A 72,089-nucleotide genomic window follows, 5' to 3' on the forward strand; every position below is an offset into this window, starting at 1 on the left:
GACTTTCCTTTTCTTATGGCGGAGTATGAGTACTTTCGGCTTTGGATTTCATATCGCATGCCTTCTTATAAATTTCGTTCAAGAAACACTGTAAAAATTGATTTGGTGGGTGTTAATAATGATGAGAAGACGAGGATTTATAAAGAGATTGAAAACACATCCTCCAGAGTTAGTCTCACTACTGATGGGTGGACAGCTGAACATCAAAACCGTGGGTATTTTTGTGTGACTTGTCATTATATTAATGAGGAATGGAAGTTGCACAAAAATTAATTTCTATTCATGTTGTTGAATACCCACATCGTGGTGACCGATTATGTGATTGGTTGAAGAATCGGATTTTGGAATGGAACATTGACTAGAAGTTATTTAGCATTGTAGTGGATAATGCTAGTGCTAATGGATGGATGTTGGATGGTATTAGAACATGGTTGAATAGTAAGGGATTACTTGTCCACTATGGTGACATGTTCCATATTCGGTGTTCGGCCCATATCGTGAATTTAATTATGAAGAAGGGGATGAAGGTCATTCATGGGTTAATTGAGGGAATTCGAAAAAGTGTCAAATATATAAATCACTCGCCATACAGAGATGAATTTTTTTGTCTTACATTGACTCAAACTCAGTTAACGACCAAAAAACGTGTGGGTTTGGATGTTGAGACGAGATGGAACTCTACATATGAGATGTTACGTGATGCTTTGGAGCTCAAAGAGGCATTTGAGCGTCTAACTGACTTAGATAATGAGTATAAGCTCCTACCCACTGAGGATGAATGGGAAATGGGAAAGAATATATGTGAATGTTTGAAACTATTTTATGAAGTGACTAAAAGACTTTCTGGTACTAAATATCCAACTGCCAACTTTTACTTCATTGAGGTGTGCAAAATTCGATTGACATTGAAGGAGTGGCAATTGAGTGATGTTGACTACATTCACAGGATGACATTTTTTATGCAAGATAAGTTTGATAAATATTGGGATGAATGTAGTTTGGTGCTAACAATTGCAATCATTCTTGATCCTCGGTATAAGATGCATATTGTTGAATATTTTTATGAGAAAATCTATGGTAGTTGTTTTGAAGTGTACAAAAATAAAGTCCGTAATGTCCTCCTTGAACTTTATTCAGAATATGATGACTCTTCACTTGAAGCTCCCTTTGGTTGTGGGGTTGGGGATCAAGTTGAGCGTTCATCTGGTTTAGTTGAAGCTTCTACTAAATCAAGCTTGGATTTTGGAGATTTTAGGAGGTTTGTTAAAGAGCGTTTCACTTTGTCATCCTTTGCTAAAAAGACAGAATTGGAGCAATACCTAGAAGAATCTTTGTTTCCATTCAACGAGGATGAAGCTCTTGCATTTGATATATTGCAGTGGTGGAGGCACTATGGAAAAAAATTTCCAACACTTTCAAAGCTTGCTCGAGATGTTTTGGCAATTCCAGCTTCCACAGTTGCATCGGAGACAACTTTTAGTAAAGCACGTAGAGTAATTGAGGATACACGTGCCTCATTAAATTCTGAAACGGTGGAAAGCTTACTTTGTACAAAAGATTGGTTACCACAACTAGACGGGCAAGTAAGTAAAGTACTAATTTAGTTTTTTGTTCTTAGTTTATAAGATAATTTTAACAATGACTGATTTTTTTTCTAATTTTAACAAAGATTGGTCCATGCTTTTGCAAGTTCCTTTGGACAGGTATATTCTACATTTCTAGCTTTACTTGTTATTTTATAAAATTGCTACGATGTGTTATATTCTACTTTTATAAAATTGTTATACATCTCTCTCTCTGTACATTTATGCCAATAATGCGTGTTATGCCATATTATAGGTTTATGTACATATCTACCTATATTAATTAAGAATGTGTCTTGGGGATTGATGTTGGTCTGTGGATGGACACTATGATCTTTTTGGTTCAAAAGTAGACAAACATTGTAATCATAGCTCCAGATTGATAGGTAGCTTTGATTGATTTGGAAAAGTAGCAATGGTTTGGCGTGTGGAGCATAATTGAAATTCAATTGCAAAGTTATTTGATTGTTTGCATTTTCCTTAGTTCCTGATCACAATGGTCAGATGAAGATGGAAAAATATAGTTAAAAAGGGATCAACTCTACATGTTTTCTGTCTTTCCATATGAACTTTTAACTCTTTTGGTGGAGTGCCTATTCATTATTGTTACCTTTTCATTCACACTGGTAATATTCTGTGAAGCCCTGATTGTACCAAAATGACAGAATATTATCCGGTTGCCAAGGTTGTTCCGTTTTCTTCAGAAGCCCTTGGCACAATTCATATCTGCTCTCAGAGCACCCAAGAGCAAAGAAGGCTATGCTTCCATTGGCGGTGGTTCACCTCTTCGACGGATAACTGACGCACAGGTATGATTTATGTAAACTTGCAGTTCCTTATGGTAACTTAATTTATTATGGATTTCTGTCCTTTGTTCAAAAACTGTAGCTGTCATTGGTTTTGATGCATATATTTTGCACTAGTTAAATAATGCATATATTTTGCACTAGTTAAATAATGCATATATTTTGCACTAGTTAAATAGTTCGTAATCTGGATAATATGTCCACAAATTTGCCCAAATACCAAACTGTTACCAAAACTCAAGTTTGTGTTGTCTTTTTTATTTTTCTGAGATTGGTGGTAAACTTCAACATGAATAATTACAAAGATCCTGAACAACAATAATAAATAAGCCATTGCAAGTCTGTCTTCATTTGCCTTTCCATAAACAACTGAAATTAAATTGCATTTTGATCAGCTTTAGAGAGCTGTTTATGACAAAAACGATTAATCTATACAACTGGTCAACAAAAGCCTGTCTATTTTGGTTGTCTGTTAAGTAATGGCTGGCTTTATGTGTATTGAGTTTTTTGTGATGGTAAACTAGGGTTGGGTCATTAGGAGATGTAGGTATCAGTTTTTTGTGTAGGTACCCAAGAATCAGTTAATTCCCACTAAACTTTTTCTTTCCTTTATCCCATTATATTTTCTGTTGTTTAGTGCTGATTTATTGCATTATAAAATTTGAGATAGATTGGTAATACAAGTTGTATGTTTTTCTCTTCATTCTTTGCAGTGATTATTCGTTTCATGTTGAAAAGCTTCCTACATATACCCAATATTATCTCTATGCCGGGTTATGTGTCCGTACAGGAGCTGTAACAATATCATACTTTGCAGAAGCTAGCTTGAGGACATGTTTTGATCTCCTCATGTTGGTAGAAATGAGGGTTCTGCTCCTGAACTATTTGTTTTGCATTGGCTACCACCATTGTAAAAGCAAAATGCTATCTTCTAATTCCCTCTATCGTCCCGTGCGATGCACGGGTTTCTTACTAGTATATATAAAGCACTTTTCTTTTGATACATAAGAATTGGTATCTGTAAATACTTGAATTGTATGTTTGTAAATTGTAATTTCTTCTTTATAATAATAGGTGTTCGGATTCGGATAATATAAATTTGGTTATTCGAATTCGAATTCGGATACAAATTCGGACATTCGGATATGATTTATCCGGATATGAATTCAGACATTCGGATACGGATTCGGACACTGAATTCGAATTCGGATTTAAATTCGGATATCCGTTTATGAATTCGAATTCGGATTTGAATCCGGATAATATCCGAATTCGAATAATATCCGTCGGACTTGAATTCGGTAACAAATTTTAATCATCCGTCGAATTCGGATACGGATACGGATACTGATTTTTGTAAACGAATTCGAATTCGGATATAGCACTATCCGATTCGAATTCGATCTGTTTACACCCCTACTTAGAACTCTATTCTCTCTCTCTCTCTCTCTCTCTCTCTATATATATATATATATATATATATATATATATGGGGAAAGTGATTGTGAGCGGCCCCTCATATAAGCTTATATGAGGTGACCGCTAAAAACATGGCGGGCCCACATTTTTGGGGTGATCCGAGCCGGTCATTTGATAGGCCCTGACTTAGATAGGGGGTGCCCAAAAATCAGCTACATAGGATCATCCCAACCCTTCAAACTGTGGAGGTGAAAGAGGGGAAAATGGGCGGGTATAAATCTGCCCATTTACCCGTCCATTTTCCCTCTTTCACCTCCACAGTACGAAGGGTTGGGATGATTCTATGGAGCTGATTTTTTGGGCACCCCTTATCTACGTGAGGGCCTATCAAATGACCGGCTCGGATCACCCCAAAAATGTGGGCCCGCTATGTTTTTAGCGGTCACCTCATATAAGCTTATATGAGGGGCCGCTCACAATCACTTTCCCCTATATATATATATATATATATATATATATATATATATATATATATATATATATATAGAGAGAGAGAGAGAGAGAGAGAGAGAGAGAGAGAGAGAGAGAGAGAACGGTTCCTACACACGTGTAGATAAGTTATCTATACACTAGCTTAAAATACAGTGGGGGCCTAAATTGTTTGGGTGATCCAAACCATTCATTTTTAAGGCCCTCACATAGATAGGGTGTTCACAAAAAATCAGATCTATAGGATCATCCTAACCATTCGAACTGTGGAGGCAAAAGATGGACTAATTTGTGAAGGTTTAAAGACATCCATTTTACATCCACAAATCGTAGGGTTGGGATGATCCTATGGATCTGTTTTTTTGCGGACACCCTATCTATGTGAGGGCCTTTTAAAGGGAATGGCTTGGATCACCCAAACAATGTGGGCCCTATATGAGAAAACGGTTCCGACACATTTGTGTAGATAAGTTATCTACACACTAGCTTAAATTACAATGGGGGCTCACATTGTTTGGGTGATCCAAGCCATTCCCTTTTAAAGGCCCTCACATAGATAGGGTGTCCACAAAAAAATAGATCCATAGGATCATCCCAACCATTCGAACTGTTGGGGCAAAAAATGGACTAATTTGTGAAGTCTTAAAGACATCCATTTTACCTCCACAAATCGTAGGGTTGGGATGATCCTATGGATCTGATTTTTTGTAGACACCCTATCTATGTGAGGGCCTTTAAAATGGATGGCTTGGATCACCCACAAAATGTGGGCCCCCACTGTATTTTTAAGCTAGTGTGTAGAGAATTCTCTACAGATATGTGTAGGAACCGTTTTCTCATATGAAATTAATGACATATGCGTTGCTAATTGGGCTGCTTCTTTCCGCGTAACCTACTATTTACCAAGGAAATAATATATTCTCCCCATTTTCTTCCTCGCGTAAAACCGTATCCTAAATTCCTAATTCCTAAATACAAGAGGAAGCTCGCTCGGATAAAAAACAGGGCGCGAATATATCCCTATTTACTACTAGTTTTTTTAGTAGACACCTATTTATTACTTGTTTTCTGCTCGTCTTTTGCGTTCTCATTTTCTCTCTCCTTTGTCTCTCTTTCTTTGTGTGGGAAGAGGAAGAAGAAGGCATGGGTACTGATGACAAGGTCTTTACATTAGAAGATGTTTCAAAGCACAAAACCAATAAGGATTGTTGGCTCATCATCAACGGAAAGGTATCAGGAACAGTTTTTTTTTGTTTTTTCTCTCGATCTAGATGGTTTTTACTTTTTACTTTTTATGATTTGTCTTAAATTCGAGATTCTATTGGTCGAATATTCTGGAACAGATCGGATCTATCACGATCGATTTACTGTGTTCATTTTCTTTCTCGATCTATATCTATTTTTCTTTTTAATCTTGATGATGATTTGTCTTAAATTGGAGATTCTATTGGTCGATTATTCTGGAACAGATCGGATCTATCACGATCGATTCGCTTTTTGTGTGTTTATTCTGTTACTCACTTCCTTTCTCGATCTAGATCGATTTTAGCTTCTTTTTTTTATGATTTGTTCTAAATATGAGATTCTATTTATTGATTATTCTGGAAGAGATCGGATCTGTTGCGATCGATTTTGCCTTATGTACCGTATATTTTGTTACATTTATCGATCTAGATCATTTTACTGTTTTTTTTTTTTAATGATTTGTCCTAAATCCGAGGTTCTATTTGTCCATTATTCAGGAACAGATCGGATCTGTTGCGATCGATTTCGCCTTATTTACCCTGTATTTTGTTACATTTATCGATCTAGATCGATTTTATTGTTTTTTTTTTTATGATTTGTCCTAAACATGAGATTCTATTGGTTGAATGTTCTGTAAAAGATCGGATCCATCACGATCGATTCGCCATGTGTGTTGTGCATTCTGTTACACATTTCCTTTCCCGACCTAGATCAATTTTACGTTTTTTTTTTTTTTTTTGATGATTTGTCATAAGCGTGAGATTCTATTGGTTGATTATTCTTAAACAGATCGGATCCATCACGATTGATTCTCTTTGTGCGTCGTGTGTTTTGTTACCTGGTCATCCTCCTTGGAAACGATCTGAAAGGATTTTTAGATGTTTGTCTTTTAAAGGATCTTTTCATTTTGTTTATTATTAAAAAAAAAAAAGAAGATCTTTTCATTTTGTTGGATCGTGGATCTGGATTTGATTTTATGGCTACCAGTTAGCCTGCATTCGGGTTTGTTTCTGCTCTGCCACTGTTCCTTTTCATTTTGTTGGATCGGTAGATTTGGATTTGATTTTACAGCGAGGTAGTTAGCCTGCTTTCGATCTGTTTGATCTGTTACGTGCCTAGATGGGTCCCGCTATAGTAGAATAAATTAGTTTTGATTTAAGATATGCCAGATCTTTGAAGATCTGTTTATTGGATTGCTTGTAAGGTAGATTAGGCAAGTAGGGTGGATTAGGTAACTAGGTTTGATTTGGATACTAGCCAAGGTTAGATTAGTCTTTATTTAGTTATTTCCATTGTTATCATAAGATCTTTCTAGATGATTCTATGTTTATCCCTTGAGTGTTTTATTTAAACACTCATTTGCTTTTCTATAATTTAATTAAGAAATTATCTTAGAATTGTTTCTTTTTGCACAAAGGAGGACTGATCCTTCCGTCGAAGTGGATCAAGAGGCTGGTCTTCCCTCTACGAAGATCAATCACTCTACGAACCATTCAGGTTCGTAACAAAAGATGGGAGAGGAGGGGGGGGGGGGGGGGGTGTCGCGGGGCAAAAGTTCTAGTGTTAAACCATTTCATGATTGTATTTATAAGTTGCATTTGAATATGGGACTGCCTAATCTCTTCGGGAGGTCTCTTAATGGAATGAAACGCATGTCTGATGTTCTCAAAGCTGGACTGGATTGGCTTTCTAACCCATAATATTTGACACATAGATCTTCCATAAAATATGTTGTGTTTTCAAAAGCATTTTTATCTTTATGTTCTGAATTCTTAATAAGAATGTGCCTAGCTTGCTGGATCGGGAATCTATGTAGTTTGAAATTTGGGTGGATGGGAATTATCAAAATTTTACCAGTAAAAATTGTGTGACTGGTTATAGTGATTTTTTTTTTGAAAGATAACTGGGTTATAGTGATTATGTCTGACACATATAATATAACTGGTTAGAAAACTGGTATAAGGTCATGAGGACATAGTTGCTTAATTTCCCATAAGTACCAGTAGCAACTGTTGTTTCCCCCCAGAGATAATAGTAGCAGCAAATTTTGTCGGTGATCATCTCTCCAATAATCATTTTAGCTCCCCAAAAACTATAGTTATGAAAACATCGACAAAAGTCTATTACCTATGAGTGGATCCAGACATTTTAAGTCATTCCTATACATTTTCTTGTGTGTTTTGACTTCTGTACATGTCTCCACCTATAGCGTTCATATAAGGGGGTTTGAGTTTTTCTGTCATATGTCATACATGATTTTTCCAGAAACCATCAGATCCAATGACATGAAACTATCCTTGTCCTTTATTGATTATAAGAGTATCTGAAACTTTCAAATCCAAGTGGGAAATATTTGGACATCCACTGGGCCTCCCTTTTTCATATGATACATTGTTGTTAACTTTTTTGTGATCCACTACCATTTAAATCCTAGAAGGATTTAAAAAAAAAAAAAAATGTCCTAGAAGGATTTTATTTGGGGCAATTGTACCAACTTCCATGATCCAATGCTAGTTATTTAGAGCTATGTTTTGTTTTCCTTCATAGAGGTCAGGTAAACTCATTGCATTTTGACTAGTTTGGGTTATAGGACTTTTCCATCCATGATACAACAACCCTTGGACACTGCCTTCTCCAATTTTAATATAATTTAGCTGATTCAACTTCAAAGGATGTGATGGTGGAAACTGGAAACCAATCCTTTTTTGGGGTTGACTACTATGGATTATTACTTCTAGTGTGAGAGCGTATCATTTTCATATTTGATCCAGGAGGACACGCTCACGTAGAGCTGATGCGAACTCGAGGTTGAGTTCTTCTCAAGAAAGGGAGAGTTGATGCAGTATTCTCCCTTGGCATTGTCCTAGATAGTCCTAGTTGTAGTTTTTGTTGAGAGTCTTCTTGTTGTATTTTTGTTACATTTGTTGTCCTAGTAGTCATTTTCTTTGTAAGTGATGTCATTTTAGTTTTTTTGGATCACTAGGGGGTAGTTTGGACATTTAAGGTTTCATCAGGGGCAGTTTAGATATTACTTGTAATGGGCTAGTCTATATAAAGCCCCTTCATGTCATTTTCACTAGTTTTTTGGATTTGAATTTGAGTTGTAGAGATTCTCATTGGAGAGAAATTTGAGAGAGAGCTTGTCTTCTCTCCTATATCCCATTTTTTTGGGAATTGAAAATTGAACATTAGTTTTTCTAATATTTTTCTCTTCTTCCATCCGATATCTCGTTTAATGCTAGATTATATCTCATATCTGATCCTTCTTGCGTCTCCTCGCAAGATTTGCATGGCGTTTTGTTGAAGTATTCAAAGAACCTCAAGAAAGAGTCAAGAAAAAGGCATGCAGTCCTCAAGAAGTTCAGATGTGTTATTTTTCGTTTATATGCTTCTGAATCCAGCTACATCATTGACTTCATTCATTTTAACCCCACATTTGTTCAATGCATTTGTCATTTTTGGTTTGAAAATGATGTTGATTATATGTTTTGTGAGTCGAAACAACAAACTCAACTCTTCAATGCTTATGCTATTATGTTTATGTATCTTAATTTAATTTATTATTATTTTGTACATGCTATTATGTTTACGTATCTTATATTTAGTTTATTATTATTTTGTACTTTGTATAGCTCTCCTGTCTCCTGAATTTTAGGAACCTCTGCTTTCCTGCCCCCACACATTAATCATCTCCCTCTCTCATGCTACTGATGGTGATTTTTTTTAAAGATAACAATTTCATTAAAACAAAACATAGTGGGACAAGACACACACATATGTTTAGTAACCCACAACAGATCACCCCCTCCCCCCCCTCCTTTCCGCACTACTACTGTTTCCTCATCGTAAGCATTGACAATCTCGACTTCCTCCTCCACCCCTTCTTGTGCTAGTTTATCCGCTTTTTCGTTGGCCGACCTCTTCATGTGCTGGAATTTTGGCCCGATTGTTTTGCACCAAATCCCTAATTTCTGAAATGATGCCTGCTATCTTCCATGGTCCCTTGCCATTCAAAAAAAAATAAAATCCTTTCATGGTCTTGTAGCCCAAGCTAAGACATTTGCTGAATCTCCTTCAATGATTACATGTCCATACCTTGCATTTGCATACCATCTTAAGCCCCAAACAAGAGATCTAGCTTCAGCCTCATTTGCATCACAAATCCCTGCTGAACCGGAGTAGGGCACCAATACTCCCCCACTTGAATCCCAGAGAATGCCCCCAATACCCGCTCATCCCGGTTCCCTCTTGAGCGGACATCAAAGTTTAATTCAGTTATAGGCTATATCATGAGTACAAGTTGTTAAAATGTCTCCATTGCTATAACATGAGAACAAGTTGTTAACTTTTCCCCAAGAGATGAGGTTAATTTTAATTTCTAGTGAAATTCTTCTCCAACTTCTCTCCTTTTTTTTTCTTTGAAGATGCGGTTGTTTCTCTCCTTCCAAATGTGCTAAATTAGTGCCCAAGGCACTAATTTCCACAAAGTCTGTCCCACATCACCAAACGGACCACCGCTCCAATGTATTATGTTACTTTTTATAGAACTTTGAAGTATATTTGACAGACCGAAATGCTTGATAGTATCCTGCCATAGCCTATAGGAAAACGGGCATTGAATGAATAGATGATTTAGCGAATCTTCCTTCTTCTTACAAAAGATGCACCAACTCACTAGCTTAGTTATCTTCTTTTAAGGTCCTCACATGTATTGATCTTTTCGTTTGCCACCGTTCATGCAAACACCATCACTCTTGGTGGGGCTATTGATTTCGAAACTCTTGTGTAATGAGATCCTTCCCTATTTTCCGAGTTCAAACTGTAGAAAAAGAACAAACAGAAAATACCTTGAACTTCATGGGTCCACAATATACGGTCAGGTAGGCTGGGGAGCAATAATAAGAACTAAGAAGGCCAAGTAAGGAGGATAAGCTGGCAATGTCACAATTTTTGAGGTTTCTCCTAAGTCTAATGTCCCATGACACATTCCCCTTCCTCCCCTATACATATAACCACGGACTGTTGCCTCTCTATTGGTCGCTAACTAGTATAGTTTCGGAAATACATGGAACAAACAAGACTCACCTAGCCGAATGGGGCAGGGCTAAAAAAAAATGCAAAGCGCGGAACAAGCTATTGTTTGGTGAAGTAAAGGACTAGATTAGTCCATTTTTTTTTTCCCGTTAGAGGGGTATTTTGTCCTTATAGTTTAGTAGAATTAGGATAAACAGAGGAAGCTATTGTCATTTTAGGGGACTTTACAGATTTGAGATATGAACTTGCAGTTTGCTGGGAATTTCTTTGGAGCTTGCTGCTGAGAGCAGGAATCTTTGTTGAAGAACAAGGAACGGGTATTGAGTGTAGTTCTGCCTCCCCTTCTTCATATATCCATTGATCTTGTTGGACGCAAGAATATTTTTTTCGTTGAATTCAAAGCACACTTTTGTTCCCTTGATAGCGCTCAAGCTTGGGTTTGAGTCACCTCTGTTTAGGTTTGTTAATTCACTAGGATCTCATGTTATTTGGCCATTTCTGCTAGTTATAATGTCAAAATTCATTCCAATGCATGTATGGAGCCATCCTTCTATAAAATTACTGTAGCATTGAATTGAATTTGTGCTGTATTGAATTACCACGATTTCAGTCATAAGATGCATTACAGATCTTCACTTGTTAGATAGGAGTCATCTTCATCACCGACTGAGTTGATGAAATCAGCTCATTAACTGAATTTTGGTGGATGAACTTGAACTTGGAGAGTAAACACCCCTGTTACTGGTTTACTGGTCATAAGCGAACTTGGATGGGATTAAATTCAGAGGAGCCATTTTCTTTGTGGACATGGATTTCAGGTCTTAGCAGACGTGAAGAGTTATCTGCATTAGAGACGCCTTTTTTTTATGGCAGAAGTTGTGTTACAAAATGTGGATGTGGGTCAAAATGTGGCCAAAGTAAATATAGTCGACTTGGCATGACGAGGTTGGGTATTCTGTTGATGCAGTCATAACTTGGGAGAGTCAAAGAAGTTTTGATTGACTTTCTAAGAAAAAATGCGGACTTGGTCAAGAATGTGGCCAAGGTAAAAGGGAGTCGACTTGGGGGGAGTCCATGATGACACGGGGGAGTTTGGAAACTATGACCAGAAGACCAGTTCTGGATCAGATCTAAATACCAGTCATGAGTTACACCACTTCGGACCCCTTGAGTGAATTGAATTGAACTGATTGGCTGCTACTGCATATTGGCTATATCTATCTGGGAGGATTTATTTTGGAAAAGGGTCCAAAAAACAAGTTTGTTCAAGTTCCTCTCCTATTCAGTGCACTGATCTCAATTGGGATGCAATACCACCGTTGGGTATTGATTGCGTGGCAGTCCCTGGTGTGCTTGAAACTCCGGATATATAATGTTCCACAAACAGCAGCTTCCCCGTTCATTCCAGTTGAGGAGATTCATCTTGCCAAAATGAGAACTCAGCCTGTCCTGAGATTTGAACCTGGATAGCCTTGTAGTTGTTTTCTGGAATGTGGTGAATCACCTACTCATTATCATGCCAATCCGGTGTAAAGTGACGACCGAAGGACCGGGGTAGGATTGTGGAATTGGATTTACTCGTTTCATTCACCAGAGAATTCGGGAGAGCATTTGGGACTGAGCCTTGGTCTGAATTCATGGCACGCCTATCTGAATACAGCTATGAGAGAGCCAAATTTGGCATGCTAGTGAGTCTCCTTCAAGCCCCTGGTTCCCCGGTTGAGCTTAAATTCTTACCAATTTAGTTCAGGATTGAGCATATTCCCTGGACTGGTCGGTTCTGGGGTGCAGTGGCAAATTAATTAAATTCCAGGCCTTTGCCCGGGTAGTCCCTAGTTGGATGCTAAATCAGCAGAAGCCTAGTCAGCCCCAAGGTCTGCTTCACAGTGGAACCATTTTTAATAGAAACCTGTTAATGAAGGCGGCCTCATATTAGGTAGCTCATTTATCATCAATTGTAGGAGCAGACGTGTATGGAAATCATATCACTACTAGTCTTAATTCCTATTTGGAATAGGATCTGATGCCATCTGATTGTCAGCGACCGAGGGCCACATGTCTAAAGTCCAACGGTAGGTGGGTGAAATTTGGACGAGGTACTGGATTTGAGCACTGTTTACCTATTCCATCTGTCCCACCATCAGAAGATCATGTTTCCCCCGATTACAAACCAGCAAGCTAATCCTTGTCAACCTTAGTCCTTAGCCACTTTCGGCTATAGCGGATAGAAGAATAGTCCTGGGATAGGACTGCAGCATTGTGATACCTGGGATGGTGTTTACTCATTGGCTTGCAACCCATTCCAGTGAAGTCCCTGCACCCTCAGCTGAATTGAGTCTCCAAATCGTTGCAGCCAAGTCTACCTCACTCTGCCATCCGACATTGACAGATTGAGTCCAATCCGGCCCTGTCATATTTTGTTTCAGAACTGATCTAGCCTACATCACCAAAGATCTACTCAAAACCTTTTCCCCTTCCTCTCTCTAAATCTAACGAGTGAATCATAGTGGACTCGAGGGACACAAATTGACTTCCATGCACCAGTACTTTTTAGTTGCACTTGCTTCCTACTGACCCGAACATGAGGGTGAATTTTGTCTTGGAGGTAGTGTGCGACATTGAAGCTAGGGTAATCAAAGGTTCAGTTAGAGGATTGCTGTGCCCGCAAATAAATCGCATAAAGTTGTGAAGCTGTCAATGATATGCCATCATGATTCATCTGTCAAATGATTCAACAAGAAATCAAGAAAAAATGAGGTAAAATTGACTGAAATTTTGCATCTCTGAGCTGCTGTTGCATGGAAAAACTGTTCAATTGGATTCCGTTTCCTATAACACTGCTATTCATTCTACCAGTGACACTTAGTTCACCCTCTAGTAGCTACCATCAACTTTGATAAGAATAAGTAAGCTACCGGGAAACCGCATAGACTCACCCGACTAAACACTGTGGTAGTTAAAGAGAAACCAGACTAAATACTGTGGTAGTTAACGAGAAATGTACTGGCTCAGATGACACTCAAGCACCAGCCTTATACTAAACAATAGCATTGATGAACCTTCTATAAACGACATGCTATATTTAGGCAGATAAGACATTCAAGCATGTGGTCCATAGGGAAACAATATGATAGAAGGACTCGATATCTCTAAACTAAAATTACCATTAAAAAAGAAATCTCTAAACGAAAATTTGCATCTGAGCTGTTTAAAATATTGGCCCTGTTTGTTTTGGATTTTGAGAACCAATTGTGAGTCGAAAACTGATTATTGACTCAAAAGCAAACATATTTTGCTTTCAGTATTCAGTTTTGGATTAACAATTGGTTCTCAAAATCCAAAACAAACAGGGCCTTAGTAAATGAGTGAACAGTGGGATTGGTGGAGGCAGTTGTAGCTGATCTTCCTCATCACGTGTTACCTTGAGACCAATATTGAGGAGGTCCTCAGCTTGCCTTCTCTTTTCATCCAACTTTATGTTGACATCTCATTGATTTACCTTGAAACTAATATTGAGGAAGTCCTCAGCTTGCCTTCTCCTTTCATCCTACTCTGTGTTTGATAATAGCTCGTTGATTTTTCCTTGATTGTACTCTTATTGCACACAAATATATTGGGACAGGTGTATGATGTGACAAAATTCTTGGAAGACCATCCTGGGGGAGATGAGGTTTTGTTATCAGCAACCGGTAAACTTATTCTACTTCTAACAATTAACTTCAAACACATTCATGCTTTTGTTTGTAGAGGTGTCAATGGTTTGAACTCAATTAAAGGTTTGGCTAAACATTGAATAGCTCGAATCCCGATCTGGTCTGATTACAAGATGAATTTTGGATCTGATTAGCACGTGGATCCGGCCCATCGACACCCACAATTATTTCCTTTCTTTTCCAAAAATGAGGTGATATTTTTGCATGAACCCTTCTCTGGTTTGGCAGGAAAGGATGCAACTGATGACTTTGAGGATGTTGGGCACAGTACCAGTGCAAGAGCAATGATGGATGAATACTATGTCGGTGAGATTGACACATCAACCATCCCATCCAAAACCAAATACACTCCTCCCAATCAGCCTCATTACAACCAGGACAAGACCTCTGAATTCGTCATCAAGCTTCTTCAGTTCCTGGTTCCCCTGGCAATATTGGGCTTGGCTGTTGGCGTCCGATTCTACACAAAATCAGCATAAGTTATTCCATTCAGGTAGGAATGCAAGTGATTGATAGATATTCACAATATGTTGTTAGTGAGAAGACTTGTTTTGATTATCTTTTAGGTTGTTGGGTTTGCTACTCAGTGAGAGTGGTCTGACTATGGTAACTCTTATGATTGTTCTTTCCTCTCTGACACAATATTACAACTCCTTTAGCTTCCCTTATTTTACGTTCTCTTGACAGGGGTGGGGTTGAATTGTTATTTTTTTAAATTTTTTTACCTTTTTCAATTTCACCTTTATAGCTGTCTGGAAAATTCCGCCTCTGACAGCGGCATTGGTGGAGACAGGTGACCAGCAAGTTTAACATCATTCAACTGTAACTATTTTCCTCTCGTGTAGCCTACGAGCGGATTTTGGTCAAGCTTCCATGATTTTTGCCAAGCGGGGGCAAGATCGTAAGAATTTGCAGATTCTATTTTTTTCATGAATAATTTGAAATAACTGGATATTAATCCTGCTATGAAAATGACTAAGGGGCCGTTTGGATATGCAGATTTTAGAATCTTGGATTTCCTCAAAATCGTAGGTGGGAGACGAGAGAAGAAGCACACCAGCCATCATTTTCATCTTTTTCAGATTTCTCGCCCTTCTTTCCGTCAGCAAGAGAGTAGGAGATCATCCCATGTTTCCATGTTTTAGAAATCTCAGGATGGGGGAGAGACCTGCGATTTCTAAAACCTGGATTTCTTACTTAAAATCTGAGGTTCTAAAGATAAACGAAGCAAATGGTCTGCTTCTTCTCTTGTTTCCCATTCAAGATTTTGAGGAAATCCAAGATTCTAAAATCCGCGTATCCAAATGCCCCCTAAGGGGGTTATTTCTTTTTTTATTTGTAAACCTCTCGGCTGATCGGTTTTGGACCATTCACCAACTTCTGGTTGCTGGTTGGACTTTACTTGCTGTTTGGACCAGATGCCCAGATGAGGTATGGACCAGATGCCCAGGTGAGGAATGGAATCACACTTTACTTGCTGTTTGGATCAGAGCAGTGATCTGATCACTTAGATCAAGGTTTTTAAATTTGCTGGGCATGTTCTTTAACCCTTCTCCTTAGTGCTTCGGCGCTTTTCTATCTGAAGAATGAAAAAAATGCTGAAAATGGCGTTCAGCAACCCTGGCTTGTTCTGCCCTCGGTGCTCCAAATCCTCTTTGAAAGTTGAAATGATGTTTATGGCAGTGTTTTTGGGAAACAAAGCAAGGTGGGTCAGTGTGATTCCATTCTGTCCATTTTGCCTGCTCTGAGAAAGAAGAATGGGAAGCATCAAAGAATGCACAACTTATGTAACTGATCTACTCTTCGTGCCATCACCGAAAGAGCCATCTGAATTGGTAGTTTTAGATTTTGAAGAAAAACCGGAAAAGAAAGAAACAATTCAAAAAGAGAAAGGAAAAGAATGAGAAGCTAATAATGAACATGCAAAGCGACAGAGCAAAGTCGAAAAAATAGAAGAGGTAAATGGAATTTTTTTATCACAATTCCCCAACTGCTCAGCAGCCAATTGAAAAGCGTAAAACAGCCAATTTAAATTGTACAGAATTTAGGCATATGAACCACAAAAAAGGATAAATGTTGGCCCAAAGAGGTGCATCCAAATTCGATAGAAGCGCGGAAAGGGGTCGTGAGGTTGGGGCCCAACAACTAAGGGTTTGTTCGTTTGAGATTATGACAACCGATTGAGTGCTAAACCAATTTTTGGATTTGAATTTAAACTAATCTGAGTCCGATAATTGGCACCCATAATCGGTTGTAATCTTTAAACGAACACGGCGCAAATGGTTTAGTTCTTCAAACAACGCGGGCTTTATTGTATTTTTCAAAATAGATGCACACTTGTATTCTGCTCGCAATATATTCGAAGGCCAACTTATTATATATGGTACATTACGTGCATACATCCTATAATGCATGTTCTTTTAGAAAATTCATTGGGCTCACTTTGTTCAAAGATAAAACCATTCATTTTTTGAACCTCAACGTAAATAGGTTGTGCCCTAAAATCATCTCAATTGGACAACACCATATATAAATCTCTACGCATTGAAGAGTTTAGCATAATCCAAGGAGATGATTTTTGGGGCAAAGCCTGTTTAGGTTAGTTTGCAACAAATGATGGGTTTGATCTTCAAACAAAGTGAGCGAAAGTGAGTTTTTTTTTAAATAAAAAATTACACTATTTGATGTATTCACCTTCTTCAGAGATATAAACCATTCATTGTTGAGCCCCACTATGGGTTCATTTTCAAAGAGAGAAGAGAGAGTAGTACTAGAAGGTGGGGCCTTATCATTCAAAGATGACCAAAGGTTCATGGACAGGGAGAGATATGAACTAAGGGTGCAACTCTGCTTGATTTATGGGAACTTGGGTTTAGTTTTTACCAAAAAATTTGGGCCGAGTTCGGGTTGATTCCAACTCATTTGTTTCAGCAAAAGCTTAACCCGACTCAACTATGTCCGTCCACCCTCTTCATAGCTGAGATGAAAAAACGTGCCTTTTAATGAGATTAATCCAGCCGTTCACAAGTCACAAAAGAGTGAGACTTATGTGAAGTGAAAGTGAAAGTGAAAGTGAAACAACCTCTATTCTTTGGGAAATGTTATCAGCACTACTGTATTCTGATGAGGGCAGTCCTCACTTTACTAAAATTACGGTATGGCCCGCACCATAGAATGATCCAAACTGTCCATTAGATGGGCCACAGCCTAAATAGGTTGTGCCCAAAAATCATTTTCATAGGTTGATCCTAGCCCTCTATAGATCGGAGGGTTAGGATCAACCTATGGAAATAATTTTTGGGGAACAAGAACAATTAATCTTGCGTTTATGCTAGAGAAAAGAAATAAACAAAAGAAAGGGTGGTGGAAGGGATGGATTCCTCTTCCTCGTGGATCCGAAGGATCTTTTGGAAGAATTCGGAGCCAGTTGTGGATCCGATGAGGGTCGAAGAAGGGGCGATCCTCCAAGAATACGGTGTGACAGAGCAACTGAGAGATTTTGTCAAGGGTTTCACTTTGGAAACCTTCAAGGATTTTCCCCTTCCAACTTCAAGGTATCTGACTAATCATTTCAGTTTTAAGTTATTGAAAGAATGCTTGAAAGATGAATTGGGTCTTGTTCTTGGGTCTTTAATTTTAATTAATTTAAGTCTATGAGGGTACCCCGCTAATCATTTCAGTTGAAGTTCTTGAAAAAATGCATGAAAGATGAATTGGGTCTTGTTCTTGGGACATTAATTTTAGTTAATTAAAGTCAATTAGGGTACCCGTGTTGCGGGCCGAAACCCACCGCCAATAACACCAGCCGATCAACCACCGGCGGATACACGGAAATACCCAAGATCTTGCACTACAAGATGGAGAAAATATATGCCAACAAACCACAACCACCAAGGGAGCAAATCACAAGCAAAAACAAGAAGACAAGAATATCCGTGGTTCACCAGAATGAGCTACTCCACGGACAAGTCAACATTCAATCCACTATTTAGAACCAAAGTAGTACAATGTTACCCCCACCGGTAAAATCCACGGATAAAAACCTTCTCCCCAACCTTCTATGTAGCCACAAAATAACCTCCAAGTCTCTACACCGAGTACATGGAAAAATCCTCCTTCGATAAGTAGTTGGAAAAACCTCCCACACAATGCTTGTGCTATAATAGACAAAATCCAATGGAGAAGAAGAATGGAAGAAGAATACACCTTGATAACCAAGAGGAGGAAAACCCCTTTTTGCTTCACCACAAAAAGGCCTCCTAGAGCTCCCAAGAGAAAACCCCTCTTGCCTTGCCCTAGCTTTCACCTCAAGAAGAAGAACCTTGTTTTTGCTCCATCACAAAAGCCCTCCTAGGGCCCCCAAGAGAAAACCCCTATTGGCTTGCCCTAGCCTTCTCTCCTCTCTACATTTTCCCTTCTTCAAACCCTCTACATATGCAAACCATATATATAGAGAGAAAATACATCCCACTTAAAAGGCCCAAGTGGGACCCACTCCAAGAATGGAATACAACCGGTGATTTTGTATCACCAACTCAACAATCTCCACCTTGATGCATAACCACCGAAATGTCGAGCCTTCCCTCTTGAAGCCAAGAGAAGTCACACTCCAATCCAACTTCTCTCCTAGAACCGCTTTAGTAAGCATCTCTGCCACATTATCTTCGGTTCCCACTTTAAAAATCAGATCCTTCTGTCTTCTCATCAAAATGCTCCACCTTAAATGTGTCGCTATTCATCTTCTCAAACATTACTTCTCTCAAGCAATTTCAAAAACACCTTGCGTGCAAAACCTGGACGCTCTGATACCACTTGTTGCGGCAAGAACCCGCTGCTAGAAATCCGGTTATCGGAGACTACTCGAACCAAACAATACCAAATAGCCTCCGGCAACCTACGGATTTAGCCCAAACGAGTATGTGCACAAATCAAGAGTGTTGTGAAATAAAGAAATAAAACAAGAGAGCAAGAGACACAAGAGATTTACGTGGTTTGGCACTTTGGCCTACTCCACGTGCAAGTCGGCAAGTAAACTTCACTATCAATGATGAGAAATTACAAACAAGGGTTAAAGCCCTTACCTCTCCAACAATGGTGAAAACCCCACCAATACCCTCTTCTTACAACTCAAGCAAAAAAACCCAACTCCTTCTTTACAATGTCTTCACAAACCCAAAAACACCATAAAAGGAACCCCAATAACCTTGGATCAAACCCTTGCAAGAGAAGAAGAAGAAGCCCTTGGAGAGAGAAAACCCCTTTTCTTGTAGAGAAAAGCCCCAAATCACTTCTTTAGAAGAATGACCCAACTAAAGATAAAACCCACTTTAGTGGGTTTATAAACCACATTCCAAGAATGCCCCCACTTAAAGAAGTAATTCCCAAGTGATTTTATATCACTAATACAACAACCCGCATATCATTTCAGTTGAAGTTATGGAAATAATGCATGAAAAATGAACTGGGTCTTGTTCTTGGTCCATTCATTTTAATTAATTAAAGTCTATTAGGATACCCTGCTAATCATTTCAGGTGAAGTTCTTGAAAAAAATGCATGAAAAATGAATTGGGTCTTGTTCTTGGGTCTTTAATTTTAATTAATTAGAGTCTATGAGGGTACCCCAATAATCATTTCAGTTGAAGTTGTTGAAAAAATGCATGAAAAATGAATTGGGTCTTGTTCTTGGCTCTTTAATTTTAATTAATTAAAGTCTATGAGGGTACCCCTCTAATCATTTCAGTTGAAGTTCTTGAAAAAATGCATGAAAGATGAATTGGGTCTTGTTCTTGGGACATTAATTTTAGTTAATTAAAGTCTATTAGGGTACCCGCTTATCATTTCAGTTGAAAGTGATTGAAAAAATGCACGGAAAATGAATTGGTCTTGTTCTTGGGTCATTAATTTTAATTAATTAAAGTCAACTAGGGATCCTGCAGACGATGATGATCACCCCAGAATCACTCCTATCATCGAAGATTCGCCGGCGACGGCATCTGACACCAATGTCAGGCAAGACCTCACAGAATGGCAGGAGCAGCATGCCACACTTGTGCTCTCCACAGTCAAGGTTTTACCTTAATCCTCGTCTTCTTCTGTTTCCTTTGTTCCAGTTTCAGGTGGTGGAACTCATCATGGTTTGTGTTCATATTTTCACATTTGCTCTTTTAGATTTGGAACCCTGTGCTACTTTGATCGGATCAACGACGTTTCCCAATATATACTGTTAGAAAATTTTACTGACATAGTTGTCTGTTAGAAAATTGTACTGACATGGTAGTATAGCTGGATGTGCTTTTAAGGCAAATTATGCTCTAATGATATCAATATTGTGAACGAATTAAGCTCCTTCCATAATGATGATAGTCCTTAAGGGGCGCATCCTCGTCATTTCCTTCTTGTTGAAACTTTAATGGTATCGGAATCTAGGTGTTCTAATCTCATCACCATTCCATAATTTAGAATGATTTATATGTGCTCCAAGGTGCTCCTCATTCATGGTCTTCTGACAGAGTTGCTAGCAATAATAGATAAATTTTGTATGACTGGTTTGACTTGTTTCTCACCCGCTTAGATAAAAAAAGGTGTAGAAGATGGGAAGAAGAATGGAGCGTGAAGGAAAGTAATTCTTGAACAAATATATGTGAGAGTGTCTTAACTCTTAAGCATGTTTTGAAGTGGTCGCCTATACTGAGACGTGTTGCCAGATACATCTCGGATTTTCTGGTAGAATAGAGAAAAAACAAAGCGTATTTATTGCCCAAACATACACTATTCATCCTAAAAAAATTGCAATTTCATCTGAGAAAATTCTTGAGCGATATGGTCCAATATGTGTCAGATTTTGGGGCGTTCTATACATGAAGTTCAATATTAAATCATGGTTGTTTGATCTTGAAAGCACAAAAATAATTAAAATATTCTCCACCATAGATGCCAGCTTAATTATATGCATGAGTGAAAGCCTTTTGTAGTATTTTACATACTAACGGTCGACATTTCTTCATTGTCCTCAAATTGCTTTCTATCCCATACTTTCTTCCCAGCCATCATGGGGGGAAGTCTCCCATGGACAATCAGATGCAAATCTGTAACTTTTCCCATCTGAACAAATCCTAATTATGTGTATTTTTACGGGGATTGCGACATGCACTTCCGTCTCTGAACTTCCTATCTCATTATCTATTAATCTTTTTTCATTTAATTCAAAGTAACTAATAATTAGCATTTTACAAGTATGAGATTTGCAAAAGTCCATGGGAAAACAGACCTATTTGAGAAGAATGAAGACATAATCATGGTGATTTCTTTCCAGTTTGTTTGTGAAAAAAAAAGTTTGAGACTGACTTTTATTGCAAAATCTTCCCCAAAATCTTTGATTTTTTTTTTAATAAACAAGGAAGGCAGAATTTAACCATTAAAAAAAAAAAAACGGAAGGCAGAATCCATATGGGCCCCTCAAGTTTTGAGAAAACTTTCAAAAGTTCTACATATTTACGGCAATGATCCTTTACAATAAAATACCTCTTAAGAGTTGGTTTCAACACAAAACAAATTTCAATATCCTTTATTTACTCATTGACAAAATATATGAAATTAGATTCATCAGTAACCACTTTAAAAGGTACAATGGCTCAAATAAAATTGCAGTTGGACATGCCAATTCTCTAATGATAACATGTGATATAGTCTACTTAGTTCTTCCTTGTTTTTTGACCTGATACTTTACTCATGGACTGTGGCAGTAGCTACCATTTTCCTTATGGGCATTCAATTTTGGGAAATGTGTCATACATGACCACATCAAATTGTTCTTTCTGAATTAGAATATATAGTGCTGTCTACGCTAAATTATAAACTAGATTCCGAGAGGACCCAATGCATACTTGATATACGAGCATCCGCTCCATCCGTATGCAATATTAGAATTTTAAAGAATTTGGATAAGGAGAATAAAAGAGAAGCGTTTTTTTTTAAGAGAGGGAGGAGGGAGTTAAGTGGCTTAATAGTGCACTTATCTTTATATTTTTCTTGATTAGGGAGGGGGTTACTTGTTAAGTGGCTTAATAGCGCACTCATCTTTATTTTTTTCTTGATTAGGGAGGGGGTTACTTAAGTTATAAGTTTGTTTTTAGTTGGATTTTTAAGTTGGTTTTAGCACATGGGTACTTTAAATGTTATGGAAGTTTCAATAAAAAAAATTTAAACTGATTTTTCGTGGGTTCTCATTGTAAACTATAAATAGTGTTTTTGACTTTATGGTTGTCTTTTGGGTTAAGTTAGGTCTCTCTAGGACTTCAAATCAAGGATCAATAGGGAGGGAGGGAGGGAGTTACTTAAGTTATAAGTTTGTTTTTAGTTGGGTTTTTAGGTAGTTATAAATTTGTTTTTAGTTGGATTATTAGGGAGGGAGGGAGGGAGAGAGTTAAGTGGCTTATTAGTTCACTCATCTTTATTTTTTTTCTTGATTAGGGAGAGGGTTAGTTAAGTTATAAGTTTGTTTTTAGTTGGATTTTTAAGTTGGTTTTAGCACAAGGGTACTTTAGATATTATGGAAGTTTAAATAAAAAAAATTTAAAGTGATTTTTCGTGTGTTCTCATTGTAAACCATAAAATAGTGTTTTTGACTATACAGTTGTCTTTTGGGTTAAGTTAGGTCTCTCTAGGACTTCAAATCAAGGATCAATATTTTTTTTAGTTTAAGAGTACTAAGGAGAATTATATTGTGCCATGTTCTGTAATTCTCAATAATACTTTTATTTGAAATTCCATTCCTTCTTATTTTCCGATGCTTGAGGTTCTTCCTATGGAGCGATTCTATAAGTGTATGTGGAGTGATGCTGCACATTTGGATTGTGTGATACTTTCTAAGTTTCCATATCACTTGCTACTAACTTCATGGATCATTATTTCAATATTTAGATAATTTATTGCTAGAATTTATGTATTTTTAAACCAAGATGTAAAGAACGACACATGCTGGGATATGTTCTCTGGTTGGGGCGCTGCGTTTTGCTTGGTCGCATATGAATTCTGTGGGTGTGTCAGGCGACATCCTGCTGGCATGGAATAATGCATATGTGACAATGGAGGAGGTGATATGTGAGTTCTCGATATCAATCTTGTTTTGAAAACCATTTCAGAATCTAAATTCGGCCTTTACATCAATGTAGATCCTAACATTGGTAGAGCTAGAGAGAGCTCTAGAGGGAGTTGGAAGCTATTAGGCACTAGTGGAAGGTTCAGTGTTGTTTGGGTGGAGATTTTAGTATCATTCTGTTTGTGCATGAGAAATATGGGGAGCTAGGATTACTTATGGAATAGTTCTCTATTTCAATAAACCGTGATATCAACCGATATATGTTTGTATGTATGAAGACCCTTTCGATTTCGATATCTTGGCGGATGCATTGCGATATAGTGGACCTTCACTATATGTAGCTAAGTTATCTGGTCTAAGCATCAAGCCCCCCGATGTTGTACATGTTAGACTAATTTCTGCTTTGCGATGGATGTCTATGGACTTCGTGGTTCATTGCAGCTTTCTGAGCTGATGTTCACTAAACTATTATGCTTGAGTCATTGATGAGGACCTGGGCCCCTCTTCCCTTCCAATTTGAGATGGAATGTGATGGGGACATCAACAATGGGCGTGGATTCAAGGAAAAGAAACCCTAGAAGATAACTTAAAACCTAAGCAACTAATCTCAATCATTCATCTAATCCAAAGTAAACTAAATAAAGTTAAACAACTTACCAAAAATAGTAATCTTGTAACAAACCTATACTATTTCCTAAAAACACTCATAACTTGCTCAAAACACATCCAAATCACGTGATCTTAGGCTCATTAGATAGGTAATTGAAAAACCAAAACACATACTTTGATGATATCTTAATTTATAGTAAAACCAAAATTGCCCACTTGTCACATCTTTGACAAGTATTTGAGACACTCAAGAGAGAGAAAATGTACGCAAACCTGAAGAAATGCACATTCTTAAGCAGTCAAGTTATATTGCTACAAATAAAATGACGAAAATAGAAAGTAAATAATAAAAAAAAGACACCCATGTCTGTGGCCCATGCTAGAGTCTCTGCCATCGCGTCCACGTCTGTGCTTGTAAACCTTGAATCCACGCATTTCTGGCTTTAAGCAAAACGTAAATTCTATTCAATATTCAAAAAGTCCCCTACATTGCTTTCATAAGATAATCCTAGAAAAACATGAGAAAACTAGAGGACATAGGTTTGGTTTGGGTTGGGTTGTTAAGGCCTCAACCCTAATCCAACCCGAAATTAAATTGGGTTGGCTTTTCCCAACCCTAACACAACCCAACCCAACCCGAGAAAATGCCAATCCAACCCGAGCCAAAATCGGGTTGAACCCGTCGGGGTCGGGTTGAGCCTGACCTAACTTGCACCGTACCTCTAATAGACCTATTCCACTTCCTAAAAACACTCATAACTTGCTCAAAACACATCCAAATCATGTGATCTTGGGCTCATTAGATAAGTAATTAAAAAGCTTTTCAAATAATACCAAAAACACGTCAAAAGGATGAGATTTGATGCCTAAAAAGTAGGCTATAAATAAAATGACGAAAATAGAAAGTAAATAATAAAAAAAAGACGCCCATGTCTGTGGCCCATGCTAGAGTCTCCACCATCACGTCCACGTCTGCGCTTGTAAACCTTAAATCTGCGCCCATTGTTGATGTCCCCATCATTTCTCCCTATCTTGGAAAAATTCACCTCCGGTGAATTAACCTGCTCGTACTGCTCTAACAAATCTGGATCAAGCTTCTGAAGCTCGTCAACTATAATCCAAGAATCGTCGCTATCTGGCCGTCCTTGCCATCTGACTAAGAACTTCCTAATTCCTCCATTGTGATTGAAGACAATCTTCTCATCCAAGATATCTTTTACTACTACTTTTCTTTTCTCAAATCTGGGTAATGGTGGGGTAGAAGAAGGTAGTACTGGGATGGGTGGAGATTGGGCATATTTGGGGTTATCAAATGCAGAAAAGGGTTCATGATATGGTGAAAGGTCTTCAACATTGAAAGGTCTTTAATATTTGGGGTTATCAAATGCAGAAAAGGGTTCATGATATGGTGAAAGGTCTTCAACATTGAAAGTATTACTAATTCCCATGTCAGGTGGTAAATCTAAAACATAGGCATTAGCACTAATCTTTTTAATTATTTTAAAAGGTCCTGTGTCACGACCGTGTAGTTTGCTTACTACGCGCTTACCATAGCGTTCTAGCCTAATTCTTACCATTACCATGTCACCTTCTTGGAATACCTGTAACCTTTGATGTACATCTGCATAAGATTTGTAGGATTCATTACTAATTATAATCTTTCTTCTTATTTTTGCATGTAAGTCTCGAATATGTTCCGCAAAGGACTCGGCAGACTCGGAAACTCTTGAACTGACACTAGCTACAACAGGAATAAGGTCAACTGGTTTCCTAGGGGAATAGCCTGTGATAATCTGACAAGGGGAAAGACCGGTACTACGGTTCACAGAACTATTATAGGCAAACCTAATCCTTCTATTATCAATTCAATCATCTTACGAATCTTTATCGCTATGATTGATTTGTATAAGGTATTAAGGTTAAGTTCATGCTTAATTACAATCTTTACAATTATTTATGCTATTTAAGTCTCATTATTGCTGCTGCCTATAGAGTAATTAGGTGTTAATTCAGCCCTAGGTTAGTTGTTAAGTGTTCTTTTAGTTTTCTGCGTAAGCCTAAAACTGTCCTAAAGTCATAATCCCATTAGGAGTGTAGGATTTTCCCTAAATTAGGTATTGTCCTGCATCAGAATGGCTCAAGGAGCAAATATGATGGACAACTGAAAGTACCAGTGGCTGTCTGCAGGTAATTCTGGGACAGGGTTAAATTCTGTTACGACTTGTGGTGCGGCAATCACTCACTTAAGGAGTGAGTCGAACATCTATTTGAAGTGGCTTGGAAAAGGATTCAAGTGTGGATCCTGTGTTGTTAGGATGCGAGAGTGGTGGCCATGGTGGCCATGGACAAGGATTAAGTCGTGGATTTTGGTTGTAGAGAGTGACTATAACAATCATGTATGTCCTGGGTGGGACGTGCTACATCGGGAGTGAGATTGGAAGTGTTGGGTTGTTCTGGGAAAATTAGTCACAGAACTATTCCTTGATTGGATTGCTAATGTTCAATGTTTCCTTGATTGGAAAAAATATTGGAATTGAGGAAAGTGTGGTTCACTAAGGGGCTGTTTGGATACATGGATTTTAGAATCCAGGTTTTAGTTTGAAAGCTGTGTAAAATAGGGGCAGAAAACGACGGACGTCCTTCTTCTCTCGTCTGCCATCTTGGATTTTGAGTAAGAAATCCAGGTTTTAGAAATCTCTCTCCCATCCTAAGATTTCAAAAACCTGGAAACACGTCGATCTCCTACTCTCTTGCTCGATGGAAGGAAGGGTGAGAAATCAGAAAACGACTGATGGTCTCCTTCTCTCTTCTTCCATCCAGAATTTTGAGGATATCCAAGATTCTAAAAATTTTGAGGATATCCAAGATTCTAAAATCCGCATATCCAAACGGCCCCTAAAGGAATTTGAAGGAAGTTTCTAGTTTGTTGACTCAATAAGAAGTTAAGATTATATTGAGGCGAAGTGCAATTAATACATAAGAGGAGATGAATTTGAATTAAGAGAAAATGTCCGTGGATTATGAGTAGAATGTAGAAACTTTATTTTTTTGAAATGTTATGCTATTATGAGTAGAAACTTCTGTCAAGTTTCAGCGCCTTTGACAAAAGAAGAACCGGTGGATGAATGCGTAGATAATTTTGAATTAGTCTTACACTTGAATGTCACAAGGTTGGACTTAGACAATAGTAATGACTACATATTCCTTAAAAGTACCTGCTAATAGAAACTTGCTATATTATTTATGCTTCATTATTTTGCCGTGTATTAGTTTTTGGTATAAATTTTGTATCAAAGCCATTTTATTTCTGTTAGAATTTTTCCCTACACTATTACCACTGCTGTCTTCATATAAGATGACTTGGGTATCTGAATAATCATAGTAAAATAGAATTCCAGTGCCCTCAGTAGGTGCATTAAAGACAAAGAGGATTGGGTACATTTTTCATCAGGCATTTTGTAATGACCACAAATGATAGATCATGGCCCAGCCAAAGATGACAGTCCAATGCTTCTCGTTCTTTCCTTAGGAAATGATCATAAAGACCTCCCTTTCATTTTTTGCGCCACTTTTTTCGGCTTTACAATTCTCAACCAACTTTTCCAAGAGTCCTACTTACATGGATTGTCTAAGAAAAATAATCTACTTAACATAAAACAATTAACATTTTTTTTGAAAGATGACGAAATTTCATTAATACTATGAAGATTACATTGGGGACCAGGAGTCCCTCCTGCTGTTACATAGTAACAATGAAAGCTGGCAAGACAATACCCCGAGCTAGAAGGTTAAAGAGCTAGGGCTGGCAACGGGGCGAGTCGGGGCCGGATGTTGGGGTCCCCTACCCCTTCCCCTCTACGGGGAACTTTCCCCCTCCCCTTCCCCTCCCCACTGCGGGGGATCATGGGGAATCCCCCTCCCCTTCCCACGGGGAATATCTAATCCCCATCCCCGCCCCGCATCTTTCGGGGACAATCACTTTACTTTGTTAAATGTTAGGTTTAAAACTAAAGATTTGCTAGGGACAATCACTTCAGGCATGTTGCGGCTTGGCTGTTGCATGTGAGAGTAGCCACACAGGCTAAGATTTTGTCTTATTCATTTTATTAACCTGGGGACAAAGGTGGTTGCTCTCAGATTCATTTAATTGATCGATAGTCCCTAGCAGATCCCTAATTCCCAATCCCACTTGCCAAAAAGTATTGTACGTGCCACACCATAGGAAGATCCAAACTGTCCATTTGATGGGCACACCATACTACCATAGGCATAGGATGATCCAAACCTTCCACTTGATGGGCACATTGTAGGATGATCCAAAATGTCCATTTGATGGGCCCCAACGTAAATAGGTTGTGGCCCAAAAATCATTTCCATAGGATAATCCCAACCCTTTGATCTATAGAGGAATTGCATATTATTGTACCTTCTATAAATCGGAGGGTTGCAATCATCCTATGGAAATGATTTTTGGGCCGCAATCTATTTACGTTGTGGCCCAACAAATGGACGGTTTGGATATCTATGGTGTGGCCTGTAAAGTACTGTTAAATTGTAGCCTATCAAATGGACGGTTTGGATCATCCTATGGCATAGCCCATACATTACTTTTTGAAAAATAATGGACTATACGAGCGCACACCATATAAAATCTCATCACTCATCAGAGAGATGTTGCCTTTATTTGGGAGAGGGAGATTTTCAAAGGATTTAATGTTGCCTTACAGTGATGGTTCATTGGAGAGATTTTAGGGATTTCTAAGGGTAATACACTAATATAAGGAGGGACAATGCCCAATGGATTATGGGTAAAAGAAAACATAAAAAGCTATTTCAGGGACAAAACTGTACTAATGGAAATTATGAAAATTTTGGGGGAATCTTGTAGATATGTTTCGATCCAAGGGGTTTCTAGTAGTTTTTCCAAAAAAAAAAAAAAACAGTTAAAAAAATACAAGAAAAAAATGGCATTAATGCGGGGCGGGGCCAACTCCATCCCCTTCTCCTCCCCTTCCCCGCACCGGGGAAATTTTTAAATCCCCTTCCCCTTCCCCGCTCAAATCGGGGAATCCCCTCCCCAAGCGGCGCAGGGCGGGGCAGATCCCCGCTTTCTCGGGTGAAATTGCCAGCCCTATAAAGAGCTACAGAAAATTAGGGAAAATCCTAAAAGAAAGGAACAAAACCAGAGTAACGACGGGACCACTTTTAACGAAATATACCCTAAATTGACTTCTTCTTTGTACCATATCAAAAATCCACCCAAAAATTCCACCCCAAAAACTCTAGCCACACCCTAAGCCAAGATAAGAACCTAAGCCGAGCATTTCTCCAACTCCTCCATAATGTGCCGGATTTGGAAATCCGGCATCTCAATGAGTAATTCCTCCGAGATCCGAGCCAGGTATCCAGGGTTTTTTCTGCTGGCAATCCTTTCCACCACCAGCCTGATGCCTACTATCTTGTTAGCCTCCCAATTCAGCCTTCTCTCAGCCCTTTCCTCATTCAACATGAACTTAAAGAGAGGGTGTTTGTGTAATGGCGAGTGGGTATCTTCAACCGACCAAGTCCCACAATCTATATAAGGTGAAGGGGCAGTCTTGGGCCTTTAACTTGAAAAGCTTCCATTGTTTCCGGAGGAGGTCTCCCAACATCTCCTTGTGCGTTAGGTCATTGATGAGAGCCCTTTCTTCATCATAGACCATCGTCTTCACGCTTCTGAGGATGTTTTCTAAAACAACAATCTCCATGGAAAGCTCCTACCACCAGAGCAAGAGGAAGAGTCGTTGTCCATATCTGTTTCGAGAACCTTCCTTTGTGCCACTGATTTTTTCTCAATGAACTAAACTAAAGAAACCCTAAAGTTCCAGACCCAAGACCTTATAACTTCCCGCTATTAAAATTCCTCCGAACGCGTGGACACGCCAAGGCAAATGGCTTAATTATGGAGTGTGGCCCCTTTCCCGAAGCCAATAATAATAAAGTAAGGAAACTTCCTCAACGCGATATAGCCTCTATAACCTCACTTCTGATGGATGTACTAGGAGGAGGAATCCCCAAACCCAAGAGGCTACTATCTTCTAGAACTCGGGGGATACCACTAGAGACTTATCCGAAGGCCAGACCTATCCTGGGAGAGTGGGCCGAAAGGTTAATAGCTTTTGGAAGCCGTCTGCTATTTTTAACTATTACCCCTCTGTAGACACCCCCATTTTGATACGCTTTAAAAAGCAAAAGATTCGGTAGTTTCATCGAGTCTTGAGTTGGTCTTCCATATGAGATTAGGTATTCTTGCATTTTAGGGTGAATTTCACCTCATTTTAGGAGTTTTGAAGTTGATTCGCAATCCTGAAAGTCTCAGGGGGGTTCCATTAGCCTCCGAAGATGAATAAGCAAGTTTCCAATCAAGTACGAAAAACTGCTATTTTTAGGCATTTTCAGGGGATTCCAAGTGATAATGTTTGATATCACCTACCAAAAGAAGCAAACGTAAAAAGTTTTTATTTTTTAGGTTTGACCATGAAGATTTTCTATTTTTAACTTTTCCTTTTAGGGGCAATCCAATTTAAGGTCATTTTAGTCGCCTTTGGGTACGTAATGATCAAACAGGGGCATTTTGGTCCGAAAAATTGTTTCTTCTAAAGGGGATGGTTCGACCATATGTCGAGGGTGCATCATAAATGTCATATGGGTTGGGTTCATTAATAAAAAATTTGAATTTAAAGGATTTTATTGAATTTTTATTGAAAAAAAACCCAAAATACATGTCATAAGGCCCATTGGGCTAAAGCCCACAAGGTGGGGGTCCATGTGGACCCACTCATGTGGGTCAGCCACATAAGTGGGCGCCCCACATGGGGAGGCCACATGCAAAAACGTCCAACATGGGATGAGGTGGTTGGTGACATCATATTTGTTTTGAAAAAATAATAAACAAAGGAAGAGCTATAATTAGAAAGGGCTAGTACGGTCGGGTTAGTAAAATGACCATAACTTTGTACCTTCTCGTCCAAAAAATTTGCAATTATACTTGTTTCGAACGTCTCGAAAAGATCTACAACTTTCTAGTTTATAATGTTTCCTGAATCAGCCTCTAAATAGGTAAAAAACGAGCTCAAACATTGGGCAGCCCTCTGTGGACGAAAATAATTCATAAAAGCTAGTTTCCTACGTGAGAAGGCTTCTAGATTGATCGTGAAGGATCTCCATTGTGTAATTTAGCATTGCTTACCTTGCAAGAAGCAAGGTTTAGAAATAAGTTCAATATGGAAATCAAAGAATGAGAAAGTCAAAGCACAAATTGGAAACAAGCCAAAAGGAGAGAGCTAACATTGGAAACTTCCAAATTCACTCAAACCTAGCCTTGTGCCTAAAAGCAAACCCACGCAAGGCTTTTCTTCTCTTGGGAAAACATCCCACCTTGTCTTCCCACTCTAGAAAATTCCTTCCCCCATTGTGTTGTTCTTGATCATCTTCTATTACTTGTTTTTCTTCAAAGCACACTTGGATTTCTTCGTCTCTTCTTCAATAAACGTCAAAACGGGAATATATTGGACGATCTTTGGGGTTTTCTTTTGCGCATACAAGGTGTGACAAAGAGTATATCTTGGATTTACACACCTTAGAGACAAGAAAAGCGATAAACGATTAGTATCTTATTCTATGTAATCTAGAACTAGTAACATGTTAGAGGTGTCTTTTTTTTGTTTTCTTCATGGGTTTTTGTAGAGAATTTCATGAGAGGTTGTCTTGCATGATCTAAATGATTTATGATGGGTCAATTTACTTTATTACTGATTTTGGTGGAAGAAGAACCATGTTACATGTGGAAAATTAGATGTTTAATCAATTAGGGTTTTAAGTAGTCTTTGAATCGATTTACAAAGCAAGTGTTTCAAATCTAAGGATTTTTCGCAAAGTTATACTTTCTGAGTTTCAATTGGATTTAAAAAACACTATAAATCTGAAAGTTCCAATAGAATTTATTTATATTGATGGCTTTAAAATTTGATCAACCGATTAGGGTTTCAAGTAGTTTTTAAGTCGATTTACAAAGCAAGTGTTTCAAAACCAAGGATTTTTTGCAAAGTTATATTTTTGAGTTTCAATTGGGATAAAAGAACACTAGAAATCCAAAAGTTCCATTAGAATTCATTTATTTTGATGACTCTAAAATTCGTCCAAAAAATACCTAGAAAAAGGAAATTTGACGAATAAAAATTCGTTCATGTATCAAAACAATTCAAAATTGGACGAAATTTTATTCTTAGTAGTATTTTAATATTTAAATATCATACAAAAGTTTCCAAAAGATTTTGAGTTTATTTATTATATTGATATTTACTAGAATTTTTTAATGAAAATTACTTATTTTCACATGTATGAAGGAGATACCATCAAATGAACTCCTCGGAAGCTGAAACTTAGTAGTAAGATGAATTGGCCCCGAAAAATTATATTAGGATTTTTTTTTGGATTTGTTGTGTATGTTTTGATATTTTTTATGATTTATCTTTGAATCTGACAGAACATAAATAAATATATTTAAAATAGTAAATTTCAGAGATAATGTGTGAAATTTCTATTGTGGTTTGATATTACTGTGAGCATATATTGTAGTGATAATTTGGAATGATCTGGAGCATGTTTGCTATATGTTGCTTTGTAACAGTATCAATCTGGTCTGATTTTGTTAAAATCATTAAAAATTCACTTTAATTCTAAAATTCGTGAAAAATTTGAGAATATCATAACTTTCCAGAATGCATGTAATCCTTAACTCATTTGAATAGAAACCTTAAAAATCATTAAGTTCCTTCATAACTGGTTAATCTAGGTCATTTTAGATGAGAGGGTTGTATTCATAATCGTTTCTTCATTGCGATCAGCCCTTGACTTTTTAGCATTCGAATCTAAATATATTGTTGGCTCCGAGGTCTTTGTCCACGGAAATCCTGAGAAAATGCCAGGCAACAATATATCATGATTTATTTGCCGAACTGTGTAAGGGTAGAAAGCAAGATTCCTTCCATGAATTCAACCCATGTAGGGATATAACTAACCCTTTGAGCCTTAGATTTTTCCTAAATTTTAGGTGTTAGGAACCCTTAAAAGAATTGAAAATCATTAACCTAATAATTTGGGTTGGGTAAACCCATGTTCAAGTCAATCTTGGAACCGTTGGATCACGGTCCCACCTCGTAGGAACCTTTAGAGCCGCTTTAGGAACATTTACATCACGTTGTGTTCTAGGTTTTAGGATGTCTTAGAGTTAGGAGTTCAGCCTCATCACAGCCGATTGCTATTATTAGCGATTGACCTTTAGATTAATTTCACTAGTTAACCCTCTTTTTCCTGTAGGACAAGCCTAGTTAACCTAGGATGTAGGACCCACCTGCATTAGTTTAGGGAGCGTCTTGTACTTAGATAGGGCCATATAGCATCTTAGATTGAGTCCTAGGATAAAAAACAATCTACTCAACTTGAATTAAATAATCTCTCTTAAACTGTCAAAACAGTCAGTCCAGTCTAGATCGGTGTCATAGATGTCTTAGGCATGTAGCTTAGTTTAGGCTACTGAACTACGTCGACTCTGATCCCAGTAAGGCTTGGGTACGTAGGCAGCTTGGATGCTTGATGGCATACCAATCACGAGTCGGCCCCACACACAATCAGTGGGTTTTTTTAGGGTAGTTTTTATTTTCTTTTATCATTTAAAACCTTAAATTAAAATTGATTAAATCACTTAGGACTTTTTCCCAAATTAGAATTTTAGGAGAACTTTCACATATATTGAATCCAAACGAATTAAGAAAATCAAGATACACATTAGGAAATACATTGAAATTAGATCTTAGGATGCATGTCATATAGTTCGCACATTAATATAGATTTAAATGAGCCATTTAAAAGAAATTCAAGAGAGTTAACTTTTGGAATTGAAGACCGGATTATCAGGCAAGAATGATATATGTGATGGTAACTCCCCATACATTCCATTCTCGTAATCAGGTAACGAATCTAGATTTCTGGTCAATTATGGGTCCTAGATCTCTTATCTAGGTGGCGACTCTGTCATTCTCTTTTACGTGAAATTCGGATTGCTTTAGTGATCCCAAATTCACGAAAAAGATGAATTAAATCAATAATAATAATAAAAAACGGCAGACGCCATTTGCGTGGGTACGAGAGACCAAGAGAGAGGGAGGCGGGTCACGCGCCGCGCCCCTCTCGCGGGATCGGGTCCCACACCCTCCTAAAAAAATCCTGAGGATTTCTCCAAATTTTTCGTGATAAATCTTTCTTTTGGTAATGGCACCCTAGCCTTGAGACCAAGAAGACGATCACCAGAAGAAATATTCCTTACCCTTGAGTGGTAACCAACTTTTTTACTCTTCTTGGAAGGCAGATCCAGCCACGTGACTTTCCGCCTAGGGGCAGGGAGGTCATTTGACTCAGACCCCACCAAGGTCAGGCTATTCTGAACAAGGCCATTGTTTCCTTGATCCATCACGCCTTTCTCAACGTCTATTTGAGATCCAGCTTTGGGCAGCGCGACAGTAAGATTTGATTGGATTGGTTTGAAATTTGAATTCTGTACGGGGTCCGAGAAGCCAATGGACGAGCAGCCCTGAAACACAAGGGGATCTTCAACTGGTGACAACGAAGAATGCTGAAGATTAGATATACAATCCCCTACTTTTTCCGAAATTTCAGCCTCGATGGTGAAGACATCGTCGAGGATCCTAATCTTGACAAAGGAATTTGAAATCTTCCATCTAGGGGTTAGAATTTTGGCCGAAGCAAAGCTCATACACTGCTGATGACTACCTTCCATCTTTATTTCCAATACCTTGCCAAAACGATTACCAATAGCCTCCACTGTTGAAGTGGCCCAAACATGTAAAGGGATACCATAAAAATTCACCCAAAAAACTTCCGCTCCTTGAAGAAAGTCCTTATTCCAAGGTGATAGGGAAGGCAATTGAGTCCCAAAAGCCTCGGGTCCCTTGGAGAGGATTTGAAGTGCCTGCAGATTAGATTCAAACATAAAAAGAACCTCATCCTCCGCTAGGATACAAGGACATTGAAGGGACGGGATATCTTAGAATTTTTGTGCCCAAAGCCGAAGGGCCTTTAAAGATCTATTATGTTCTTTCTTCTTCCCTATCAAACAGGCTTTGAGGGTCTCCATTCGAGTATCCACTTCCTGACCTGAAATGGATAAGATTGACATCCTACCTTCCTCATGAGATGAGATTTCACCAGTGTCGGGCCACCGATCCTCCTCCCCATAAAACGCCTCCGAGCGTGGAACTGGAGTAGAATGGGAAACCCATTTAGAGGGGCCTCTAATCTGGCAACACCAACGGCAGCTATCTCGACAGGTGAAATTGAAATACTTACAGGGGGGACACCACCAACCCGCAAGGGTAGAGCCTACCCCTGACTTGAATCTTCCTTTGGGAGATCCCCCCCCCCCCCCCCCCCCCCCCCTCCCACGTAGAACGACCAATTCCCTCCTGGTTTGTAAACAAATTCTGCATTTTTTCCGCCAGCTAAAATTATGATAATGGCAGAAGGGACAATGCCAATCCCCCGGCCATATACTCATTCGACCCATTTTTTTTTGAATGGTAAAACAAATGAAAATTCTTGATCGGTATTTTCTCCTTTTAAACTTAAAACTTGAATGGTAAACTGGATGATTTTGATGGCCTCAAGGAATGCTTTGAAGAATGAGAATCATGTTGCTCGAGCTAAGGTATCAGGTTGACAAATGTTCTTATCAATGCTTACATCATAAAACAGTTAACATTTAGGAGTCGAAAAACTATCTACTAAACATAGAGCAGCTAAAATATAGGATTCCAAAAACGTTTTGGACTTTCTAAGCATAAAACAACAAATAACTTCTAAAAACTCTCAACCTTGCAACCAGATAGAAAAAACTAAAAGCTCTCATCGCGGCTCTCCTTTTCGTGTGACTTGTTTTCAAAAGTAGAAAACTCCTAAAACTTCTCGTTTCGTGTGACTGTTTTCAAAAGTAGAAAACTCCTAAAACTTCTCCTTTCGTGCAACTTTGCGAACTACAAGAAGAACTCCTTTCTTCTTTTGCTCATGGATCTGATCTGGATCATGAACAACAACCATGTGGGATTCCTTCTTCCCTCTTTTTCTTTCATTAAGCTTGGTGACCGTTGGACTTTCAAGAATAGTAGGATGATGCACTGCATCATTGCAGAGCAACAACAAATGACAATGGATTTGATAAATTGATGGTTATTTAGCTTGAACGAGCTGACAATATTTTGTTGATTCGTGCATATGAGATCATGGCTCTTCTGGTAAATTCGGATATCTTGATTGCAGATGATGTTTCTTCTCGCTTTGATGTTTGGAAACTCGCGTGCAGTTGATATAAGCTTTTTGCTCCCTTGTTTTCTTATTCTTTATCATGCTATTTATTTTACTTTCTTATTAAAAGTAGAAGAGAGTCTGGCTGCAACAATCAAGAGGAAAAAGTCAATATTAATCCTGAGAAGTCAAAATGCTTAAGAAATACACAGGACTGATCAGGAGATAATAATGATGATAAATACAACAAGTACTGGTATCAGCACCTAAGCCTCTATTTCTTCCTTTCCAACTACCTCTTTTTTATCATCGTAAAATAGTTCCATATACTTAGTTGTTCTTTTTTTTTACTTCGGGTAAACTAAATTACAAGGGTGGTTGTACATTAGGGTTGGTGGATCTGCCAGGGGGACGGGGCATTGAATTATTTTTTGGAAGACAAAGATAATGAGAATTAGCATTTATTGCATTTATTTTATTGAGTGGTTGGTAAACATCCTGAAGGATTTCTAAACTTACTGGAGAAAAAACCTGGACATCATCGTATTTGAGATTCTTGTCATAACTTTTATCAGTAGTTTTCAAGGCCTTTCCCTACTAACGATATTTAATCTTATTTATTACCATGATTAAATGTCAATAATATGTTTTTGGAAATTAGCTTATCCTATCTATAGTGCCTCTTTCAACTTGTATGTGTAGTAAACGTGAGGGTCCCAAGTGTTTTTGTTTGCTAAATTTACGAATTTATTCCAGGAAATATCACAACTTAGATATGTTCTATGCCCACGCCATTTGAAGGAAAGACAGTTTTGGAGAATATATTTTATGCTTGTCAAGAGCTATGTTACTCCGTAAGTGCTTGCTTTTTATTTTTTTGAGCTTCTCTTGTTTACTTGGTTTTTTGATACAAAAGAATGATGAGAAGCAAATGACATCACACTCACCAATGTTACATCTGATCTATCAAAGTCATTTGTGTCTGCCCAAAAAATGAACTTTGTTTTATAGAGACAGTTGCTGTTCATTAACTTGATATCCGTTGAGCAATTTGGAATTGTACTGCATTTATCATATCTTATTTGACTTTTTCAATATTATTCAAAAAAGCTTTTTCAATAATTACGTCTTAGTAAGGAACAGCCTTGTTGTTATGCTTGCTGCTTTATTTTGTAGAAGAGGGTTGTGCCCACAATACATTGTAATATAACAAAGCATATGAGCAGAGGGTTGTGGCAAACACTCACATTTTCGCCTTCTCTCATCTTGGGTGTCATTGTGTTTATGTTGTTAATTATCAACGTGATGGTCAATTGAGAGGTTGAAAGCTTGTTTGATTGCATAAGGCTACACAAATACCTTTGGTGTTGACTATTTTGGGACATTCTCTCCTATTGCTCACATCAACTTCATTCAAGTCATCTTGTTTATCATTATATCCTTGCATTGGCTCCCATCTCAATTATATATCAAAAATACATTTTTGTGCGGTGACTTTTTTTTATCAGCTCCCAAAGACAATTTTTTTTAAAGATTAGGTAGGCCTTGGCTTGGAAAGTTTAGGTTTCAATCTTTTAGACTGGCCAGCAGGTGTGTTTTGTGCTATAACCGTGTAGAGTTTGTTTATTATTTTTTCCTTCACTGCAATTTGTCAAGGATGGCGTGGACTGTGTGTTGCTCAAATGCTTCGGGGTGAATTGGATATTCCTCAATAATTTGGCTAACCTATTGACCTATTGGTAGGGGTGCAACTCGGGTTGGGTTCAACCTGAAAACAAGTCGGGTCGGGTTGAGTTTAGGTCGGGTTCGGGTTGAGTTTTCCAACTCTGATTGAGTTCGGTTTGGGTTCGGGTTGAGGGTTTGGGCAACCCGACCCGAGTGAAACCCGACATTTTTTATCAATTTTTTTTTGTAAGCTTAAAAAATCGGGTCGAGTCGGATTCAGGTTGGAAAAAAGGGTTCTTTGGGTCCGGTTGAACCTCCTCGGGTGGGAAATCGGGTCTGGTTTGGGTTGGAAGAAAGGGTTCCTTGGGTCGGGTGGGGTTGGCCTCAACCTGACCGGGGTTGCACCCCTACCTATTGGAGATTGGAAAAATTTGGAAGAAAAGGAAAAGCATTCTGGAGAATGACACCTCATGTTATTTGTTAGAAATGAGGATAAGGTAAGAGAGGAAGAAGAAGAGGAATGGAGAGGATGGAGAGTCTCCACTGGGGAGCTCCCATGTAATACGATGTATGCATAGGCCCAATTAGGGCAACATGATACAGAGACTATAATACCCCTCACACATACATGTAATGACCAAACTACCCTACAACACTCTTCAACACTCCCCCTCAAGCTGGAGTTTATATACTATAGAACTCCAGCTTGTTATAAAGAAAACTACAACAAACAACTAAAATACCCGTACAATAAAAAAAAAATCATATCATACACATAGCTAGCTTGGTACAACACTCCCCCTCATGCTGGTGTGGTGAATACGTAGTGAAAAACATGACAAAAAGGGCAACAACCACATTGCATAGAACGGCATGATCAACGACCACTAGAGATAATAGCTCCCCCTAAATCAGCACTACGACGAGGGTGATCACTGCAGGGCCTCCCCTTGAATCAGAGCAACGGCGAACAACGAGATCAACGATCGAACAGAAGCACCTCAACAGGAAAACAACAATCCTCGAATAAAATAAGTACGCCCAAGGTGCGCACAGTGAACAAGGGCGAAGTCGCACGAGCCAGAGACATCAAGTGAGCAGTACAACGCCAAGAGAAGAAGAAGAACACCACCAGAAAGGTAAGAGAAATCAACCAACGAAGGCGGACAACACGTCGCCTGGATAGAACACTAACCAACGACGGTGGGCAGCACGTCGCCTGGGAAGATAACCAACCAACGACGGGGGACACCACGTCGGTCAGAGAGACAACCAACCAACGACGGGGTACACCGCGTTGCCTGGAAGGACAACCAACCAACAATGGGGGTACACCGCGTTGCCTGGAGAGAACGCCAACCAACGACGGTGGACAACACGTCGCATGGGAAGATAACCAACCAACGACGGGGTACACCGCGTTGCTAGAAAGACAACCAACCAACGACATGGGACACCACACCGCCTAGAGAGAATGCGAACCAACGACAAGGAGGACGAAGAACATAAGGAGAACCACCAACAACACTCCCCCTCTGGTGAGACGACATCACTAGGAGACAACCACAAGACAACACTCCATCTGTTGGAACTACATGAGGGCTCCAACACTCCCCCTTAAGTTGAGGCCGAAGGCCATCAACTTACAACGAAAAGAAGAACTTCAAGGCACAACATCCCTCCTAGACATTTCATCAAACACTTGGCGTGTTGTAGACACCCAATTTTGTCAAGGTGGTACTACTGATAGGTTGTCGCGAGGATGAGTCCCATGACGAGCCCAAAGCCCTTGTTCTCTTTCTTTCGATTTCTCTCTGGTTTACGAAACAAAAACTATCTCCCAAAAATGAATTTGCCCCAAAGTTAAAACCAAAAGCCTGTTTCCACACGGCACTCGCCTTTACAGCACGACCAAAAAGCCCGTTTTTACACGGTATCCCCTCGCATTTAACTGAGTAAAAAATACACCAAAATTTGCGTACACCAATTCAAGGCACGAAACTAGGTTCATTGGATTCTCCTTGACGCAAGGAGTCCAACGGATCTAGCCGTGCACGATTTGGAGTCCAAGCGAAGGAGTTATGGCCTATCAAAGTTCTGAAAACTCCCGCAAAAAACACACCAAAATTCCGTACACCAATTCAAAGCATGAAATTAGGCACGTTGGAATCTCTTTGTCGCAAGGAGTCCAACGGATCTGACCGTGTGCGATTTGGAGTCCAAACTAAGAAGTTATGGTCTTTCGAAGTTCAAAAAACCCCGAAAACCACTTTTTTTACCCACTGCGATTTTGACCCGAGCCTATATATAGACGAGGGGGCGCAGAGGTAAAAATCAGATCAGAAAATCAGGTTTTCAGATCAGAATTCAGTAAAAAAACCCTTTGCCCTTTTTTCTAAGTTTTCGACCTTTTTCGAGAAAATACTTTCCAAAAAACCCTAGTTTCTTTCCGACCAGAGAGAGAGAGAGAGAGAGAGAAACTTAAGGGCTTACTTACACTGGGCACCGCCATTCTGCCGGATTTCCTAGGACTCGGAGCGACACCACTTCCCAAGCGCCGTTGTTCTGCTGAATTTTGGAGAACTTGGAGATCCACCGTCTGATAAAGCACCATTCTACTGTACTTCGGAGAACTCGGAGCTCCACCGTCCGATAAAGCGTTGTTGTTCTGCCAAATTTCGGAGAACTCGAAGCTACACTACTCAACAAGCGCCGTTGTTCTGCCGAATTTCGGACAACTCAAAGCTACACCTCCGACTAGCGTCGTTACGCCTCCGAATCTTCGGAAGACGTCCCTCCTCCATCGGTAAAATTTCATTTATTTCTCAGCTTTTCGCATTTCTGTTACAAAACCCGGTATAGGGTAGTTATAGGGTCCAGGGTTCCTCTTGCCCCGGATCCTATAACGTAAATCCCGTACCTCTCTTTGTAAATAGGGCTACATTCCCTCTCCTTATCCCACCACTCTGTGTCCGGTCCCACCACAAATAAAAGAGATAGAGACGAGAGACTAGCGCTCCGACGGTGTCGGATAGATGGAGGGAACCGAAACCTACCCTTTTTCTTCTTTTGTCATTTTAATTATCCAAATCAAGGCGGTCGCTACGTGATTCGGGAGCAATCCCTCGAGGACCTAAATCACGCAGCAAACACCCCTATTTCGGATAAAAAACCGATTTTTCTTGTAAATCCACTTCTTTTCCGAATAGGAACTAAGCTTAATCGCATTAAAGGATAAAAAGCCAAGGTTTTTGATAAAGTTCTTTCAAAGTGCCAAGTCAAGTCAAGAGACCGGGTTTTCCCGGGCATGAGGGGTGCCTAACACCTTCCCCAAATGTAACCATATCCCTTATTCAGATTTCTGCAAAGACCATGCCTAAAAACAGAGTAAAATTATGAGTTCTAGGCCCCGACCTAGAGGACAGCTTTGGTTATTGCTCTTCATATGAAATTTGGATCTCTATCATTTTGGAAAAGCATGCACGGGTCCTAGGCCCTAACCTAGGTGGCGACTCTGAGACTCTTTTCTGTGAAATTCGGATCTCGGTCCCAAGTTCACAGAAAACACAGGCACTTTAAACACCCCCTTTGACATCAATCCTGCGACACGAGCGCGCGAGCGGCGCAAAGCCTGACATGGCGTCCGTTGAAACCGGCACCACATGTGCACCTTTGATAACAACACAAATTCCATAGAATATAGAGAGAGAAAATAATGATTAGGATGGAGTGGAAGGGGGGGATGCAACTTAAAAAGAGAAAGAAAGAAATGATTCAAACCATAAAGAAAGGAGATAGGAAACTAGAAAGAACCCAACAATAGACTGAGAATAAAAAAGAACAAGATTTATGGAGAAAAGAAAGAGATTTATGGAGTTAGAGCAAAAATGGAACACGAAAAGAAGGAAAACAATGTATCTTTTTGTGTTTTTTTTGGATGGATGGATTTACAAATGGTATTTACAAAAGGTGGATTTAAGAGTTATAATGGAGAGGATAAGGGGAATTCAAAAGAGAAAGAAAGGGAGTCTTTTGAGTTTGGGATTAAGGAGTTGGGGTTTTGGATGGAGATTTCCTCCAATGGGATGACGATGAGAAAGTATGGAGGATTAGGGATTTGGGGTTTGGGGGTTTTGGATGGAGGGATGGAGGATTTGTGGAATAAAAGGAGGAAGGTACGTCAACAGATAAAGAGGGTTTTAGGGTGTTACAACAACCCAATAGTACTGCCATGGTTTTAAATTTAGGTTTCGGCATCCATTTCGGCCAAAATCCGGTGATAATAAAAAATTATTATTTAATTATTTACGAAATTTCGGAATATTTCTATACTCAACAACTCAACTCAACTAACCCTTTGTCCCAAACTTCGGAATATTTCTATGAAAAAAAATCAATTTCTCGAAATTTCAGCCGAAATGTTCGAAATTTGGTAAAACCTGGTGTTAGAAACTTACCGACTTCTCCAAAAGCTTAAGCTGTTGGACAAGGGTAGTATTTAATCTTTTATACTTTAACACTCCCCCTCACGTGTGACCCACTTGGCAAACACGTGGCACATGTGGTCCCACCTTGGGCCGACCATTGCATGTAGATTTTTTTTGACATTGGGGAGGTTTGAACTCGAGACCTTTGGCTCTGATGCCATGTTAGAAACTTACTGACTTCTCCAAAAGCTTAAGCTGTTGGAGAAGGGCAGTTTTTAATCTTTTATACTTACCTGGTATTTTGGATTTTGCCAAATTTCGGTTTCGGTCTCAACCGAAATTTCTGATTTCTGCCCAAATTTAACATGCTTACGGCATAGCCATATGGGAAAAGGGGGCTTGACAGCACTGGATAGGGTTGCAGGGTTTTTTTTTCCGTAAACAGGGGGGATGCACAAGATGCTCAAGTGGAGAGATTACTGAGAGAGTAGGGTTGACGGGCTTGTTGGTCAGATATGGGAGAGGCGAGGGAAAATGGGAGGCAAATGCTTAGGAGAGAGAGAATAGAGGATACAACGAGACAGAGAGGGTGTGAGCGAGAGATTTGAGGGATTTCTGGAGAGAAAATAGGGTTTGTTTGGGTAGCGCACACACGCGAGAGAGAGAGAGAGAGAGAGAGAGAGAGAGAGAGAGAGAGAGAGAGAGAGAGAGAGAGAGAGAGAGACTCTTCTTTTGTTTTCTTGATTTTCAATGGATCAGATCCATTGGCTCTGATACCATGTTAGAAATGAGGATAAGGTAAGAGAGGAAGAAGAAGAGGGATGGAGAGGATAGAGAGTCTCCACTAGGGAGCTCCATGTAATATGATTTATATATAGGCCCAACTAGGGCAACATGATGCAAAGACTATAATACCCCCCACACATAAATGTAATGACCAAACTACCCTACAACACTCTTCAACATTATTATATGGAACTTAGTAAGGTGCTTAACAACATAAATCCAAATATATTAGAACCATTATCAACAATGTCAAGGTCCATATCGTCATTTGGAAAAGGGCCACCAATCCTTTGTGGTCTTTCAATAAGGCGGTGACCATTGGAAAATGGAAATAAATAAGTTCAGATATTTCGAATCTAAAGAAGAACAAAGACTGGCTAGGCTCCTTGGATGCACCGTCGAACCTCTTCCATCCTCATATCTGGGACTTCCTTGGGAGTCGGCGGGGGTAGAATGGCACTAATCCTTTTTAATATCTCGATCTACCATCTATCCTTGTTCAGGTGTCCCATTGGAGTGATTAAGCATATTGAGAAGATAAAGAGAAATTTCCTTTTCGGTCTGTAGAGATATTTTTGAAGCAAACGAATCTGTTTCAGGAAGGCATCAGATATAGAATATACAAAGGTGACAAAGTGAGGTTTGGCATGATAAGTGGTGCATGGAAGTGGCGCTAAAGTTGTTTTCCCTTAGATCTTCATTGTCACCAATAGTAGAGATGCTTGGGTCCAAGATTGTTTTAGGAAGGTGAAGAGTCACCTTGTTTTGAAACTGAACTTAAGACGTAATTTCTTTGATATGGAGTTGGATAGAATTGCTCATCTTGCAGGCACCCTGGATGCAATATATATCGGGAGTAGTGGTAGAGAAAAGAATTTGGACACTTATATCTTCGTGAGAGTTCTCTATCAAGTCCTACATACACATCTCTTCAAACCCATCTGTCTCACGCATTACCAAAGTTTGGAGCATCCCAGCACCCCCTAGAGTATGCACATTTGGCTGGGCTACGGTTCAAGATGGAATCTTGACAGTGGACCATCTGCGAAGTTGTAGAATGTTGATTGTTTATCATTGTGCACTATGCGTGGAGGCAGGAGAATCAGTAGACCATTTGTTTTTACATTGCAGGTTTGCCAGAGAGGTATGGAGCAAAACTCTAGACAAATTTGTCATGGCATGGGTCCTATGTTGCATGGATTCTTTGGGGCCCCTATGCCGAATCCGTGTCGACACATCTCCGCATCCGAATCGGGCATGGATTCACGTGGGACACCTGGATTCTTGTCGTAGTCGTGTCCCACACGAATCCTGTTTTTTTCGGGCGAATCCGATTCATCGTTGTTTCTTTTGAAATGCGAATCCTATATATTTTCTCATTAAACGTATTTTCTTCTTAACTATTTTTATATGAAAGCATAACCCATACTCTTTTAATAAAATCCCTAGCGCCTCAACCCTCAACCCTCGAACATCGACCCCCTTCCTCCTTCAACTCTCTTATTACAAAACTCGCCTTAACCCTCTACCCTCAAATATATAAAATTTTTGAAAATTTATTTTATTTAAAAATTATCGAATCCGAATCCTATTTTTGGGGGTTTGCCGAATCCGACACCTTGAATCCGTGTCGGATCCCGACACGCGAATCTGAATCCATGCAGCACTACATGGGTCTTACGTCATTGCCTTTTCAACCACCTAGAGTCTTGGTTCTCCTTGCTTTGGCCTAAAGGAGAATCCTATGGAGAGCCGTGGTGTTAGTGACATTATTTGGAATCTGGAAGTAAAGAAATACTCGGCTATTCAAGAGCGCATCCAAAAGCCCATTCATAGTGCACATGAAGATTGTTTCCCTCATAGTCTCGTGGGTTAGATGCATTCCATTCTTCACCTAGTGCATGGTTGAATTGAAGGGACTAAGCTTTTGTCAAATCAGAAATTGTCATTTTATTTTCTTGATTTCAAATAATTGTAAAATTATTCTTGTTCTAGAAAGATTTTGTCAGAATGCTCATCTGAGTTGAGACTTCAAGCAGATGATGCCGCATGGTCCTAAAATCTAAACAAGACACTTGAAAAAACTATGAGTTTGTGAAGTGGTATTTTGCAACATACTCGGTTGCCATTCCATATTTTCCCTTGCCTTTTCTCTTTCTTCCCTTTTGTTTCTTGGAGATAACATTCAATGTTTTATCATGGTTGGAAAATTATGGTTTTACTGGATAAGGCTTGAGGTTTCTGGGGGCAAGAACGTTTCCCTAGTTACCTTGATGGTGATCTCTGGCCTTTAGGCATGGGTTCACTCTACCTGGCCTCAGGTAGGATTTGTACCCCTTGGGTGGGACACCCTGTGGCTGTATCTTGATACCAAATTGAAAACAGACCATGCTAGCCATGCCAACCATCCTCTAGTACTACCAATTTACACACAACATTTGCAATCATGGAGAGATGAATTTTTATGTGACAAAAGGGTAGACAGATCGAGGCCGACGTTTTAAAACTTTCTTGCTCCAACTGGCTTGAAGATTACATCTCAGTAGTTCATTTCATTATGCATGGGTAACATTAGAGGGAAATTAAGTTGCAAAATATCTCCTTTTGTGATTGACACTTCAAAAAAGGAAAAGTGACCAGGCTTCGATGTCTTCTTGAGGAGTAAAAAATTTACTTATTGGCTTACAAATTGCAAAGAGGCCATAGAATTCCTGTTATCCACAATATTCACCCACTTACAGCTAAAAATAAAACTCTAGCAGGAAATACGTCACAGTAGCAACATTTCTGCATGCAGTCCGCATGGACTACTAATTAGCGAAGAATCATAATAAAGGGTAAAAAAAATGACCATTAGGGACGTTTTCAGAAGCCGGAGGAATATCCCTCCGAGACTTCCGGGGTTTTAGCAATCTCCTGGATTCATAATCGAATGTGGAATCAACCTTGGGCGAATTTCGGAGCCTTATTTGTCTTGCCTGAATGCAGGCTACTCTGTTATGGAAGTTTTTGAATCACTTGGGATATTTAACCCTTGTTGCAGAAGATTTTTATTTTCATTTGGGCAGGAGACTAACTTGGAGAGACCCCATTGGGCCCAATGGCATCCCACCGAGATCGCATGCGGGTTCTTTGGGAAGCATGGAGGATTGGGATACTAGGGGGAGGAGGTTGGACTTTGGTGCTAGGGAGGTTCCTTGTCGGCGAGCTGTGGAATCATCTCTTAGGCCTTTCTCGAATGGGAGCGACTGGTTATGCTCAAAATGTAATTACAAAAACTTTGGTACACGCACTTTGTGCAGAAAATGCTTACATCCTCGTAACAGAGAAAACCCAAATTTAGTGTGGAGACCCAAGCAGGCCCAAGTTGCCTCCTGTGAAGAGGATGGAAGCCTGGAGGTTCCGGTGTCGGTAGTAGAAGAAAGAAAAAGACATCTTAAGAATTGTCTTATTGGAAACTTGAAATCTGGATCTTGGCTCTTAGAGGATATTTGGGATTGGGCCAAAAAATACTGGGGCCTCCTAGATCTGGAAAAACCCTTCGCTATTAACACAGTGGAGATCCTTTTCCGTTTTGATTCGGAAGCCCAAGCTACGACTTTTCTCCGGCGTGGAGGGGAGGCTTTCGGGGGATTCCTCTCTTCCCTCCAGCCATGGTTCCCGGCGTATAATACAGGAGCTAGAACTGTTTGATTACGGTTTTATAATATCCCACTTCATGCTTGGTCCTCTACCATGGTAGAAATTCTTGGATCTCATCTGGGTCAGGTCCTTGAGACCCAGGTTTTTGGTAATCACTCTCACTGTTTGACCTTTGCCTATGCCCTGGTTATATCCCCTCTTTGGAAATCCATCCCTCATTCAATTAATTTAAGGGTAGATTCCACCATTTACTCAGTGGGAATTAAGGTTGTGTCCGAAGATAGTATAAATTCTTTGGCTTTGTCGGTTGTGGGAGAGTCCAGCAGTAAAGACAATTTTTCCCTTTTTGGGAATCCTGATGAATCACTCACCGATAAAGGTTCACCGGCGGTGATTTGCCCACCGGAAAAGGTAGCATAGGCCACTGGGCGCGAATCGGAGCCGGTGGCCCCCCTTTCAAATGTCAAAATTCCCACCTACCCTCTTGGTCCCCCAGAACTTGTCATTGTCTCATCAGGGAGTAGGAAGGCTCAATTGAGGGGACCCGTGACTCTGCTAATTGCTACCAAGTCAGATAGAGTTGTGCCACGTGGCACAAAACGCATGGTAGGTAGAAAGGATATTGTGGAATTTTTCAGCTTAAAATCGGCCGAGAAACAGAAGGCCCTAAAATTAAAAAACAGATTTTTTAGAGCGAATTTGAGCCCTGATGTGAAGACTACATGTGCTCGTAAATGCAATCTCAAAAGAGGCTCTGGACCGAACGCTCGACTCTTGGCCACCCGTGGAGGCCTTTCAACTTTGGGTAGGAAAATTAAATGTGCGTATCTTAAAAAAGGGATTAGGAAGAAAAAGCCTCATTCAGAAAGTCTCCATGAACTGAGAATCTTGCAAACCTCACCTGCTTCGAGTATGACTGGAAAAGCATGTTCTGAAGACACTAGTAGCGTAAAGAGGGGAGAAATTGCCATGGTGGACGAAGACTTGGATCTCCTAAAAACCCTTAAGTATAATAAAAAATTGGCAAGGAAGGAATCTCCTACTCCTAGTGAGGTGTTAATTTCTCCACATAAGAAGCAATGGCTGAAAGAGCAGGCAGCAATTCAAAGCGTGGGTGTATCCCCTTCCCAGTTCACCCTGAATAGTGAGGAGGAGCTTCATACGCCCCTCCATAACTTGCCCATCTTTAACAAGATCCTAGAAAAAGAAAGGCGAATGCGAAGGCGTTTATTGGAGGAGGAAAAACATCTAGCGATCGCAAATTTGGAATCTAAGCGTGCAACCCTGGATGAAGATGCGTAGGGATTAAGGCCAGGTAGCCCTGAGATGGAACAGGTCAATTAGGGCAGCCTGGTGAATCAGGTAGGCGAGATAAAGGAAAGGGAGTTTTGGTATTGAATACTGAGGAAGAGCCTGAGCACCTAGAATTGGAAGGCTTTAATGATTTTCTAGCAATGGGCGATGTATTTGGGATTTCTTATCAAGAAAATCTAGGAAAGACTAGAGAAATGTTCCGGGCAATGCAAGCAAGAGCTGCAGATGATACAATAGAAAGAGTTAAAGAGGCTGAGCCGTGAACCAAAAGTTGGATTACAGGATTAAAAGACGCACTTTGAGAGGTGAAGAGATGTAGGTTTTAGGGAGTTTGGGTTGTCTTAAGATTTCAGTGAAGGAAAAATTGAAAGTTTGGGGTAGTACATAGGTCTTCTGAGTTCAGTCTTCTTAGACATTTATAGAGAGACAAGTTGGGAAGAAAATGGTTGTAGGAAAATCGGAAGTCGGAATCAAGAATGTGGAAATTTGTGCTGATGGTTTTAGTCCCATAGGTCGAGGGTATGACAATTGTTAGGAAGAATCCTTGAAAGGGTCATTCTCTGAGATGGTACTTCAAGATTCTAGTTGCGCTAATAGAAAGTGGTAGTCTCATGTTAGCTTGAAAGATTATGGTCTTTTGCTAAATGGAGGCATTCTGGTCTGGAATCTTCATCATTACCCAATCAAGGAAATGAGGTTTGGAAAAGGTTGTGGGATGAATATATTTAAATACGTAATGGATAATATCAGAAAGATAGGATAGAGGAGGGAGGAAGAGGATAATCCTGATTTTTGTTCTATGTGTATACTCTATTGGTTACAGGTATACCTGTGCCAATATTCAGGTTTTTTTCTCTTGTAATGCAGGCTGGGACCTCTGGTCCCGATTGCTTTTCTGAGAATTAATGAAATATATCAACTTTCAAAAAAAATAATAATAAAGGGTAAAATGAAAGAGGGAAATCATGATTATTGAAATGGAATCATTATCGTTATCTTTCAAAAAAATAAAAAAGGGAAAAATGAAAGAGGGAAATTTGTTCTCAGCCATAGCTTCTCAGAAAGATATACTAAAAGGTGGGCCTTTATTTCTCTGAATCTTAATGTCTGTTGGTTTAGATTGGCAAACTCTGGATGTTTCATATTCCTCAAGACTTCCATTTGCAGTAGCTTTGTTAGGGACTTTTTGTTTCTAATATCATCTGCTGAAATCGGGAATTTAACGCCTAACAGTTTGTGATTTCGTTATACCCTGTTGCTTAATCTTCATTTCTTTTTGAAACCCATTTGCCGAAATCATGCATGCTTCTTGTTATTACTGGTTTCAATGTCTGAGTAGACCCTAGAAACCCTAAAGACACAGGATGCAAAAGTAGAGGGTAAATATGGAATAACCACTTGATCAGAACCCACAAATCACTTCTCATGACTCTGGTCTATTAGAAAGCACTGGAGATTTTGGTCAGATGAGTATTTTGTCAAATTGCTCCGCACTAAGAGATATGGAATAACTACTTAATTCACACAAACCATTTGTGAGAACTTGGTTTTCGTCTTTTTGAGCAAAAAGATTGGTTTTACAATTATTAACAATATGAGAATAGAACCACAACAAATCATGGCATCCATATTTTTACAACAGAATGCCCATTCTATCAACATTGCTCAAAGTCAGAATGGGTACATCTTAATATAGCACCCAGCTTTGAAATCATAATGCTACAGTTCTTTCTTCCTCAAACTCACAAAGTGTCGTGGCACAGAAATTCTGGTCACTTTCTCTTTGTTGCTCTTACTTGGCCCCTGTCTGCTCCATGATTGATTCATTGATTATGTACTGTTCATCAGATATGAGATTCGCGCTCTACATAAAGCAAAACTCAAAATGATGGGGAAGGAGGATGACAAAGCAATGGGGCAAAGTGCTTTTGAAGTGGAGATGACAGAAACAACACAAGTAACAAGTGTGTTGCCTCCTGCTTCTTCGGAACTCGACCTGGATACTCTTCCCTTGGGTGATCCTGGAAGGAGAGACCCATCAACAGGTATCATTCTGCTCTTCCTCCTGCCTTTTTATCTTCTTTTTATTCCATGCTTATTTCCTGATACTATGCGCAGTTTGTACTGATAATACTTTACTCCATATCCCACTCTTCCCTAGATAAAGCGGCAGAGGCTGGTGGATCTGGTGATGACAATTTGGGAAACTTTGTTGCCGAGTGAAATACAAACGGAACTTAATTGTAGCAGAATTGAAGTATCTTATTCAGGGATAAGAAGATGCATTTCTGCTTGGGTCTGGATCATACAAGGAACCCATCACTTGTTTACCATGTTCATCTTAATGGTTTAGCCTATGGAGTTCTTATGCTAAAATACAGATGCTTCTAACTGGGCAAATCTGCTTGGATTGAAGGTACAACACCCAGAAAATTTTCTCAAGTTGCAAAGTCAGCCACCAATTTTTCATTTTTGTTTTCCTTCACTTGTTGACTCTCTAGTCTTTTTGTAGTTCGAGCAATTTTATGTTGCATTGCGTCAATTCTAGGGTGAAGTGATGGGATGTAAACCATGGTTATAAGCTTGCTCAGATCACAAAAGAGAATGGGAGATAAAACTTAATTTTGTTAGATTTTATAAGCTCCTGAAGTCCAGTTTTTTTTTTTTTTTTCAAAAAGTACAGTGGACCCACTTCATAGGACGATTGAAACTGTTCATTTGTGGGCCCACAATGTATGGATGATCCTAACCCTTCGATCTATGGAGGAAAGTACAGTGGGGCCCACTTCATAGGATGGTCGAAACCGTTCATTTGTGGTCCCGTTACATAAATAGGTTGTACCCTCTAAATCATCTACATAGGATGATCCTAACCCTCTGATGTGTAGAGGGACTGCATATTATAGAAATCTCTATAGATAGGAGGGTTAGGATCATCCTATGAAGATGATTTACGGGTTACAGCTTACCAACGCATGAACAGTTTGGATCATCCTATGAAGTGGACTGGGCTGTAATTTTTGAAAAATACTGGACTTCATGCCCACACAGCATATAAATCTCTATTCGAGAAATTATATGATGCCTGACTATCAAATCCCGGGAAGGTGGTGCCTCAAAAGTACCACCATTGATATTTGATCCAACATCAACTTCTTAAAAAGTGGGCTGCTGTTGGATCAAATATCAAGGGTGGTACCTTTTTTACTGTTCTTGACTGTCGGGCACCATATAAAAACTCTGTTTTTAATCTCTCTCACCCCACCTCTTCAGAGAGAGAGAGAGAGAGAGAGAGAGAGAGAGAGAGAGAGAGAGAGAGAGAGAGAGAGTGAGTTCTGCTGAGTTTCCAAATGGAGAGGAAATCTTTATAAATCTTTATAATGATGCTTTTGAATGTCTGTTGCACCCTCGCAGTAGACATGAGCGTTCTCGCCCGTTTCTGAGTAGGGAATTGCTAGTGTCCATTGCAAAAGGCATTTTGCGGCCGGTCTGTTGCATGTCAGACCAGCCACCTCGTAAAGTACCACCATTGATATTTGATCCAACATCAACTTCTTAAAAAGTGGGCTGCTGTTGGATCAAATATCAAGGGTGGTACCTTTTTTACTGTTCTTGACTGTCGGGCACCATATAAAAACTCTGTTTTTAATCTCTCTCACCCCACCTCTTCAGAGAGAGAGAGAGTTCTGCTGAGTTTCCAAATGGAGAGGAAATCTTTATAACGATGCTTTTGAATGTATGTTGCATCCTCGCAGTAGACATGAGCGTTCTTCGCCCGTTTCTGAGTAGGGAATTGCTAGTGTCCATTGCAAAAGGCATTTTGCGGCCGGTCTGTTGCATGTCAGACCAGCCACCTCGTGACTGGAGACAAAAGCTGTTGTCTCCATTCACAAGGTGGCTGGTCTGACGATTGGTCCCTTCTTAGTCCTCGTTAGCTGCCACCGCCTTTACACCCGGTTACAAAGCTAAAGAATCAACATTGACTTCAGCTCTTTCGCTCTATAAGGATGGGGGGGGGGGGGGGGGGGGGGGGGGGGGGGTGTGCATAGCACAATTCTTCTTGGAGGAGGGTTGGATTGCCAGGGTGACTAACACAATTCTTCTTGGAGGAGGGTTGGTTTGCCTGGGTGACTGATCCTGCCGTATCGCATGGCTTCTCCAGTTGTAGGGAGGTCCGAAAGCAACTAGATGAGCTATTGGAAGCAGGGTTCATTCGAGCCTCGAAAGCACCTTATGGGGCCCCGGTCCTATTTCAAAAGAACAGGGAGACAGACCAACTAGGAAATTTGTCTCCAGTCACGAGCCGTGGCTGGTCTGACGTGCAACTGATCAGCCGCAAAATGCCTTCTGCAATGGACCCTAGCAAATCCCTTCTGAGTAATATTTTTTTTCTGTATCATGTTTTGCTAAATAGGATAAGAATACATTTGTGGGAAGTAATACTCTCACCCCCTTTTCTAGCATTTCCATACCCCTCTTATTTGTCTTTATCCTAAGAATGGCTGCATTTCTACCTCATTTTTATTTGTTTTTTTCTAGAAGATAAAGACCATTTTAGGAAAAAAAATAAACAAAATATGGTGGGAATATCATTTCCATACTTAGAATTATTTGGTAGACGTTATCTTTGCAAATCCAATCTCTCTCTCTCTCTCCATTAAATTTCTCCTTTTAAGGGAAGTTTATCCCTGACACTCACCATAACAAAAGACCTTACACAATCATGTACATATGCCATTTATAAAGACTACTGATGATGGGGTATGAAGAGCAACGACCAATTAGCTATCGACACGTGGCCCTTAAGAGGTCCACTGCGAATTCAGCACTGGCCCAGGGGTAATCCGGTAATTACCTGAGAGTAGGTAAACCTAAACCCACAGAAGGGCCGACACCCGTCTTGGGGTAGGTAATTCAACCACCCCAGGCCTCCCTCTATAAAAGGCCTCTCAAGGCTCAAAGCAGAGGGTAATAACTTCTAAGCTACCACTCTTAAAGTTTGGCTCTGCACTTCTGCTCATACTGACTTGAGTGTCGAAGGGCCCGTCCGGAGCAACAACTCCGGGTTAGTCTTCTGACCTCGTGTGCTCTTGTGCAGGACTTCAGTTCCTTCAGTCCAGCTCATTGGGGGGGGGGGGGGGGGGGCATAGCACAATTCTTCTTGGAGGAGGGTTGGTTTGCCTGGGTGACTGATCCTGCCGTATCGCATGGCTTCTCCAGTTGTAGGGAGGTCCGAAAGCAACTAGATGAGCTATTGGAAGCAGGGTTCATTCGACCTCGAAAGCACCTTATGGGGCCCTGGTCCTATTTCAAAAGAACAGGGAGACATACCAACTAGGAAATTTGTCTCCAGTCACGAGCCGTGGCTGGTCTGACGTGCAACTGATCAGCCGCAAAATGCCTTCTGCAATGGACTCTAGCAATTCCCTTCCGAGTAATATTTTTTTCTGTATCATGTTTTGCTAAATAGGATAAGAATACATTTGTGGGAAGTAATACTCTCACCCCCTTTTCCAGCATTTCCATACCCCTCTTATTTGTCTTTATCCTAAGAATGGCTGCATTTCTACCTCATTTTTATTTGTTTTTTCCTGAAAATAAATACCATTTTAGGAAAAAAAATAAACAAAATATGGTGGAAATATCATTTCCATACTTAGAATTATTTGGTAGACGTTATCTTTGCAAATCCAATCTCTCTCTCTCCATTAAATTTCTCCTTTTAAGGGAAGTTTATCCCTGACACTCACCGTAACAAAAGACCTTACACAATCATGTACACATGCCATTTATAAAGACTACTGATGATGGGGTATGAAGAGCAACGACCAATTAGCTATCGACACGTGGCCCTTAAGAGGTCCAATGCGAATTCAGCACTGGCCCAGGGGTAATCCGGTAATTACCTGAGAGTAGGTAAACCTAAACCCACAGAAGGGCTGACACCCGTCTTGGGGTAGGTAATTCAACCACCCCAGGCCTCCCTCTATAAAAGGCCTCTCAAGGCTCAAAGCAGAGGGTAATAACTTCTAAGCTACCACTCTTAAAGTTTGGCTCTGCACTTCTGCTCATACTGACTTGAGTGTTGAAGGGCCCGTCCGGAGCAACAACTCCGGGTTAGTCTTCTGACCTCGTGTGCTCTTGTGCAGGACTTCACTTCCTTCAGTCCAGCTCATTGGGCCCGCTAGATCAGCTCTTACGTCACTGCCGTATCTGTTACCGATTTTAGGCCTAACAGATTGGCGCCATCCGTGGGACTCTGAACTAAAAGCACTTCAAATCCCCTTTATAAAATGGCAGGACGGAAGAGTGCCCGGGTACCAACTGCTCGGACAGCCCGAGCTGAGGCGCCTCGCAGGACTCGAAGCAAACGAGTGGCCTCACGGATAGTGGCTCCTTCAGCAATAGTAGAGCAGAGCCCAGCTCATTCGGAACACCTCAACCCTGCTCCCACTTCGGAGCAATTTCAAGCTCTCTTTCAACAAATGACCACCCTTGTTGGTCAATACCAGAATTTGATCCAAGCGCCTCTCCCGCATCACCCAGCAGCCTCAAGGCCTGCGCAGGAAAGGTTGAACGCCCATAGGAGGGAGCCGGCACCTCTTAGTAGAGATCGGACCCACCACTCTACGAGGAGAGTTCATCATTCCAGGACCAGGCATGCCCACACGGAACCTCACCACCACCACAGGTCACGTTTTCGCTCAGTGCAGAGGCACCGAGCTCAGGAGGACCGTGCACCCCGAGAGAGGCCCAGACATCGTTAAAAAGGCTCGGAAAGTCACTCCGGCTTCGCAGCTAGTCCCTCTGTGGAGAGAAACAGATCAGTGGACCGAGCAGAAAGGAGGGCTGATCCAATGTTGCGGAGGATAGAAGAGATAGACCACCGTATAGAAGAGCTGGCAAAGGATCAAGGTCGGCCTGCTGCAAGGACGTTCTCAAGCAGATCGCCGTTCACAGGCGATGTTATGAACGCGCCAGCACCCAGAGGGTTCAAAATGCCGACGGTTCCGCAATACGACGGAACCACCGACCCTGTGGACCACCTGGAGACGTTAAGGACTATGATGCTCCTCCACGGCGCCTCTGATGGGTTCCTCTGCAGAGCATTCCCGACCACACTGACCAGTGCAGCCCGGTACTGGTACTCGATGATCAAGCCGAACTCCATTAGCAACTTTGAGGACTTTGGGGACGACCTGGTCCGCCATTTTATGAGCAGCCGGAGGCCAAGGAAAACGACAGCATCCTTGATGGCCTTGCGGAAGGAGGATAATGAACCTCTGAAAACATTCGTCAGCCTTTTCAATAGAGAGGCTCTCCAAGTTCCAAATTTGGATCCTTCAGCCGCCATGAACGCACTTCTCGCAGGGGCCAAATCCAATGATTTCCGCCGATCAGTGGCTCGCCAAAACCCGCACTCACTGGCGGATCTTATGGCTGGAGCCGAGGAGTTCATAGCCGTTGAGGAGACTCTGGCGGCCTTGGAATCAAACCGGAGGAGAACCTCTGAAGAAAAGAACCCTACCAAGCAACGTAGGGATGATAAGACTCCCAGAAGAGAAAGATCTCCCAAGAGGAGGGAGGAAAACTTTACCTCTCTCAACACCTCTCGGAGACACATACTGGCCGCGATCAGAGGGGAAGAATTCGTAAGGTGGCCGACTAGGATGATCTCCAAGGAAAACAAGAGGGACAAGTCGAAGTATTGTCGGTTCCACAGGGACCGCGGGCATGACACAGACGAGTGCTGGCAGCTCAAGGAAGAAATCGAACTGCTGATCGGTCGGGGATACTTGAAAAAATATGTCAAAAATGACGGCCACAGAAGAGAGTGCAGGGAGAAGAGTCTCCAGGCCCAGAGCCCTCGGCGGTCACAGCCGCCCCCTGCGCGGAATCAATCTTCCCCACCATCGAGTCCACGGCCGGAGATACACCGATCCCAGCCCAAGGGGGTCATCAACACAATTATGGGCGGACCGGCAGCCGGGGGCACATCATCTGCTGCTCGAAAAGCCTACGCACACCGAGTCAATGCCGTGCACACGTGCAGCAAAAAGATGAAGACGGAGAACGAAATCGCCTTTTCAGATGCGGATCTCGACAACTTGATACTACCTCACGACGACGCACTGGTCCTAACCATGTTCGTCGCAAACTGGGAGTTGAAGAAAATCCTTGTCGACAACGGGAGTTCGGCTGATATCCTGTACTATCATGCTTTTGAGCAAATGATGATAGGAGACGACCCCTTAAGGCCGGCGAACTCTGATCTGTTCGGTTCCTCAGGAGAGATCGTGAAAGTAGAATGATAGATTGAACTCCCAATCCTCGTCGGGGAGCCGCCCTGTCAAGCCTTCGCGATTGTCAACTTCTTGGTAGTGAGGGCCACCTCGGTCTACAACGCTATCTTAGGACAACCTAGCCAGAACCTCATCCGTGCCGTCGCCTCAGCATATCACCAGAAAATGAAGTTTATAACACCAAACGGCGTGGGTGAAGTCAGAGGAGATCAACCACAGTCCAGGGAGTGCTATGCTATGGCACTCAAAGGCAAGAACGCCTCAGAGTCGATGCCGATTGAGTTGCTTGATCTGAGAGATGAAGCCCAGGTGAATCAGCCCGCCGAAGACCTCATCTCCATCCGTCTGTACGAAGGCGATAGTGAGAAGGTCATTCAAATCGGCTCCTTTTATAGGCAGTAGCACCCGGCAGAGCCTCACCCAGTTTCTTCAAGACAATGTAGACGTCTTTGCATGGGCTCCCGCAAACATGCCCGGTATAGACCCGGAGGTCAGCACGTACAGACTCGGTGTTGATCCAACCTGCAGGCCGGTGAAACAAAAAAGAAGACATTTTGCCCTGGAAAGGCGGCAGGTGATCAAGGAAGAAGTGGAGAGGCTCTTGAGAGCTGACTTCATTCGAGAAATTCAATATCCGGACTGGCTAGCGAACGTGGTCTTGGTAAAGAAAGCCAATGGGAAGTGGAGGACCTGCGTTGATTTTACCGACCTGAACAAAGCTTGTCCCAAGGACAGCTATCCACTCCCAAAAATCGACCAGCTGATAGATGCCATCGCAGGTCACGAACTGCTGAGCTTCATGGACGCCTTCTCCGGGTACAACCAGATCAGCATGTATGAATCAGACATACCAAAGACTTCCTTCATAACAGATCAGGGAACGTACTGTTACTGTGTCATACCTTTCGGCCTAAAGAATGCCAGGGCTACATATCAGAGGCTCGTGAACAAGCTCTTCAAGGAACAGATTGGCCGCAACATGGAAGTCTATGTAGACGACATGTTGGTCAAAAGCCAAAGCGCGCAAGATCATGTCTCCAATCTGAAAGAGACATTCCAAGTCCTCAGGGAGCATAACATGAAGCTCAACCCCACCAAGTGCACTTTCGGTGTCAGCTCGGGAAAATTTTTGGGATTCATGGTAAGCTGGAGAGGGATCGAAGCCAATCCGAAAAATATCAAAGCCGTGGTGGAGCTCACCCCACCAAAGACCATCAAGGAAGTACAATGGTTAACTGGGATGGTGGCCGCACTGGGGCGCTTTATCTCAAAGTCTACAGAAAGATGCTTGCCCTTCTTCAACGCCGTCAAAGGAATCAAGACATCACCCTGGACAGAGGAGTGCCAAGTCGCATTCGAACAGTTGAAGCAGTATCTGTCTTCTCTACCGCTGTTGACAAAGCCGGAGCCAGGGGAGGAGCTGCTCTTGTACTTATCCGTAAGCCTCCTGGCACTGGCAGCTGTGCTGATCCGAGAAGAGCACAACCAACAGAAACCGATCTACTATGTCAGCAAGGTCCTACACGACGCTGAGATCAGGTACCAGCGGGTTGAGAAATTGGCATACGCCCTGATCATGGCGGCCAGAAAGCTGAGGCCGTATTTTCAAGCCCAAACAATAAAGGTCCTGACCGATCAGCCGCTCAGAGAAGTTCTCCACAGGCTAGACACTTCAGGGTGTGGACCCCGATCCCGAGGACGGCGGGCGGGCGAGGGACACGAGATCCCACTCCGGTCCTCTAAGATCTCCACAATGTGAAGGAGAGCTCTACCAAGGAACTCTCGAAATGGTGTCACTCACAGCATGGGTGGCGATATAAATGAGATACCTCTCGATTCAAGGACCAGCCCGGAACCAAGATGTACCTATAACAAAGAAGAGTCGCCATCCAAGGAAGTAGGCCCTGGATCCCATGAAATACTCTGTTGCAACGGATAACCAGAGATACAAAAGTCCATGCCTGATGACGAATGGGGAAGGTATTAAGCGCCCCCAATTCGCCCAAGTGCAAGCACCTGGTCTCTTATGCCATTTTAATTAATTTTGAAGAGTTTTGGGCTAAAATCATGTGAAATGGGAACGAATATCCCCGAAGAAACGTCTATCTAAGCATGCATGACCTTGGGATGGGCAAAAGAAGATAAACATCCAAATCCTAACTCACCGCATCTACTCCTAACCCATCACATCTAGGAAAGCAATAGCGTCCGCATGCACAGCTACAGCTAAGCAAGTAATAGCAGATATGATAAGCAGAAAAGCAGTAAATATCTACAGCTAAGCATGTGAAACTAAACGCACAAGGAATAAGCAAGCTGAAAGTAAACACACAATGAACCAAATACAAACACACAATAAACTAAAAGATGCAAGGAAAGAAAGGAATCAGAAAATAGACGGTATGCGCAAACCCAAAATGCCAGGGGAAAGAAAATGGGACATACGATAAACTCAGGGAGCGATTCTAAAGGAATCGAGCTCAGTGATCCTGATCCGCTAAAGATCGGACAAGTCTAGCGATCGTCATAGCCTATCGTTGGGCTCAGCGAGGACAATCCCTGTGAAGGGGCCATGCTACGTTGTCGCCCGTCCCAAAACCCGATAAAACGTCGGAAAACCGATAAAACCGGAAAACCACGATCGAAATCGGTAATGAAATGAAAAGAAGGCTCCGAGTGACCTGGCAATCACCATCCTTGCCCTTTTTGGTTTTCGTATTTTTGGGAAAAGCTTGATAGATATTTTCATATGCTGAAATGATTTTTTTGAAGGGTTTAAATGATTTTATTGAAAAGTTTGACTGAACTTGGGACGAGAATCCCAAGCTGCCTACGTACCCTGTGGAAAGGGATCAAGCCAACGTAGTTCGAAACAGCTTTTCGAAAAACGCTTTTGAGTGTTTTTTTATGTTTTTTGGATTTTTGTTATTTGGTTTTTATGTATTTTTATCCCTTTTGATTGAAAGGGGGTTTTGGCTCAAGAGGTTGTCGTCCGTCATCGCCTAAACCCGACGAGTGTTCCCAAAATCGATGGGGATCCCGAAATGCAAGGAGAATCCCAAGGAACGCGAGGAGAGTGAACCCGAAGAAGGAGGAACTCCGAACCCTGTAAGAAGCGAAGGTCTTAAAGAAAAAGGAATCCCTAAACCCCATGAAGAATCCTAGTGCAAGGAGGACACGAAGGGTGAAGGGGGTTTGGCTCAAGAGACACCCTGTCATCACCTGAACCCGAGAGGAAAGTTTCCAAAACCAAGGGACATATCAAACGAGGGTAACGATCTCGAACTTTCGGATCAGGAAATTATCACAAACTTTTAATTCAGCTTATGAAACCCACATCCCAATACCATGAGACACCCACATAGAAATAAAGCACAGCAATGAGAAGTTGTCCCAATACCCAAAAAGGAAACTATAACAAATCAATTAAAATAGAATGGGCAAGCCAATTCTGTGAATAAAATTTGGTGAAAGCCATGTCAATAGCAAAGAACATCCACTGGCTTTACTCATCAGACCTAACGTTGAATATATGAATTACATAGTGCGGATTTGAAGTTGCCCTCAGAAATTGATTTTGAATGAATGATCAGTGAAGCTCTGTTGTGATCAAAACGGAGCAATGCAAGTATCAGCTCCCCAGTACCACCTAATAGCAGTGCTTGTATTTAAGAAAAGATAATTGAGCAGACCCTCAAACCAAATTTATGCCATCTAAAAAAAATCACAGCATTTGGGGCAAGGAAAATAGAGTGCAAGGAAAGTATAGAGGATCTTTTCTATCACTTACAGACACACTATCCACGATCGAAACCATTCAATCCCATAAACCATAAAAATGAAATGATAGAAATTGTGAGAATTACCTAAGATTGAAGATGATCGGCACGGATCGAGTGATTTGCGGGAGTCGGTTGTACTCGAGAATTGACGGATCAAAGCTTGAAGATGGTGGTAGATAGAGGGTTTAAGGGATGATGGTCGAGGACTTCGGATTGCCGGAAATGAGTCGGGAAGTGACCGGATCTGGGAAGTGCTCGCTAGTGGGTAGGGGTATATGGGGGTGATCAAAGGGTTTTAATGGTGGTTGGGGTCTCAAAGACAAAACAAAACAAACAAAAAAAACAAAAAAACAGAGGAGATACAGTGGCTGCTGTGGTGAAGGTAAGGGCGGAGAGGGTCAGAAATGGGTATGGCCGGATTCGGATGGGGTTGGGTGCGGAAATGGGTTAGATGCGGGTTTTGATGTAGGAAAATGGTGGAGGGATGGGAGAAGGGAGGAGGTGATAGAGAGGGTTGTGGCTGGAGATGGGTATGGTGGAGGGATGGGAGAGGTTGAAGAAGACCGAGCACCTCCTTCTCTCTTGCTCTTTTCTTTTCTTTCTCAATCTCTCATTTTTATCTACGGAAATGGGATTTTATTTTTTATTTTTTATGGTGGATCGGAGATGGGTATGGGTTTGGTTCGGTCGGATTCCGGCAAGCTTGCGGGAATCAGTGGAGATGGTGGTCTCTCCCTCTCTCTCTCTCTCTTGGTGGTTGCTGTTGATGGAGATGGAGGTGAAGAGAGGATGGAGGTTGATGGCGTGAGTGGCTGAAATGGAGGAGGGTTTGAGGGTTATGGACTTGGGTTTTCGAAGTGGGATTGGGGTGGAGATGGGTTTCGGTTTTGGAGGTGGTGGTGGTTGGGGAAGATGAGGGTGGAAGAGGGTTTTCGAAGGGTTTGTGGTAGTCGGTGGTGGCTGGTGGTCGGAAAAGACGGGGGTGGAAGAGGTGGGTTGCAGAGGTTGGAAATGGAGATGGGTTTTGGGTTTGAGGATGGTGGCTGGTGGTGGTGCGGTGGAGATGGGTTTTGGGTTTCGGGTTTGAGGTTGAGGATGGTGGCTGGTGCGGTGGAAATGGGTTTTGGGTTTTGGGTTTGGGGTGGAGATGGTGGTGGGTATGGGGTTTCAATGGTGGAGATTGGTGGTGGATGGGGTAGATGGAGGTGGCGGTTGGAGAAGAGTGGAAGAAGAAGAGGGTTTGGGGGTGGTGGTTGGAGGCGGTGGTAGAAGGAAGAGAAGATGAGGTGGCTGCAAATCCCTTTTCTCCTCTCCCTCCCTGTGCTGCCCTTTTTCTTTTAAAAAATCCTCCCCTTGAAAACCCTAGTTTTATCCCCTTTGTTCGGGAAGTGATATTATTCCACCCCCTTTTGCTCCATGGACACCCCTTATCTGGTGCATTGTTACTGTCTTGCACTATAGGGAGGGTGGCCTGGGTAGAAAATGGGGGGTTAACATTTAGCTCTTAGTTGTTTACTGCCCATGGGGTTGGTATTAGCACACCCATATTGGATATTTCACCTCCCTCCTGCTTGATTTTGAGATAAAAAAAACGGATTAGAGTACAACTTGGGTCAAATTTTCTCAAAGTCGGGTTGGGCTATTAACTTAGGATCATGTCGGGTTCGGATATTTTGGAAAACTTTAAATTTGGTTCCGGACCTTAGGTTTCGGGAACTTGAGACTTGATTCGGGAAGACAGTGAATTCGGTTTCGGGACTCGGATTTTGGGATTTATTCAATTTTTGAGAAATTTGGGTCAGGTCAAAATGGGGTGTCTACAGATGCCCCTCTTTGGCAGAGGGTGCTTGTCGCACGAATGCCAAAGCCAAAAGGACGACGCATTTTGACCTGCCCCGAAAACTTGGTTAAAGAAGGAAAACGTAAAGGGAGTGATTTTGTAAAGATTGAATTCTTGAAGGGTCAGACGCCACAAGGGTCTTACTCAGAGTGGATGCCTCAGGGGACTTTGGAAAGGATGCCGCAGGGGACTTTGGAAGGAAAGTCTCAGGAGACTTTGGAAAGGATGCCTCAGGGGACTTAGGAAAGGATGCCTCAGGATGGCGGATGCCGTGCGAGAACGGGCTTGGATGCCGTGTAAGAACGGGCTTGGATGCCGTATGAGACGGGCTTAGATGCCGTAGGAGACGGGCTTGGATGCCGTACGAGCATGGGCTTGGATGCCGTACGAGAACGGGCTTGGATGCCGTAGGAGACGGGCTTAGATGCCGTATGAGACGGGCTTAGGTGCCGAATGAGACGGGCTTAGGTGCCGAATGAGACGGGCTTAGGTGCCGTATGAGACGGGCTTGGGTGCCGTATGAGACGGGCTTGGATGCCGTATGAGACGGGCTTAGGTGCCGTATGAGACGGGCTTAGGTGCCGTATGAGACGGGCTTGGATGCCGTATGAGACGGGCTTGGATGCCGTATGAGACGGGCTTCGATGCCGTATGAGACGGGCTTAGATGCCGTATGAGACGGGCTTCGATGCCGTATGAGACGGGCTTCGATGCCGTATGAGACGGGCTTAGATGTCGTATGAGATGGGCTTAGATGCCGTACGAGAACGGGCTTATATGCCGTACGAGATCGGGCTTAGATGCCGTACGAGAACGGGCTTAGATCCTCTCATAGTAACAAAAGGTGGAATTTAATTAGGCGGAACCCTCACGCACTAATCAAAAGAGAAAGCGCTATTATGCGGAACCCTCACGCAGTAACAAGCGATGGGAATTTGCTCGCGGAGTAACATTCTTGTGAAAAGATTGAAACTCTCACGCTTTTGATCGATTGATTGATTTAAATTGATTGATTTGGATTGATTTCTTTGGAGATTACTTTGTCTCCTGCCGAGAAAATAGGAGTGTGAGTTCTTTGCTGAGGACCGGACTCACATGGTTTGCTGGGATTTTGGGTACTGACCCATTTTTGAAAGAATTAGATTTTTGCTGGGAATTAAACGCTTTGAGCAATTGCCAGCAGACTCTCTGGGAAATAGATGTTAGACTCCATTGGGGATTAGCTTTGCCGATGAGCTGACTATGGAGTAGGCTTAGCTGGGGAATTTGGAGGTTTAACTCGAGATGTGCTCGAGCTTCTCTCATCTCAACTTGCTGGAGACATTGGTTTATTCTGATTGTCCTTGTAGATTTGACAGCTTTTATGACTTGGCGTGATTTGCCAAGTCATAAAAGATGCCCCTAGTTATTTCATACTTCCATGACTAGAGTCTTAATAAAGCAAATACAAATGTAGGGAAATAAATATTTCATTTCATGAACATTGGATTTACAAAGCTCTCTGTGTAGAGGAAACATGACAACAATGAGATCATTTTTGCCTGAAAGAACTCTTTCAAATCTGCCAGCTAACAAAATTTCAATAGGCCTGATAGCTTGCTATTCTTCTGAACCTTGTTCTGATTTAATCTGTCTTCCGGAGAAGAGACTTCTTACTTTGGTGCCTGTCACCCCAGCTCTGGGAAAGGTACAAACCATACAAGACCTTGGATATTTTGACTTGACACGCGACAGACTTCGACAAGTGACAAGTAAAAGACATTGACAAACACAGGACTTGGATTTCAAGAAAGACTCAACTTGCTTCTTGACCTGACAAATATTTTAAATGGTGAAGGTTAACCACTCTTAGAGTGACCCGAATACCATGCTTAAAAGTGATTCATTACCTGTTCGGTATTACCGTCATGGTCATTAAACCCCTTCGATTGCTTAGTCTTAAATGACCCTAATTTAGAGGAAGATCAAAGCAAGTCATGGTGGCACTACTCAGACTTTGATGACGCCATTACTGGGTTACAAGTCTTGTCTGCCTCAGCTGTTCAGCTTCTTTAGAAATCCCTGCCACTGACCAGATCGCCTTTTCAGGTTTTCAATCTAGCGGACCGCTTGCCTTAATTTTTGCCTGAATCGCTCTTGCGAGTTTTCAATCCAGCAGGCTCACACCTTGATTTTTGCCTAAGCCGCCCTTTCGGGTTTTCAACTTAGCAGGTGAATGACCCTAACTTTTGCTTAGATCGCCCTTGCGGGTTTTCAATCTAACGGGTCTTCAGACTCCATTTTTTTTCTTTTTCTTTTTTTTTCTTAGCCACAAACCTTTGCCTATTGCACCAAAAGGACTTTTTAGGTAGGTTAGGGTTTGAAAGACCAGAGTTTTGATAAGTTTTCCTAGGTTTCGACCGAATCTGGACTAGCCAGACTGCCTACATACCCCCCAAAGGATGAGGATCAGGTCGCGCGTAGTTCAAGGCACAAATGCCCCTAGTTTAGGAGTTTTCAAAGAGAATGGATTTGATTTTGTGTAAGCTCAAAAGGGTTTTGCAAAGGATTCTTTTGATATGTTTTTTTTTTAGAAAGGATTTTTGGTTTGAAGCTCTGGTCGGCCAATGAAGGCCTTCTGGTTCTTTAAGCATAGTATTTCTTGAGTTGGTCAAGGTTTGTTGGCTCTGTTAGCTTTTCTCCATTTTCATCGAGGAGTCTGACGGCTTTTCCAGGTAGGACTTCGTCAACAATGTATGGACCTGACCATTTCGTCTTGAATTTACCCCTGGGATCATATACCGGTGCCCGGAAGGATTTCAGAACAAGATCTCCTTTCTTGAGGTCTCGAACTCGAACTTTCTTGTTGACGGCTCTCTCGACACGGCGCTGATACCCCTGAACATGGTACAATGCTTTCAGCCTCTTTTCGTCAATCATTTGTAACTCTTGATATCTGGCTTGAGCCCAAACAGATTCTGGCAACCCAGCTTCCATCATCACTCTCAAGGAGGGAATTCGCAATTCAACAGGCAAGACAGCTTCCATTCCATACACCAAAGAATACGGAGTTGCACCTGTAGAGGACTTGATCGACGTCCTATAGGCCCACAAAGCGTACGGGAGTTTGCTCGACCAATCTTTGTAAGTCTTGGTCATCTTGCTGATGATTACTTTGATGTTTTTATTAGCAGCTTCAACAACTCCGTTCGTTTGAGGTCTATAGGGTGAAGACTTATGATGCTTGATCTTAAACTCTTCACACAGATGCGCCACCTCCTTCTTGAAATGGGACCCATTGTCTAAAATTAGCTCATGTGGTACTCCATATCTGCAAATAATATTCGCTTTGATGAACCTTGCAACAGAAGCCGATGTCAATGACGCATACGAAGCAGCTTCTATCCACTTTGTGAAGTAATCAATGGCAACCAAGATATACTCATGCCCACTAGAAGACTTCGGACTTATCTTCCTGATGATATCTATTCCCCATACTGAGAACGGCCACGGTGAAGTGAGAGAATGCAACTGAGAAGGCGGCACATGGATGAGATTGGCGTAGACCTGAAATTTGTGACATTTCTTCACATAGGCGTACCAATCTGCTTCCATTGTTGGCTAGTAATATCCAAGTCTGAGAATCTTCCTTGACAGCATCTTTCCGTTCATATGCGGTCCACAGACCCCTTCGTGTGTCTGCTCTATGAGATGAGCGGCTTGATCCTCATCTATACACAAAAGTTGGATTCCATCGAACGACCTCCTGAACAACTCCTCACCACAAATGATAAAGTTAGAGGCCAATTTCTGAAGAGACCTTCGCTCTTTTCCGGAAGCTTCCGGCGGGTGTCCTTTGCCTGAGATGAAGTTTTTGATATCTGTGTACCATGGCTTGCCATCTGAACACCTCGCTGCTATTTCAATAGCGTTAACATGTGCCGAGGCCCATTGAAGCCTTACTTCTAATGGTTGAACCTCCATTGTCACAGAAATGTCAAGCATCGAAGCCAGAGTAGCTAATGCATCCGCAAAATGATTCTTCGTTCTAGATAGGTGAGTGAATGTGATATTTCTGAATTTTCTGACCAGAGACTCTAGGTACGTATTATACGGGATCAACTTATCAACTCTTGTTTTCCAGTTTCCGTTGGTTTGACAGATAATCAGAATTGAGTCCCCGAATACATCTAGGTCCTGAATGTGCAAGGCCATGCTGCTTCCAAACCTGCAATACTTGCCTCGTATTCTGCCATACTGAAGTTTGATGGATATAGGGATATACTCTTTTCTTGGAGATACCAACACCGCCCCTACACCTTGGCCTTGATTGTTGACTGCTCCATCAAAGTACATCAACCACTTTGTGTCGGCAACTTCATCTTCCACAGTCATTATTTCCTCATCCAGAAACTCTGCTTTCAAAAATTCATTATTTTCTGCTGGTGAATCAGCTAGCTGCTCAGCTATCACGCGCCCCTTAATTGACTTCTGTGTGATATAAGTGATATCGAACTTAGACAATAACAACAACCACCTGGCTGTTCTCCCGGTGAGGGCTGGCTTCTCAAACAAGTATTTCAATGGGTCCATCCGTGAGAGTAGAAGAACCCTATTCGATAAAAAATAATGCCTCAGCTTCTGAGTAGCCCAAACCAAGGCTAGACAAGTCTTTTCGAGGATGGTGTACTTCTGCTCGTACTCCAACATTTTCTTGCTGACATAGTAAATGGCTCTTTCTCGCTTTGACTCCGGGTCTTGCTGCGCTAACATACACCCCATCGCTGTGTCAGTAACAGACAAGTACAGCAACATCGGTTGTCCTGGTATGATTGGTGACAAAACCGGTGGTAAAGCCAAACACTGCTTGATTTTCTCGAAAGCTTCTTGACACTCTTCGTTCCATTCCTTTGAAGCATTCTTCTTTAAAAGCTTGAAAATCGGTTCACAAGTCGTTGTTAACTGTGCAATGAACCTTCTCAAGTACTGGACCTTGCCTAAGAACCCACGGATCTGCTTCTCAGTCTTTGGAGGCACCATTTCTTGGATAGCTTTGATTTTTTGCGGATCTACTTCGATCCCTCTCTGGCTGACCAAGAATCCTAGGAGCTTTCCTGATGTAACCCCAAATACACACTTATTCGGGTTGAGACGGAGCTTGAACTTTTGGATTCGTTGGAAGAACTTTCTCAATGCCCCTACATGCTCTTCCCTGGTCTTCGCTTTAACGATCATGTCATCAACATATACTTCGACCTCTTTGTGTATCATGTCATGCAGTAAAGTGGTAGCAGCTCTCTGATATGTCGCTCCAGCATTTTTGAGTCCAAATGGCATAACTCTGTAACAATATGTCCCCCATTGAGTGATGAAGGCCGTCTTGATCATATCTTCAGGAGCCATCTTGATCTGGTTGTATCCTGAGAATCCATCCATAAATGAAAGGAGAGCATGGCCCGCTGTGTTGTCCACCAAGATGTCAATGTGTGGCAAAGGAAAATCATCTTTCGGACTTGCTTTGTTCAGATCTCTGAAATCCACACACATTCTGACCTTCCCATCCTTTTTGGGCACCGGTACTATGTTGGCTAACCATTCAGGGTATTCAACAACTTATATGAAGCCAACATCCAATTGTTTCTGAACTTCATCTCTGACTAGCAAGTCCCACTCTGGTTTCATTTTTCGAAGTTTTTGCTTTTTCGGCCTGACACCTGGGATTAGGGGAAGCCTATGTTGAACAATGTCTTCACTTAATCCCGGCATGTCATCATAGGACCAAGCGAAAACTTCTTTGAATTCCTTTAATAGGGCAATTAATTCCGCACGCTCTTCGGGAGTTAATGTTTTGCTAATTCGAATTTCCCGAATTAGGGTTTCATCACCAATATTGATGGTCTCGATTTCCTCTTCGAATGGTTTTGCTCGACGCTGCTCCTCCTGCCTAATCATGTGTTTGATTTCGGGGGGAGTTTCGTCGGCATCCTCATTAGAGGGGGAGTCTTGGTTATTATTGTTATCAATTTGATCGGATAGAGAAGCAGAAATTGAAGTAGAGACAGGCGAACAAAAAGAAGTGTCTTTAATTTCATTCAAAAGAATCGAAGTTACATCTGTTGACGCGCCTTCAATGGGCTCAGTATTGAAATCTTTAGAACTCTTTACAGACTCATCATCAAACTGGACTATCATATGAGCAGACTTAACAGACTTGGTAGACTCAACGGAAGATGCGACGGACTCTGCATCAGACTGAAAAACGACATCAAAAGACTCCTCATCAACGGGCTCGATCACAACTGTACCTGCATCAAAAGAAACATCAGACATAGCAAACTCTATTTTTGACTCGGAAATGGACATATAGCTAGAGACAACAGACTCTTTGATAGAAACAGGACTGTATTGGATGACGACTTGGGGTATGACCTGGGAACTCCAGTTCGTGAGAGGTCCCTTGGCTGGGGTGATAAGGCTTTCAGGATCAAGGATCAGCGCATCTCCTCCGATCATGGCTACAATCGGTAACTCAACCTGGAACAGGGAATTCAGAAGACACGGCTCAAGGATATCAGCCCAATCCACCTCTGGTTCAATCTCATGAATCTGCAAACTCGAGTACTCATCTGGCAGCTCCATATCAAAAAATATCTCAAACCCCGGCAGCTCTTGCCCTATTAGCTCATCAACCCACGGCTCTGCGAACCCACAGAATGCAAAGTCATCTCCCACTCTGCGGTAATTACCATTTCTGATCAGACTAAATGATTTTATCGGCAGCCCTAGACCCTGGCGACGGAGCTCGGACCATTTTCGCATGTAATTTCTCATTTCTTTAATCTCATCACGAGAAGGTTCATATCCGAGTCCGAACAACCCTTCATTCTTTCTCATTACAGGCCATTCGACTATCCCCTGATGATTGCGACCCAGGCCTGCACCGGGAAGGTACCCCTGTTTACGCATCATCTTTACAATCCGGGGATTAGTGCTGGTGAGGAACAAAATCTCTTCATTCTTTGCTTTCTCAAATGATATGGTTGTGACTTCTACAGAGAACCCGGTCAGACTAACATCACCTTTCTTTTTTGAGGCACCCTCTTGCGAAATCTGGCCTACCTCTAAATCAGGATCACCCTGTTGTTTCTGATGAACTTCAGCTTTTGGTGCAGTGAAGAAGGGATAACTCCAACCTTATGGAGCCAAGGTCGGCCAAGCAAGAGAAGGAAAGACGCTTTGATATCGAGCACTTGGAACTCTACTTCAAAGATTTCTCCTCCTATCAGAATTTTGGTTGCTACTGTTCCAATAACATCACGTCTCGTACCGTCATACGCCAAAATTCCTTGCTCATAAGGGATAAAGTCATTCGGCCCAAATCCCAGGACAGTAGCAGTGGCTAACGGACATACGTTCAGTGCAGACCCGTTGTCAACTAATACATCTGGAACCTTCTTACCGTTACAGATAACAGTGATTTTCAGTGGACGCGTATGATTGCAACCCTCAGATGTCAGATCTTCATCAGTGAAAGAAAGAGTCTTAGACACCCTAGCCATCGCTACTAAACCAGCTAGCTCATCAGATGTAATATCTACAGATACCTGTGCAGCATTCAACTCTCTTAGTACAACTTGACGGTGCTTCAGGGAAGCCATAAGCAAACCCCAAATTGAAATATTAGCCTGGGTCTTTTTAAGTTGACGTAAGAGATTCTCATCCTCTTCTTTGCAATCCGGCTTGCTCTGCTTCTGCGCTTCTGCGGCCCTTACCACTTCAGCTGGGTTTTCAGCTCTTAACTCGGCGGGTTTGAAAATTCACCCACCTCGAGTAACATGGCGGACTTCGTCACATTGATCGTTCAAAAAATCAAAGTCATCGTCATCAAAGCTAAGAACATATGGAGCCGCATCTCGGACTTCCTCTTCATCACATTGAAGAATATAAGGACCAACAGAGGACTCGGCATAGTCATCTTCATCTCCACCAAGCACATAAGGCTTCTCTTCCTCTACTTCTTCAACTTCCTCGCCAAATGCCAAGACAGTTGGTGAATCGGAAGCGATAGCACAAATCAAGGAAGCAGGATTAAGAATAAGCTCTTCAGTAAAAACCGCCCCAACTGTGGGTGGAGGGCGCGCAGTATGAGCTGGTAATGGATTCCGGGTAGTGCTCGGCATAAATACAGCAATTTTTTTCGCTTCTATCATATCCTGAATTTTATGCCTCAAGACCATGCAGTTATCTGTTAGGTGCCCTACTCCTTGATGATATGCACAATGCTGATCTTCACGCCAATATCTGGGGAGAATAGGTGGTGGAGGTCTCAGTTCTAAGAGAGTGATCTTTTTGTCTCTTAGTAACTTCTTGAGAGCGACAGATAAAGGGTAAGGTAGCGGATCAAAATGCCTTGGCGCTTTCCTCGCTGGCTGCTCCGTCTCTGCTACAACTCTTCTCATAGGGCGTGCAGCAATCACATTGTTAACTTCGAGCTTTGAAGCTACCATTGGTTTCTTTCCATTCCTTGGATCAAAAGAGACTTCGCCAGAGAACCCTTCAGTAACGCATCTTCAGTTATGGTTCTTGTTCTGATCAAGTGATTGAAATCAGAATAATACTGCGTCGCCATGAAGTGGTAATACTGCGGAGACAAATTCTTGACCATAATTTTGATCTGATCTTCTTCAGAAGGGCGGCTAGTCATCTGGGCCGCTTTTCTCCTCCATCTTCTTACAAAAGATGTAAATGTTTTCTGAGGTCCTTGCTTGATCCCTTTCAGATCCCTCTTCGTAACTTCTATCCCTTCTTCCATCGAGAATTGCTCAACAAACTTGTTGGCAATTTCGTCTAAAGTTCCGAGTTCTTCGGGTTTCAGATGAAGGAACCACTTCTTAGCTACTCCTGTCAAAGACATCGGAAATACCTTAGCGATCTGCTCCGGAGACAGCCCATACCCTTCTAAATTTGAAATGAACGACCTTAGATGACTCGACGGGCACCCCGTTCCATCATATTTATCAAAGTCTGGCATTCTGAATTTTGGAGGAAGGGTGACACCAGGGAAAAGGGAAAAATCAGATATATTGATCTTCTTTGGGCCCTTAACTTGCATGCTTTCTACTTGTTGGGTCAATTTTTCAACTTTGTCCACCAATTCCTTCTCCTTGCCTGGCTTGACTGATTGCGGGAGACAGTTCTCCTCTACATACTGCTCGTCAAAGAAATCATCCTCGGGGGAGATGACAGACCGAACAAAGCCTGGAATCACATTGGGAGGATTTTGGACGACAGGTGCCTTTGAGGTAGCGGCGTTCTCGCTCTTCAACTGAGTAACCTCTTCCTTTAGGGAAGATACCTCTCTTGTAAGGTTCATCATCATGTCCCTCATTTCAGCTAACATCTCATTTGACTCGGCCATTGGATTAAGACGAGGGGAGACAAGTGGAAATACAGCTGGTGAGATAGGTGAAGAAGATCTACGACTTAGTCTCGACGTAGAAGATTGTCGGGACCAAGTAGGCTGCGAAATGGTAACTTTTTTCGGAGCAATGGCTTTTGCTTAACTCAGACTCTTGAAATGGAAGTAAGAATACTAATTTAAATCAAGATAATCAGAAAGAATGTTATGCACAAATTAAAACAAGAGATAATACAAACACATCTCTCCTCTGGGTAAGGACCAGCAGTACAACAATTGTAAGAAGGGTCATGATGGCCCACCAAACCTAAACGGATAACCATCACCCTTAGGGTGTTTCAGATAAAAACCGGCAGCATAACGGCCTTACAAAATGATCATGGCATGGTAAACTCATGGTTTATCACTAACCCTAAAGAATAGTGGTCACACTCAATATTCTTGGCAAAATCCGGCAGCATAACGACTGTACAAGGAGATGTGGTAAGGTAAGCACATGGTTTATCAATAACCCTAAAGGATAATGGTTACACTTAAGGTTTTTGGAGAAAATCCGACAGCATAACGACTGTAGAAGGAGGGT

The 72,089-nt window shown here is 41.3% G+C and overlaps 2 protein-coding genes across 2 annotated transcripts; both read left to right on the forward strand.

Annotated features, from left to right (window-relative positions):
* The first annotated feature begins 5,245 nt into the window (after window positions 1–5,245).
* On the forward strand, window positions 5,246–14,957 carry LOC143889926 (cytochrome b5). The gene is made up of 3 exons (XM_077394327.1): window positions 5,246–5,527; window positions 14,199–14,265; window positions 14,518–14,957. Exons 1-3 carry the CDS (start codon window positions 5,441–5,443, stop codon window positions 14,766–14,768), a joined length of 405 nt encoding a protein of 134 aa, XP_077250442.1. The 5' UTR covers window positions 5,246–5,440; the 3' UTR covers window positions 14,769–14,957.
* A 2,616-nt stretch (window positions 14,958–17,573) lies between these two features.
* LOC143889927 (BSD domain-containing protein) lies at window positions 17,574–50,816 on the forward strand. Its single transcript, XM_077394329.1, has 5 exons — window positions 17,574–17,843; window positions 20,216–20,357; window positions 37,107–37,204; window positions 50,033–50,229; window positions 50,346–50,816. The coding sequence occupies exons 1-5, from the start codon at window positions 17,662–17,664 to the stop codon at window positions 50,405–50,407; spliced, it is 681 nt and encodes a 226-aa protein (XP_077250444.1). The 5' UTR covers window positions 17,574–17,661; the 3' UTR covers window positions 50,408–50,816.
* Window positions 50,817–72,089: the final 21,273 nt, after the last annotated feature.

The sequence above is a fragment of the Tasmannia lanceolata genome, unplaced genomic scaffold, assembly GCF_043159265.1.
Source record: "Tasmannia lanceolata isolate RefF3 unplaced genomic scaffold, GAP_Taslan_0.1 ptg000013l, whole genome shotgun sequence".
Classification (NCBI taxonomy): Eukaryota; Viridiplantae; Streptophyta; class Magnoliopsida; order Canellales; family Winteraceae; genus Tasmannia; species Tasmannia lanceolata.

Excerpts from the sequence above, each read along its gene's own strand:
- LOC143889926 (XM_077394327.1), top strand. The coding sequence starts at position 5,441 with ATGGGTACTGATGACAAGGTCTTTACATTAGAAGATGTTTCAAAGCAC. Across the intron at positions 5,528-14,198 it reads GGCTCATCATCAACGGAAAG|GTGTATGATGTGACAAAATT; the intron begins GTATCAGGAACA and ends ATATTGGGACAG. Across the intron at positions 14,266-14,517 it reads GGTTTTGTTATCAGCAACCG|GAAAGGATGCAACTGATGAC; the intron begins GTAAACTTATTC and ends CTGGTTTGGCAG.
- LOC143889927 (XM_077394329.1), top strand. The coding sequence starts at position 17,662 with ATGGATTCCTCTTCCTCGTGGATCCGAAGGATCTTTTGGAAGAATTCG. Across the intron at positions 37,205-50,032 it reads GTCAAGAGCTATGTTACTCC|ATATGAGATTCGCGCTCTAC; the intron begins GTAAGTGCTTGC and ends ACTGTTCATCAG. Across the intron at positions 50,230-50,345 it reads AAGGAGAGACCCATCAACAG|ATAAAGCGGCAGAGGCTGGT; the intron begins GTATCATTCTGC and ends ACTCTTCCCTAG.